Source organism: Dermacentor andersoni, chromosome 6, assembly GCF_023375885.2.
Source record: "Dermacentor andersoni chromosome 6, qqDerAnde1_hic_scaffold, whole genome shotgun sequence".
Lineage (NCBI taxonomy): Eukaryota > Metazoa > Arthropoda > Arachnida > Ixodida > Ixodidae > Dermacentor > Dermacentor andersoni.
In genome coordinates this window covers 125,499,773-125,571,861 of record NC_092819.1, presented here as the reverse complement: position 1 = coordinate 125,571,861, position 72,089 = coordinate 125,499,773, and the positions used below count along the sequence as shown (strand labels likewise).

Genomic DNA, 72,089 nt, shown 5'->3' with positions numbered 1-72,089 from the left:
TAGTAACCGAGATATTGAGGTAAATGCATGACACGATTTGAGACCCCCCAGCGACATTCCGGTACTAATCCGATGACGAAAGCACTCCCCATAATTTATGTTACTAATACTCAACTACTCGTATTAAAAATATCATTTCATTCGATTATAAGACGGAAGAAAATGCTACTTGTCTACGTCTATTCGATTCTAAGAAAAAATAACATTTTGACGTTACCATTCAGTAGTATGGGTGGTCGAAAGGTTTCGTTTTCGCTCGACTCTGCGCGCACGACTCAGTGCCGCGCACGCTTTGGAGTTTCAGTAGTTTCGATATCGCGTCGTGCTGTGCGGGTTCTGCTGGCGCGTGAAACTTTCATTTGGAACAAGCAGCGAGAATGCCACGTCCATGTGATGTCGTGGGATGCCCGAACGGTCCGCGGAACTTGGCCAAGGGCAGTCGCAGCGGCGAATCCAACGTTACCTATCACTGTGTGCCAAGGAGTGAACCTCTCCGTTCGAAGTGGTTAAGTGCCGTACCTCTGCTACAACTCGTTGGCAAAGAGCCGAAAAATCGCGTAGTGTGCTCGCTGCACTTTCGCCCAGAGGATTACGAGTTGAACGCCGACTTACTGAAGTCGTGTGGAGTGCCTATCAAAGCAATACTTTCCCGTAGCGCTGTTCCGTCGGTCTTGCCTGCATCCTCCGAAGCGCAAGAACTGCAGGACGAAGACGGGGCGGTGAGTGCGTCATTTTGTTTCCACGAAGGAAAAGCTACAAATGTGCGAATATGTACAGCCATGACATAAGTTGCTTGTATTTTCAGGCTGAACGTAGCGAATCGCAAGCCAGCGCTTCGACAGTCGACACCTCCTACAAAAGCGACGTGCAGGTACGCAAAATGCGCGACAACTGGCTATTACTGGCGCTCTCGCTCGATGACTGCACTGACAGAAGTCACTGCACAAACTTGTTGCACCTGACGTGTTCGTTATTTTCTAGGCGACTCGTGACGCGGGGACAGATGCAAGCCTCTCGTCGAGCACTGCAGAAAAAAGTTGCAGTAGCGTTGGAAATACAAAATCTGTACAAGTTCGTCTGCCCGGCACGAGCATTGGTGAGTTCGCTTCTGGTAATGTTCGCACTTTCCGAACTGGGCTTATCCGGCTACGATACAGGATACTTTTACTTACATTCCTCCTTGTTCTTTATTTATGTACACAGCCACACTGAATTCGCGAAATGCATTTTTTTTTTCTTTCTGGATGACGAGGGGTGTATCGCAGAGGTAGCAAAACCGTCTTTTCATTGTGATTGCTCAGGTTAATGAGGTGTATTTCATAGCTGTTGTGTTACTAATTGATAACTGGTATTTATTGGCATCAGCACCTACATTCAAGGAATGTTCATTTTGATCACAGGTAGTCTCATATCCATTTACAGTAATATTCCAAGCAATTCTCACCTACAATGGTCAGTTGAATAGCTTTTTTCCAACATGACTTTTATTGCAGGAGTTCAAGTTAACACAACATTGAAGGAAACAAAGGAAAAGGGAACGCAGGTTTGCAGGAGAAGGAAGCCTGTGACGTCAACACCTGTGAAGAGGCGTTATAGTGCTCGAAGAGCTGATGGAGCCAAACGACGGCGACAAACATCTAGACAGGAGGCCAGCTTTCTCGCCTCACCTGATGCATCACCGGTAGCTCGCAAAGCTGACAGGCATGACACGACGTATGAGCCAGACAACTCGACTTGTACCTTGGATGCAACATTAGCTGATGAGTGAGCAGGACTCATATTTTACTGCATAGGAACCCATGCTCAAAAATAGTGACATGCAATGATAAAGAGATGGAGTAGCAACTCCCGATACTAATTCCGTTTCTCAGAACCATTCCCCTTTGCAAAAAAGAGCTCAAATGCCATAAGTCTTGGAGCTTGACTTTGGACAGTGTTATTTGCAACTTTAATCAACACAAATTAGAGAGCAAGGTTCAAGATTGCCGTTAGAATTTATAAGGAAAAAAAACCCTCACAATCAGGATGAAACTTTCACAAAATTATTTCTAGCGCTTTCTATTATGAGTGTCATCACAAGAAGTGTTTCCTGGGGTAATTGGTGCAGCATAATTTATGGAACAGTACCTCCCAGATATAGTGAGGCAATTTATTAATCATGGTGTAAACAGTGTGTATTGTCAAATGCATATATTTGTGAAACCTGACAGTGAGCACTTCCTTTTCCAGAAGCGACGAAGATGCTCATGCAAACCAGGAGGACTACTTCCTTGTCCACAGCACCTGCCTGGTCACCCTTCTGAGTCAGTGCCGCACTTGTTTGTCGGCTTCATGCACAGTGAAGCTGTTTTACACTGGCACACGCATTACGGCAGAAACTGAATGTCCGCACGCACATGTGCATACGTGGTCCAGCCAGCCACTTGTTGGAACCAAGCCGAGGGGCAACATCGACCTGGCAACGGCTCTGCTGTTTTCCGGCTCAAGTCCTACTAGTGCTCTCAGGATGACGCGGCTGATGGGTGTCCAAGTCATGAGCGACCAGGCTTTCTTCAATTACCAGAAGGCATACCTTCTTCCTGCAGTCACCACGGTAAATGCACAGCTTCCACTTTTCATAATGCCAACCTGCAGTACCTCTGGCATCATCCAAATATGCTCAAAAGGCACTTTATTTCGAACCTGAGTATTAGTTCTGTGCTTACTTTCACCAAGAGAGAGAGAGAGAGAAATTTACAGAAAGGCAGAGAGGTCGGCCTGAGCTATAACTTGCTCTGGCCTGCTACTCTACACTGGGGAGAAGGGACAGGGAGGGAAAGGGCTGATGAGTGATGATGGTATAAGGAAGAGATGCGTATATACAAATTCACAGAGTTGTGGCATCTCTAAAGCCGTGCGTCCAGCTCAATGGCTTGGAGAAAAGCTATAGCGGCACTGTTACCAGGGCTGCGCTGTTTGCATTAGGCAAAGGACCTAAAAGAAACTCGTCTGATAGCGGTCTCTTATGGATCGCTGCAATGGAAGAGACAAGTTGCTGTCGTTCTTGTGTGTACGCGGGACACAGGCAAAATATATGTTCAAGTGTTTCTGGCACCGCGCAGTATTCAGTTTGGGCTAGTATCACTGGCACCTATCGTATGTCTATAACAGTTGGTGAATGCGACACCAAGGCAAATCCGGTGCACCATGCTCGTGTGGCTTCTTTTGAACTTGTGAGGCATACGAAATTTCATTTGTTGGTCCCATTTGTGTAATCGCTTGTGTCGTCGATCTGGTTGGGTCCAGTGTTCCAACGTACGGTTGCGTATTACTTTCACCAATGTGAACATACGTTGTTATTATGATGTTGTGCAGTTCATTGCATCAGTAATGAAAGAACAGTAAATTGGATTGGCATTTTCATTTTATTCAGAACCACTATATCGGTGACATTACAGCTTTTACAGACCGGCATTCCACGCCAAGTGAACCAACATCAATTTTTTTCCTTTCTTTTATTGCTGCCAGGAATGTAACTGAAAAAAATTGTAAGTGTTGGTTGTTGCAGGAAAGTATTTCCTTCAACCAAAGGATATATTTTTTTCATAAGACTATTCAGTGAAAACTGGTCCTGGTAGTACTGTGTAAGCTAATGTAATGCATTGGTGGTTCAGATGAGTATGGCTGAACAATGTAACTTCGTAACGTCAGAAATTCAGCAAGTTAGTCCTGCATAATTGAAAATGTAACTGCACTACTTGGGACAAGAACAGAAATCAATGAGTAGGCGAGGACAGGCACTGCCTTTCTGATGGGTCTCTGTATTATACATGTACTACACGTGTACATGCCGTATGCTGGAAACTAAGAATTGAGGAAGAGCAGCATAGATAGAACACCAATGAAAACATGACAAGCTTATGTTTCTGGCTGTTAGGCGGAAAGGGTAACTTGCAAGTATGACAAGGTATTACTAACACCCTATATGCTTCTTGTTTCCTGCCTTAAAATATCGAACAGCATGTAGGAGTGCAAATAGTTACCTTCCATCCCACATAAACACTATATTTCCAATGCAACATAAAAGAATATGCAAATGTGTTGCCAGGCAGCAGATCCATTATGTTTAAATGACTCTCTGCATGAGCACAATAACAATGTGCACAATGATGAACTAGGCTTTTTAGTGAATCGTTGTCATGCCTGTGGGGTGCAATCCTTGTTTGAAAAAGCCCAGATAGTGTGGGAAGGCACACTGTGAATGAGCAATCCACCTATCTCATTACTGCAGAAATAAATGCTGTCTTCGACGATCATGGGCATGCTGTGCAGGCAATAGCAAGTCATGTTTTCACTGGTGCTTAACTAATCTGTGCTGCACTTCATTATTCCTTTGTTTCCAGTGTACAATGAATTAACACTGTCGTTTGTAATGAACCGTCTCAATGTAATGTCACAGGCTGGCCTTCTCTGCTTGTCGACTTATGGTAATGTGCAGCACAAACTATGAGGACAACAAACTGTGCGGAACGATCCCTGAACTACATTTAATTCCCAGAAAACGCCTGTTGGAATACAAACAAAAAGTTAGTAAACCCAGCTATTACACAACAAGTAAATCCAGCTATTACACAAGATGAACAAAAAGACAGATGGAAACAAAGCGCAAGGACAACACAGATTTAAAGATATAAATAACTTATGTGTGGACACCAGGTGCATGAAAATGTGAGAGACTAGTTGAAAATCACATTCTCAAAAACTATGCACCTGACCAGTCCTTGGGCGACAAGGTTACTGTGGATTGTAAAACTGATATTGATGTCTGGCTGACACACATGATTCCTCTTTTCTTTATGTTGCATGCCTCAGCCAGCTTGTGGGTCCTCTGATTTCCGTCCTGCAAAATCACATCAGCATCACTAAAAATTGGCATGTGAACTGGTCGAGGCATAGCACATACATAAAAGAGGGATTGCGTGCATCAGCCAGACATCGGTATCACATTTAGAAAGCAAGTAACCTTGCATAGTTTTTGACAAGCAATGATTTTTAACTAGTGTGTCACTTTTTAATGTACCTGATAAGTTTCGTTGCATTTATAAGTCTGTGTTATCCTCAAGGTTTGTATCTCTTTCTACTGTCGTTATCGTCGTGTCATAGCTGGGTTTATGTATCTTCTTTTCTATTAAAACAAGCAATTTCTGTAAATAAAATGCAGTTGAAGTTCAGCGCTCATCCTGTGCGATTCTTTGTCCTCATTGTTCGACCTGCCCGTTACCATGAATGCAACCAACTTGCCCAATGTTCTGTTCTTTCAAGCATCTGTTTATGTCCTCGTCTCCAGTCACATTTTGAATCACTGTGAAGCACACTCATTAGGACATTCTTGCTAACTAGTTGGTTCACACTTGAAGGAAGGTTAAAACTGCATGAAAAAACTAGGGGAAGCAAAGGAATACACAAGTCTGCACTCGTGGTGTATTGTGTGTTCCTTCTACTTGTATTTGTTTTTTGCGCAGTTTTAACCTTCCCATGCTCATTAACAGCGTGAATTCTTTTAGCAAATCTCTCTGTCCCCTGTGACACTTTTGTGCTTTAACTCTACTCGTGAATTCCTTACAGGTCTGGGATGAGCATCAGAAAACTTTGCTGACAGAGCTCAGCGATACCAGCCTGCAGCTTTGCGGGGATGGGCGATGTGATTCCCCTGGCCACAGCGCCAAGTTCCTCTCGTACTCCTTCCTGTGCCCTGAAAAGAGAAAAATCATACACACAGAGCAAGTTCAAGTGAAGGAGGTAAGTCAAGCAAGAAGCAGTTCAGATGCTTTCAGGATAGGTCCTATTATGCAAGCAATATTTACCCCAGCCAACGAAAATATGGCATGCAAAGTTGACATGCAATCCGAGCCGTTCAGTGGCTCATCGCAGTAAAGAGGTGGTCCTTCTTTCGATATTTCTAAACTGGGTATTGCTACGATGATATTTTTCAGGCTGTATATTAATACCTGAAATACTAAGGTCTGATTAAGAAACACCAATGTATGAAAGCCTTTAACCCTACAGCTAGAAAAGAACTAGCAGAACTTTCCAAGTTAATCAAAAAGCGTGAGATAGCTGACATAAAGTATTATATAGTATGGATAGAATTGAGCATGCTCTCAGGAACGGAGGAAGCCTAAAAGCAGTGGAGAAACTAAGAATAAGTAAGAATCAGATGTATGCATTAATAGAAAAAGCAGGCAATACCATTATTAATAGGGATAAGATAGTTAAAGTGGCTGAGGAGTTCTATAGAGATTTATACAGTACCAGTGGAACCCACGATGATAATGGAAGAGAGAATACTCTAGAGGAATTTGACATCCCACAAGTAACGCCGGAAAAAGTAAAGAAAGCCTTGGGAGCTATGCAAAGGGGGAAGGCAGCTGGGGAGGATCAGGTAACAGCAGATTTGTTGAAGGTTGGTGGGCAGATTGTTCTACAAAATCTGGCCACCCTGTATACGCAATGCCTCATGACCTCAAGTGTACCAGAATCTTGGAAGGACACCAACATAATCTTAATCCATAGGAAAGGGGACTCCAAAGACTCCAAAGCAGGGGGCAGCAGAAAGTTAGGTGGGCGGATGGGATTAAGAAGTTTGCAGGGAAAACATGGCCACAATCAGTACATGACCGGGGTAGTTGAAGTATGGGATAGGCCTTTTCCCTGCAGTGGGCATAGCCAGGCTGATGATGATATCAATACCAGCGGTGCTTTCTGTGCATTCCTGTTTTGCAGAGTGAACAAGTGCAGGCAAGTTCCCAGATGGAAAAAGAGGGCCTCGTAAGAGGTCTCAAATTTCTTTCTGAGCAAGGCATGACTGTGAGCTCATTGACTACAGACCGCCACTCGCGAATTAAGAAGCACATGCGGCTGCAACGTCCGGAGATCAATCATCACTTCGATGTGTGGCATGTTGCAAAGGGTACGAAGAAATTCATGTTGTTCGCCTGCAACAGGTGGCCTGTGTGTAACCTAGTGTACTTACTGAATGGACAGGCAATTGTATAATGGATTGTTCAGTGGATACATATGCTTAGACAAGGAAATTCATACAATCACAATTATGCCGCTGCTGTGATGGTTATTGCAACATGGTCACATTTGTCGTAATATGCTCATTATACTGTTATCGTCCCCCCATCGTGATCATGATACTTTCGTTGTACTGCCTTCATCATTCCATCGGCATCATTATTCATAATTTCATCGTCCATGTCTCATGAGTGTCGTCATACAGTTGTCATGCGATCACGATCATGGCTAACCCTGGTGATAAAAAATTTCAGTACGAAGCATAAATTCTTTAGCATGTCAAATTTTACAAGAAAAGGATTTGAGATAAGGAGGAACAATTGGGCTTTGTAAGAAGTCATACTTCGTATTCAGCACTTGGCCCATCTGTCTGTGTTGTCCTTTATACTATATTAAAATTTCCTGAAACTGAACTAGTCCATAAATAAATACTACTACATGCCTGTTGTGTGCGCATTGTTCGTTCAGCTCCTACAGGAAGTTCGTTTGGGATTTTGAAGGAGTGGTATGGCTTTCATCGCGGTAGGCTATTCACTGCCCTCATGGCTCCTCTGTTCATACCTCTTTAGTATTCAAGCTGTATCAGCCTTGGTTAGATTCTTAGGCAGATGATTCCTTTAATGAGTTTGCTTGCAACCGTGGTTCGTACAATGCCTACCAGTGCTGCTATATCTTTACGAGGCTTATGGTACGCAAAGTGCAAATCCACCTGACATGGAGCAATAGTGTATTGTGCTATTGCCTTGTTGCAGGCATCAGGAAAAAGCTGACTGCAGCTTCACGAAGGGCTGGATGCAGTGCCATTACAGAATGAACACAAGCCATCAACAACCACCTGTACTGGTGTGTATGCGCTTACGGTGGCAACGGGGACATGCTGGTGGCGGCATGGAGTAGCATGCTGAACCACATTAAGAACAGACATGAAGGACATGGTGGCCTGTACCCCCGCTGTCTTCACGGACAATCCCGCCGCATGCAATGGCTCACTGCTGGTAGGCATATATAACTAAACAGCACCAAGATAAAGTGCATAAAAGAGCTGTATTTATAATTCCCTTTCTTGTCAGACTCTCCAGCGTACAAGCAAATTGAGCGCATTGTGGCAGCACCACTGTTGCTGAAGGACATCCGCCAGTTGTCACCATCTGTTCAGACATACAGCCTGGAGTCCTTCCACAGTGTTCTAAATGGTTTTGCCCCAAAGTCCACTGCATTCACATATAAAGGCATGAAGGCCCGGTGAGTTTGCATAAGCTAATATTCTAGCAATGAAACTACAGTGTATTATTAATGCTGAGACAAAATAATTTTCTAGCACACTGATTGCTGCGCTTCACTTCAACGAGAACTCCCAGCGAGAGCAAGCAAGGAGCTGTGATGGTGCAGAACAGTGGCGCATAAAGTCCTCCAAGGTCAGGCAAAGTACCTCGACAGCATGTGCACTCAAGACAGCTCCCACATTTGGCAAGTCAATTTGAAAATACTTGCTGTGCTATGCTTTGCCTATTATTGCAATATGTTATGCAGCAATGTTTGTAAAAAAAGGGAATGTTTTAGTCCTCCTGTACTGTGTACCAAAAGCATCGACATCTCTTGCAATGGAGAGTGAAGTGACTGCGACAGCTGTTTTTCACAGCCATTTTCTGAACCTTCATGGCAGACTATCCAATAAAGACATTTTGCCAGGTCAGTGGAATTTTGCTCAAGATTGCCATGTACTGCCAAAAGCTATACATCATTGAGATGTCTCACTGAAAGGGTGCAATGACAGACACTCCGCGATGCAGAACGTGGAACATCTGAATGGCCAATGCTTCCGGAGCGACGATGAAGTCAAAGAGGTGAAACGCTTCCCCAACGGGCTGGCGGCGGAGATCTATGACAATGGGGTACAGAAATTGGAGCAGTCTACAAAAATGCGTAGAAAAAAGATGGCGATTATGTAGAAAAATAGAGTAAAGTTTCACTTTTCCAATGATGTTAATTTTTATGAGATTAAACAATGTTGTCTATTTGTGAAATTGATGGTAACCTTATTTCTGGATCAACTAGTATATGGAGTGTTTGTATATGCCATAGGACACCCCCCCTTTTAGGTGTGTGCAGGTATGAAAGGGAAGAAATGCAATAATCTGCTGAACTTTTCTTTTTTCAGACTATGTGAAAGACCTGCACAAGAAAGTGATGGAGCTGTGCGCACAGTATGACACATTCTCCAAAGCACTTGCACAAGTGGAGGAAAGTGTTCCAGCTGCATTCTCATCTAGGGATGACCAAAGAGTGCCCAAGAGAGACCTTGTAGCTGCACACAAAGCACGGTTCCTCAAGTTCTGATGTGGTGCACAGATCGGCATCACACATTTTCTTGACTCTTCCCTGACCGTTAACCATGTGCTCATTTTCAAAGTGATCATTTCATTTCAAAAAGCACTAGCCGCAACCCATACGATACAAAAATGTTAGCTTATATGCTAGTTAGACGGGCAAATTTAGCTTCACATTGAGCGAGTGCACCGTTAGTGTGCTTGTAAGAAATTACTTTGTTGTGTCGCTTTAAACAACAATGCCAAAACAAAGGAAACGGCCACACAGGAGAGAACATTGTTATTTCCTGTTCTGATGAAACGTGTAAACAATATGTCAAATTGCTTGATTTTGTAAGTCCTGGTGAGGAAAGAGTTAAACATGCACACATGATTCTTCCTACTCTGCCATATCGCTGGCATTCTAGTCATCACTAACTTTTCCATTATGTCTTCAGTGACGAAACACATCATCAACAAGAATACAGAATGTTTTACTGCTCAGCACTTTAGCTTTAAAAAACTGACAACCTTGTGACTAGTGATACCTGCTGACAGCTAAGCAGAACATTTTTCGATATCTGATGAGGAACTCAAATGTGCACGGCTATTTATCGATGACACTGCGCTGCTTCCACAATTTTATTTCCCTCTAACAGTCTGGGTACTTGAACCCTGTGGGCGTTTCTGTGGGGAACGTCATCCGAATTTTCGCGACAGCACATGATGGCAACACAAAGCGTTCACCTTTTCGAAGCCGCCCCCACAGCCAGCGCACAAATTGTCTGTATGCTGTGTACCGGTACCTTCTGTAAAGAAAAAAAAACACAAAACAATTATTACACACTTGCATGGAAACATTCAGTGAATTGAAGGCACTTCACTTAGTTGGATGCATTGATGCTGTGAGTAGCCTCTGTGGAAGAGGCTGCAGGCTATGGCCCCCAAGCATTTTTTTATTGATATTATTCATACAATTTTTGTGGCCTCAGTTAAACTTGCATCCCATGTTAAATAAGTGCCCACCAGGCACTGAAAGTAAACAAGCACAGTTGTAAATCTATTCATCAGCCAGCAGGACTATAGTGGCTTTACTTCACAAGGCTAGAAGGGGCTGCTCTCTCCCTACAATTTTTTTTTTTCATAAAACTGCTCCATGTTAAATGTAATACATTTATAATGTCTTTTTAAGCGGCTAGTTCCCTGCTCGTATATTACCTTAGATAATGTGCCATAACTTTACTTCAACATTAGGTAGCAGTCGACAGCCAGTGTACAAATCCAATGTGATATCATTTTTCATTTCATTGTTTGTATGTTTACTATAACATGACTGTGCTGCTCACAGATCTATCAGGAGGTTCCTGTTGGTGTCAGTGAATCCATCCATGTCAACCATGTGTATTGGTAATTTTTTAAAAAGACGAACTACCTATTTTTCTACCCATCCGCTACATCTTGTTGCCACCCATTTTGCCACTTTCAACCCAAAGATATTTTGTACGCATAAACCTTGACCTCTCTTGCTACATTACTTTATGAATGAGCATACTCAGCTGTCCATTTGTATTTTATTTTGTATATCTAGCAATCTAACTGTCATTTTTAATATGTAGCAGTCATTATAGATCAATAGTCCTTGTAAATAAATACAGACTTATCTGCTGTTTGTTGGATTCCTTCTTAATTCCTAACCATCCTGAACTGCTTCTATCACTGCATGAATAAACAAAGTGTTTTGCCAAACAGCTGTTTCAACATATATTAGCTTTGCTGTTGGGATATGTCATGCAGTATGTGTAGATCAAGAGCCTTAGTGGCACAATGTCACAATGAGAAGGCTGGCTAAAAAGAAAAATAGAAAAATGATGCCTACAGACAAACCGACTAAGTATTTCTAAGTGAACCCTTGACAATTCCAAGGTGTGTGATGAGGCCACTATGGCAATTAATGTTAATAAAACAGTGTGCATGACCATTATAAATGAGACAATGCTTTGATGTGCAGCTGTTTCTTGACCAATGCTGAAATTAGGTGCACCAGAGGAGTAACAATCTGGGTGTAACAACTGTATGCAATATGAATTGCACTAAAAGCACCAGAAACATATCTGGATTCATTTGGAAGATCAACTTTACAACAAAAAACTATAAACTTGTCTCCCCAATGGTACCTGCGGCCTCCTGGATGAGCATCAGTTTGATCAAACTATATGTATGCCAGGCATGTACCCGGAATTTCTATTTCGGTAGGGAGGGGGGGGGGCAAACCTCAAGGTTTCTATGCAAAATCGGGGGCGGGTCTACTTTTACTAGCACAAACTTTAAAATTTTCCATCGCTCACTATAAAGGCGCGTCGCAAACCCACAATATGGAAAAGAAACAAGGTGTATCTGACAAGTACGCCTGTGGTGTACACCTCTGCTTTAATTGGCAAACAAGGAACCACATCACATTGACTCACGCAGGAAAGAGGCACAGAAAGGACACTGCCAAGAACAAGCAAAATGAAGATTTCTAGTAGTGTTTTTCTAAGTAGCTCTGGATGAATTACAGTGAAAGATGTGTTTGCAGAACAATCACAGTTCTTTTAGGTCCCTCGTTTCCTGCTCTACCAAGTGAAGTACTAAGGCCCCTAGAGTTTCATACAATAATTACTAGATGGAACTCTGGCGGTAGTGTCTAAGGGAGCTGCAATGGGAGCGGTTGAGCCAGCATGGCAATTATGGGAAGTACACGGATTTGCCTAAACTTCATTTTTTCGGCTTCATACGGCTTTGCAAACTCGTCATTTTCAACAATGTACCGCGCAGTAAATAATTAAATAAACAAACATTATTAAAATTGTCCAACCGCAGGATTCAAACACAGGACCGCAGGGCATAGACGTCCGATATTGAAATAGTTATGCTGCGGTCGCCAGCATCAACACGTGACAACGCTCTTATGAATTTATTGCGGGCATGCCAGTACTTTGAGATGCTAGGCGCGTTTCGATTTGGCCACCTTGACAAGCTGAACCGTCGCAATTAGCAGCGATTGTTTGTGTTTGTAGCGTCTTCTGCACTTGGAAAAGTATACATTGCTTTGGAATTTATGACAATGAATGCATACAAGGCGTGATAAACAAATCCACAAGCACGAAGATCAGACAAATACATGTACTTCCCATCATTCCCATGGTGGCTCAACAATTGACGCACCAGAGTTACTTATTGTTCGAAACTCTATGTCAAAGCCGACTCGTAGTGTTATTCGGGAAGTTGTGTAATGATGCGTGGCTACTAGTCCCATACAACCGTGTGGAGCACAGGACGCTATGGTTCTAGACGTACTGCGCCCACCGTGGAAGGTTATTATTATGGGGTTTTTACGTGCCAAATCCACTTTCTGATTATGAGGCACGCCGTAGTGGGGGACACCGGAAATTTCGACCACCTGGGGTTCTATTAACGTGCACCTAAATCTAAGTACACGGGTGTTTTCGCATTTCGCCCCCATCGAAATGCGGCCACCGTGGCCGGGATTCGATCACGCGACCTCGTACTCAGCAGCCTAACACCATAGCCACTGAGCAACCACGGCGGGTACCTTGGAAGGTTAGAAAAGCGCCCACATAGGCACAGCAAATAAGTGCCTACGCCAAGCGGCTTGACTGATAACTGTAGAAGCGCAATTCAAAACACACGGAATCATTCTCCACTTCCGGCGGCGTTTTCTCTACTTCCTTTTTAAATAAAAAGACTTTCATCTATAAATATTTTCATAAACAACGGCTTAATGTTTTCATGTTTGCAACTCTTGTTTCCCGTTGCCACTTTTCCACGAAAAATACACTACATTTAAGGGAAAAACCAGACGAGGTAACAGGTGACATTCATATTGCTTATGGGTTCAAGAGTTATTACAAGGTTTGATTCAAATTTTGAAATTTTTAGGGAAGGCTAGGAAATGTAGATCGTTGAAAATATATCAATATGGCCTTTGTAATGGCAGCACCTTCAGATTTCGAAACAAACACCGAAATAATGAGAAAGACGAAAACATTCCGCCATTCTTTAGGTGGGAGAACATCAGTCTATTTCATGCCCTCAGTTCAGTGACTTTTACCTTTCCCTTGACCCGATCAGGGATCGCTTCTATGCCTTGGCCATAACAATACTGTAACAGCAGCCCAGTGCTGACCACAGAATAGCTGTCAAGTCTTAAGATTGATTTGGCGGTGCTTTAGGCGTGGCCGGGAGGAGAAAGGGGGGCACCCTTCCCCCCCCCCCCCGGGCCCCTCCCCGGGTACGTGCCTGATGTATGCTCTCCCGCCCTACACACACCTAGAGATTTGATGTGCACAAAATTTTGATTTCTGATGCAAACAATTGTTGACTGAAAGTCTTGACCTTGCTGTGTTTGCAAACTAATTCTGTTCACATATTGAAAGAAATATTTCTTCATGTTCTCTGTTTGTCCCTTCCAAAACAACCCGAGTAGGCGAACAGCATTTAAAAAAGTTGACGTGTTTGCTTGTTTAATAAGCTATGTGTTTTAGCGATGCACGTTTATTTCATTGGTCCAAAGAAAGCTGTGCAAGAACAAGAACTTACTTGTGTATTTCATCGTCCATGGTGTGCCCCCATGAACGAAGTTCCAGGTACGCCACACGGAGCACGGCAATGTTCAGACACAGAACACTGAAGTCTGGATGTTCCGTGATGCAACCCTGCGGTTGGGCGAGACTTACGGGTGCACCCATCTCGCGACAGCACAGACACTCGTGCTCAAGGAAGTTCGCGAGCACCTGGCAGTGTCCACATTCGCACCTGTAATGTGTAATGTGAAAGTAACAGTAATGTACGAACCAGAAGCCGGTACAGATTACACACGCAATTCGCAATGTTGCGTCCGGCACTGTTAACAGCTCGACTCATAGGTCCATCCAACACGAAGCTACAGGCACCGTGCTTGTTTAGGGCTTGGCCCTGAAATGCTTTCAATTGTTAAAACACGAAAATGACACGCCGCGTCATAGCTGGCCGCGAAGGAGAAAACGAGCAGGTTTCGATTAGATTTAACTGCGCATTGCGAATTCCAGGTAAAGTTTCTAAGCGACCGATGCAGCACGTAATAACAAGCATCTGTACGTACCAGTCCGTTCTTGAGAGTCGCGACGGCATGTCCAGGTTGTCTTCGTCGCCCGAGGTCGCATCGCTGCTCCCCTCGATGCTTTCCCGCTCCGGAGAGTCGGTGTCGAGGGCGCCGTCGTAGTACGCAACGACGCCGGCAGCGCGAGCCCTCAGCAGCAGGTCGCGCTCGTCAGTGCTCAAATCGCTGAAGTTGAGCCCAGCATCGCGAGCCAATGTGTCGTTGTCAGGGTCCATCGCGACGAGCGTCGAAGTTTGATAGAATGAAGTACAAGCTTATGGTCGCGCGTTTCTCGTCCCGCTAGCCATCACACTCCCGCTTTCGCTCTGCTGTCGGCTCTGTCTTGGCTCTGTTTCTGGCCGCGCGTTTGCGTTTTGCGCAGAAAAGCCGTAGCGCCGTGTGCGGACGCCGTTCTACTCACTGACGGCGCAACGTCACTACGAGACCGTGATGTCAGTACTCCTCGATAGGAGGGCGGGTGATTTAAACTGCGCTAGAGGTACGCGGACGCTTCAGAACGCATTTTCTCTTAAAATAAGTCTCTCCTTGGCACGAGACAAGCGTTTCGAGGCTTCTGGGGTGGTATTTCGACAGTCCACGTTGACTTTATAGTAACCTGTAGTGTCCCTTTAAAGTAACGTTGTAGAATAAATCATTCTTAGTCCATATACATTTTCTTGCCGGCTTCAACCCATTTTGCCTCTCTACCGTCGTATCTCCTTACCTCCCCATTTCCCCAGTGCGGGTTAGCAAACCGGTTTTTCCCTTGTCGCTAACCTCCCGAACTTCCCCTTTCTCTCTCTCTCTCTCTCTAAGCCATTTATCAGCAAACGATATACCATTTCCGCCCTTGGGCGTAACGATGCGGGTAGTCAGTCATTTAGCGATTAGATGAAGACCCTTTACCGCCAGCAAGATCATTTAAAAGGTATTTATTACGTTGTATTTCTCCTGAGTTACTATTGTATAAGCGTGTTTCCATATGAAATTTTATAATGGCGAAATTATACAGGTATATTTTAGTTGACGGAGGCGCATCATTATTTGAGTGGCTCTCTTATGTATTTAATTCTAATAGGTTGGATTTATGCATGATCGTTTTAAAATTAGGCTTCACTTAATCCTTCACCTCTATAGCCCTTCTTTTTCTTGATCCCCCGTTCGCTCGCCCTTTATGTGCGTGATGAGTTACCAGTTAGCACAACAAAAACATTTTGCCGCATTTAAACACCTAACAAAGCACTAATTAATAGATCTGTGGCGCTAATCATGACCATTCATTCAAAAAAGAAAAGTCTTCAGAAACAGTCGACTTGCTACCACTTACTTGTAGAATGCACCTTCAAAAATTTCATGCAGCTATTTTTGTTCTTTCCGCAGTCGTTCTTTCTCCTGCTGAGTCACCAGTCACCGCACGGCGCCGGAGAGCCTGAACCATTTCAGGCACCGCCGGAGAACGTCGACAAGTTTTCCTACATTGGAGAAAAGAACAGAACAATCTACGCAGGTCATAGTGCACCGTTCGTTTAGAATTTTTTTTCGTGCACAACCTAAACCCTTTTAACGCACATGTTGGCTTTGGTCAGACGCCTTCAAGCCTCATCGAGCTGTACCAATTTCTTGGGCACTTTTGGAAAATTTTCTCCATATGTAGGCAAATTCGTCGCACCTCCTTAGTGTAACAGCAAGTACAGCACAGCAAACTCATACACACCTAATGCGATTACCATTCTTTGGGAACATCACGCACTTATAAGGGTCTATGTTGCTGCATATGGCAACTGGCTTGAAACTAACTGTCATATACCAACTTGTGTCACTAGGAAATGTGCCGCTCTTCAGTGAACCTCCCTGACGCAAACGCGTGTCTCCGGTGCTGGCCAGAATCAAATCGCTGTTGCATATATATATATAAGCGCATTCACACAATCTTGTAATATATACTACCACAAACGCCACGCACGCACTTCGTGGCAGCGGCGCTAGCGGCTGCAGAGTGTTCCGACGGAAACGCGAAAGAATAGTCCTGCTGCAGGCACGCCTCATACACGATGCTTCTCTGCGGTGGTAATATGGTGTGTCGATACATTGTCTCAATACTAGTCGCATTAACGTCGGCAGTCATCACGAGATGAATGTCGATGATGTTCTGCCGCTGATTTATTTTCATAGCCGCCACAGGGGCTTAGCTGCTGTGGTGTTGCGCTGCTAAGCACGAGGCCGCGAGATCAAATGCCGGCATCGCCGGCCGCATTTTGGTGGGGGCGAAATGCAAAAAAAAAAAAGCGCCCGTGCCTCGTGCATCGGGGGCACGTTAAACATCCTCTGGTGGTCAGAATCATTCTGGAGCTCCCCACCATGGCGTGCTTTATAATCAAATCATGGTTCTGGCACGTGAAACGGCAGGATTCAATTAAATTTCTTTTCAAGCTGCAGAGCAGAATAAACAAGGGCACAAGATAACAAAAGCACACACCTCGGGCGCAGACTAACTCACAAACACAGGTGAAGGAAATCGTCCTCCTGTTTCAGGCAATACGACGCTAGCGTTGTATAAGAAAGTTTAAATGAACCTAATAAAGTCGGGCGGAGTCGGCGCGTGATGCCGAAATCCGGTCGTCGGATTCATGTACACACTAGCCCATCGGCCAGAGCGAGCGTCGACGCGAGTTCAGTGAACACGCGTTCACTCGCTGAACCCGTTTTTAAGATGCACCTAAATCTAGTCAAGTAGGGCCGGGTCAGCTCTACTTCTTTCCCGATCCGCTCACCTCCAGTTCATGCAAACGAAACTTATGAGGAGTAAATGTACATGAAGGAGCGTTAACGAGATGCGAGTATCCGGTTCAATGGCGCGCACTGAGCAACGTGAAATGGCGAATAACATACAAAGAAAGGACCACACCACCTTCCGAGGTGCAACATATGCCTGACAATATCAAGGAAATAAACACACTTAACTGCAGGTGGAGAATCTGCAAGGGCCAGCGCTTCAAACGCTTATGAGTAGAGAAATACCGCTAGACCTAGAGCCTTTGTGTATAATTCTAAGTGAGGCCTCGTTAATCCGGTATTCTAATAACTGCTACGAATGATCGGCGATTATTATTCAAACTGGTGGTGCTAGAAGCAGGTGGTGCTAGTAAGCGCGCAATTACACTGCAAAGTTGTGGCTGGTGTTGCTACTCCAGCCACAACTTTGTAGCTCGAGTAATGAAAATTCGTGAAGGTTCCAAAGGGGATAGTCGAAAAAAGCAGACAGAAGTCAAATATGTCCGACCTTGCCTGCTGTTGCATATACCGGAATTAGCTGGAAATTTTAGGACGCCGTAAACACAGAAATATATAGTAATCTAATATACCATGTGCCCCAGCTAACGTTAGCCGAGCTCTTCAATTAAAAAGAAAAGAATTGCAGGAGCAAGTTGTGAGATACACTTATAAAACCCGTCACCGGTCACGAGTGGTCTATCGACCCATCACCGTAGGTCTTAAAAGTGTGTATTGCACCGCAATATTTTTTAATCTGATTTCTTGTTCGACACCTTGGCTAGCGTTAGCTGGGACATCCTATAAAGCATTTCGTTTACTACAGCACTTGCTTTTTTGTCTTCCAATTTGAACAGATTTTTTTTCTATGACCTTGACAGGTAACGCTATTCCGCCTTCTCGGGCGATTTCTTGAATAGGTGGCAAAAATCTGCACGATAAATCGTAATATTGAGGAAGCTAAATAAATATTCACTCATTAAATTTTTATTCACCTTCTGGGACATGTTGAAATCGCGAAATTGTCACGTTTGCTTAGCGAGAATCATAAGGCTACTCCACCTACACGATATCCTTCCTTAAAATGCACTACGAGACACATTCACGTTCCAGTTGTCAATTTCGCAAATGTGTTCATCAGCAGTTAGGGATGCTCTTAACTGTAACGTAAATGTATATTCAGAAGACTTCGAAGACGGATGTATTGTGAAGTGGCACTACCTTATAATCCTTGACAAGAAGACATGGGTTCCTTGCTCTTCCGCCTCAATTTCTCAATTGCAACATATGACGTCAAGTGAGCAGGAAAATAAAATAACTAATAAATGTTTTATATAGGCTAACGTGGCTTAGCAACTTGTATTAGAAGCACTGCCCGCCTCTTCAGGCAGTCCAGTTGAGCAAGTGAAATTACACTACATGTTACAATACGATTTTTAAAAGCTGTTCCAATGACCAAAAAATTAATAAAGCAAGCACTCCGCACATACGATATTTGAACGCGCGTATTATTCTGGTGTTTTCTCTGCGAGTAATTCGATATGGAACATCGTTTGTACCTCAATAACAATCTCTTCTGTTCATGCTAAACGACTACATACATCTAAATTCGTTATTCCCACAGATAAACTTCTTGTGGCACTAGTGCAAGGGAAAGAAGGCAAGCAATCTATCATACAAAAATTGGCAGTAGTCCCAAGTTAAACCCATGTTACCTATCTTAACTTGCATTACACCCTATAGAAGCTGTAGGGGGCACGCCCTGCTGGTGAGCAGCACCATCCGGGTACACCATTTGGCAACTCCAGAATTAGTTATTTGTGCTGGCAACACTGCTCAAACAAAGATGGCTATGTCATCTAGATTCACGGTCGTTCTTTCGCTTCGTGCTAGGCTAGAGTTTCTCTTTTGTGGCTTGCATGCAGGTGCTTCGTCGAAGCTGAAAAAGTTCTAGCATTCCTACAGTCTTAGTGCCTTATTTTGATTCGCCTCAAAGATTTTAGCGACAGAACAGTGGAAATAATGGCGCTGCGTGCGCAAGCGTCCGGTATTCCTACAGACTTTCTTAAAAATAAAAAGCCGGTTAAAGACAAAACAAAGGTTTAAAAAAGTGGCAGTTTCGCACAATAATGTAAGTATCGATTGCAAGAGGAAATTAGTAGAAACCATTATTAATGAGGATAGTAGTTTGATCGGCCGTACAAGCTTGTAAACACTCGCTTATTAACTAAATTAACAAGCATGGTGTCATCGCCCACAGGCAAACACGTACACATTAAACTCGATGACGACGAACACTCCATGTCAAAATACTGGTGCGACGAAGCGTGGCAGCAGTAACGAGCGAAATTACCTTCATGCTGCCTATCACTTCAATGAAAACTGAGCGGCAAGAACACAGCGCGCGCAAAGCTACGAGCCGACGGCCCACCTAAACTCTACCGGCAAAGCAGATCGCTTTCAAGATAAAACTCGCGCGACCACGCGCGGCAGCGCCATACGCAGTTGCTGCCAAAGTAAATCGCCCCCCTACCTCCCTTCCTTCCTTCTAGTTACTTGCGCGCGACGGAAGACTGGGCGCTTCCTCCCCGCTTACCTCCCTTGCGCGCGCAAGATTAGGCCGTGAACGTCGGCTCACCCTCACACGCTTTCACTAGAACACACAGGATAAGCCGCGCGCGGCGACGGCATTATAGCCCTTGGAATTTGTCTGGAACATCAAGGCCATGGCGATGGCAAAGATGCACCTGGAGTGTCCATATAATTGCTATCGCAACAAAAGTTAAAGCCTTCGTGCATAGCGGGCCTACTGAAGGTGCATGCACTTGTTTGCTGCGTTGCTACACTGCTACAGACACGCAACTTGACTGTAGCGGGCCTCCGAAAGGTTCATGCACTTATTCGCTGCGCTGCTTCCCTGCTACGGATACAAAACTTAACTGTAGCGGGCTTCCGAAAGGTGTATGTACTTACTTGTACGCTGCGTTGCTTCACTGCTACAGATAGTATACTTGACTGTAGCGGGCCTCCGCAAGGTGTATGCACTTGTTCGCTGCGTTGCTTCACTGCTACAGATAAAATGCTTGACTGTAGCGAGCCTCCCATTCATGCATGCACTTCATACAGCGAAGCTCTATGTGGCTAGCCGATTCATCCGTCCGTCCGTCTTTCGGTCGCCTGTACGCTGAAAACTCCTCCGGCGCAACCCCATACGCGTGCGCGAACAAAAGAAAAAGAGGCGCCCGATTGGCCAACGCCACCTAGATAGTACAAGGCACGATTACTTCGATCCATGAGGTCACGCTACCTGGCCCGAAATTTCCATTGACAAAGCTGGCGTGATGAAATCGGTGTCGTCAAAATCACTGTTGCCTACTCGAGAGGATTATCATTAGATTTTGTGGCAGTCGGTCCAGGTAACATGAGGTCATGGATCGTAGTGAAAAGGCATTGTGCTACCTTGGTGGTGTAGGATTAGCTGCACCGGTAGTGACATCGTTGCTCTCCATTACAGGGGAAGCGCGAAACAGTCGCACCATGAAGCTGCGTCGATTCAGCGTCTGCTCCAAGCAATCAAAAGCACTGTCAAACGCTGCCTGGGTACTTGGCGCGGTGACACATGTGCAGCAACCACGCTCCCGTAGCTGTCCATTCACAGCCACGGAAAGTTGTCAGCGAGTATAGTATGCCTATGTTTACAAGTTCATACGGTCGATAAGGCTACTATCCTTACATCGCATAGCTGTGCACTAATTTCCTATTGAAATGGATGATTCGCCTTTCCGGGGCAACTGCTACTTTTTTTCTTCTGAGCAATACCACTTGAATTAATGCAAATGCATGACTTCAGACACGAATTCAACCAGTTGTAGCGGAATTTAGCTGTATAGGCAGCGTCTGAAGGCAAACTAGCGGTGCTGTGTACAGACTGGATCTTCCAAATCTAGAACGAGTGCCGTTTGCAGTCGCTCCGAAATTTGTTGCTACCAAATAAACTGTCAAGTAACCGCGCTAAATCGTCACGGCGTGACCTGAAGGAGCGCTTATGGCCTCAAGACTGTCATTGCTAGGTGTCATCTGAGTTAATTGATTAACATTGATGCCTATGTCAATTGACAAGACGTTTGCATGACGGATGTTCTGGACTTTAAAATGTTTTCATGAAGGTCAAATTTTCAAGCTGCATTCACTGATCGTCGATGATTTATCTTCATTACCTCCAGCGTGCTGATGTGTCCCTTATATCTGTGTAGGAATGTTGGACGCACTGGACCAGTCTGTGGGCGAAGTGTTCAAGGCTCTCAGCGATGCTGACATGCTCGACAACACGCTCCTGATATTCTGCAGCGACAACGGCGGACAACCTTGGGGTATCCACACGACCCGCAGTTTCAACTGGCCCCTGCGCGGATCCAAGGGCACGGTCTGGGAAGGAGCAACGAGAGTCCCCGCTTTCGTCTGGAGTCCCCTCCTGGCCAACACTCGAAGGGTGTCCGACCAACTCATGCACATCACGGACTGGGTACCCACGCTGTACTCAATCGGAGGTTAGTTCAATACTCACCACAGTTAATGTTCCTGGGAAGAATAACAAGAAAGCGCAGCAGAACAGGAGAATCCGTAATTGTTTGGGACCGCAATTATTTATATTGAACTGTTGTAAAAGTGGAAGAGGCCGCGTGATAGCGCTCTTAATATAGCGGTCGATCTGCATACGATGATGTTCTGGCTGCGCTCGGCAAAACAGTTTCGTTCACACAACCGACAGTGGGAACTTAACCGGGACGCGGCCAACTTCACGGTGCCTGTTACTGTGAAATCGTACAAAATTATAGCTCGGTCAAGGTACCCGCCTCTTACTACGATAGCAGCTGGCCCTCACCGGAAAACGCAATCTAGTCAATAACGTTTTCTTCTTCTCGACGCCGCCGTACAACGCCATGTTCGTCCACAATATTCACCTGCATGTTCACTCAACGTCCCTGCTATGACCCCAGCAATACACGCACAGATGCCACCAGCCTGAAATGCTATGTGGTGCACAGAAGCCACAAATTGATAAGCGCGGACGTTGTGCAGCAGCTGAGCGGTTAATGCGTCAAGCAGCAAACTGTACATCGCCGCTAGACAAGGCATGAGTTTGATCCTCAACGGTGGTGTTACAGGTAGTTTCGGTTTTTCTTGACCGTTCGCTGAAGGCTTAAGCATAGCATGATGAGGAGGCCAGGGCTGACGGTGTAGCGGAAAAGAGCAGTGCAATAGGCACTAAGCAGCCAGATGCACAAGTATCGGTTGCCTGTTACACTGGCAACGCCTTCATAGAAGCAATGTACAACTGCCACGCTAATGAAGCTCTGTATCCCACGCCGACGCAGCCACTTCCTTCACCTGAGCGAGAAACAATTATGGGCCGCTTGTGTGCCCTATATTCCTGCTTTTTTTTCGTTTCTGTTTTTATTCGGGAGGATTTGCCCCAAAGCATAAAGAATAAAACAAAGTTGAATAGAGCTTCCAACTCTGCAGCGTCTAAGAACTGCATCAGTGTGTTCGTAAATTTATTGGCCACCCAATGGTCGCAGTTTTCAGGCAGGTCTTCCTTTAGTCCAGCCTTCTTTTTAAATTCTTTATTCTGATCGGCCGCGTCCCAGGACACATCCGAAAAGTAGGTGTCGAGCATATGACATTGTCACAGGAGCCCAGCACTTGGACCACTTTCCTTGGTCGCCTTTTGTCGAGGTGATCGATGGTTTAAGGGCCCCTTCAGCACGAAGCCTCCGAAGATATACTTCCTGCTCTCTGGTAAGGTGACGGGGAACAAAGCAGAGAAACCGCGGAATAAAGGCGCGTGTGTCCTGTCGGAAACCAGATTTGAGTGCTTTGTGGAGAGCGGGGAACCGATGGAATGGATAGAGTTGTCTCAGATGATGCAATTGATCGAACTAGTTAACCTAACTATTCCTGGTTTCGATTTGTACCATTGCTATCCCCCCCCCCTGCATCTTGTTTGATAATTATAGATAGTTTTTATTTTTTATTTTTATTTATAAATACTGCAGCCCCATAGGAGGGCCATTGCAGGAGTGGGTAAAAACAGTGGTGAGCAAAAAATAAAGTGAAATCAACAATGCCTCTTACAACATCGTTACAATCGTTTACAAAATCTTACAAATTGTTTTCATCGATTGTTAAAAAGCAACGACACAGCGTTATGCACACAGAAAGTATAAACTTAACCTAATTTAAGTAGTTACACATACTGGGGTTTTCATAGAGAGCACTTTCGAATTCGCTTATCGGGAGTGAACGAAGGCTGCCAGGTAAGGAATTCCATACTTCTATTGTGTGGGGAAAGAAGCTGTACTTGAAAGTATTTGTACGGGCATAGAAAGGATTAAGAATAAGCTCGTGGAAGTTACGCGTGCAAGAAGACTTGGTGAAGATATGCAAACTGTGTTTGAAGTATGATAGGACTTGTTAATTATGTAGTGAAAAAATTTTAATGATTCCACTTCAAGACTTATTCAAAGTAATGTTAGCCTCAGCGTAGGGCAGACGAGGGTGAAAAATAGCGGTCATACCGGTGAAAACTGGAACGCACAGCTTTTTTCTTAGCTGCTTCTAGTTTATGTTGTTTTGGTTATGGGGTGACCAGACTGTTGCGGCATTATCGATAACCGGCCGAACAAGAGTTTTATACATTAAGAGTTTAGTTGCCTTCGAAGCCTTTTCCATAGTATGACGTAGGTATCCAAGTTGTTTTAGGGCCTTTGCACTCGTTTGGTCAATGTGTGTAGTCCATGAGACATTGTGAGTAAATGTTACGCCAAGCTATTTGTATTGTCGAACTCTGGTTAAAGGTGACCCGTTCAAGGAATATGTCGCAATTACAGGTGCTGCTCTTTCCGTGAAGGAAAAAACAACCTTTTTTTTTTCAAATTATAGTTCACTTTCTATTTTTCACACCAAGCACCGAAAGAGACAAAGGAATCGTTCAGTCGCTTAGTCTAGTCGCAGAGTCAATCACGTCGTATAAGACGCAATCGTCAGCATAAAGACGAATGCTGGAGGAAACATGTTTTGGGAGGTCATTGACATAAATTAAAGACAATAAAGGACCCAGGACGGATTCTTGAGGAATCCCGGAGAATACTTCAAGTATGGATGACCTTGCAGAACTAAAGTCGACGTATTGGGACCGGTTAGAAAGGAAACTAGCAATCCAATCGACCAGACGGGAATTTTTTAGTATAGCATTCCATTTTTGCAAGAGGTGAGAATGAAGTAATGAATCGAAAGCTTTAGAAAAATAAATGAAGATAGCATCAATCATTTACCGAGATCCAACTGATAAGCAATGTCATGGGTGAAGTCGGTTAAATACGTCATAGTACTGAAACCACGTCTAAAGCCATGCTGAACATTAGTTAGAATGTTGTTCGACTCAAGAAAATCTAGTATGTGTTTCTAAATATGTTTCAGCATTTTGCACGATTCTGAAGTTCAAGAAATTGGTGAATAATTCGTTACGTTTGCCTTCTTGCCTGATTTATACCATGGTATTACTCTTGCATGTTTCCATGATTAAGGAACGATTCCTGTATCTAGAGACTTATCGAATATAATTTCAAGATAGCGGGATGTCCATTGTGAATAGCGAAGTAAAAACGAATTCGGAATACCGACGGAGCCACTTGACTTCTTGTGTCTAAATTTAAAATCAAATTAAGAATGCCATTAAGATCAACTGAAATGTCGGAAATAGAAAAATCTGAATCATTATCAAAAGCATGGTAGGCATGAGAATCGTTTGCATACACCGAATGGAAGTATTCATTGAATGCATTGGAGATGAGTGCAGGATCGTTTATAGTGTCGTCATTGATAGTCAATGAAGATGACTCAGTAGTACGCATGACAGAATGCGAGAACTTCCGAGGAATATTTCTTCGCAATCCTGGCAGCTCGACATGAAATAAAGTCTTTCGCGAAATTAATTTTCAAATTTAGTTCCTCTTTGGCAGAGGTGAATCTAGCAATTGCATCAAAGTCATTACTCCGTTTTGAGCGTCTCAGTCTTCTAACGTGGCGTGATAATTGCAAAATTTCTTTAGTGATCCAAAGGAGTGCACAATTTTTCTTTTTACTTTTTAACGGAACAAAGCGTTGAATATACAGCTTTGTAATGTTTTCAAATTACCGAACTAATGTATTCACGTCACAATCTTTATTGAGTGTGCAAAACGATTCAAAACGTTCTGATAAGGCATCAAGAATAGACGTGTCGTCAGAGCGATTAAAGTCGAAAAAAGTTAATTTCGTCACGTTGTTTACAGACTGTGCAGTTTAGCGATATAGACACTGCCTTGTGATCTGAAATTCCGTCAATAATTTCACACTCAGACCGCTTATCAACAAGGTCTGAACTAATGAACACCAGGTCAAGAAGTGCGTTTTGTCTTGTTGCGCTATCAACTACTTGTGTAAGCCCAAAAGATAAAGAAAAGTTAAATAGTTCGCTACCTAAAGAACTGTGATGCGATAATGAGGACCAGTGAATATCTGGTGTGTTAAAGTCTGCCGTTACAATTAAACTAGATGCATGAAAACTGTGCGTGGTGATATAATCAGCGAGAAGAAAAAGGTTATCGGGTGAGGATGCAGCTGGATGGTAGAAAACAAAGGCTATGATTGTAATTTTTTTTTTTTTTTTTTTGCTGAGGTACAATTTACACCAAACAGACTCAAGATCTGCTGGAGGACAGATAACCGAAAACTTTAAGTCATATTTGCAAAAAAGGGTCACACCGCCTCCCCTGCCCGTTTTGCGGCCTGATCGGAACGTTCATAGCCGGGTGGAGTGATTTCAGAGTGATATATGCGATCGTGAAGCCAGGTTTCAGTGACACCAATGAAATGAGGGGAATAGGAGGCTACCAGGGAAAGGAACAGCGGGAACTTATTTACTAGACTTCTTGCATTCAAATTCAAGAAAGTAAGCTTGTAAGAGCCGCGGATATGTCAAGGTGAAGACGACGTAGCCGGGAGAGTGTTATCAGAAACGCTCGAATTATTCACTACGGTGTTTGCAGCGAGACCTGAATCGTCAACTAGGCATTAGCTGCGTCATTCCACCTGTAGCGGATACCATTTATAAAAATCTGGTCATAACGCAACCTCACCACAGAGCCATGATCACGAAAAAAAGAGGTTGCTGCCCATAGCGTTTTGCGAATGGCACGTAGGTACGAAGGGCAGGTACGAGGAATCTTCAGTTATGTAAAATTTTGTTCCTTTCAGCTTTGAGACAATTTTCATTATTTTTACTTTGTTCCTAAAGTCTAGTACTCGTAATATAACTGGGCGCGATCTACCATCACGTTTGGTGCCAATTCTGTGACAACGTTCAATGGGCGGGCATTCAATTTGAAGTTTCTCTGTGAAAAATTGGTGTACATTAGACAAAAGCGTATGTGTGTTTGCAGCATTGTGTTCCCCATGTCCATGCAAAATTATATTGTTGCGTCTCGAGCGATTTTCAAGGTCATCATTCTCTTTAATTAGTTCCGAAACGGCCTGAGATAAAGAGCGTACGTCAGAACCAGAATGGTCAAACGAGACTCTAGGATCAGCGCTAGTTTTTTCGAGAGCCGCCACACGGGATTCCAGAGCGTCAAAACGCTTGTTAACAGTTTGCTGAAAAACCTCGATGTCAGCGATGTCACGAGCGATCGTTTTTTGCCCAGCCAATAGTTCCGTCAGCATTCCGGAAATATGGTTCAAGTTATAATCAGGTTCAGCAGATGAACACGAAGTTTCGTCTGAATTACTGGTGTTACGAATCGTCTTTCTCGTAGGACCGGCATTTAATTTTACATCACCGCTAAGGACAAGCCATTTCGCGCAGAACAGTGCATGCATAAAACAAGACAAAAAGCTCTGTGGGCAAGAGAGCAGCAGCAAACAACGATCATCTGATCTCAAACAATGGGCGGGTTTAAAGTAACGTACCTGCACGAAAAACAAGGCGCGATTAAGCATCCTGTCGGTGCTGCTGCGGTCTTCCCCACTGACGAGGGAAGCCGGGTACAGGACCTTTAAGCGTTGTATCGAGGACGTTATGGACAAAGAGCATGCTCCTATTGGGCCATCCGATCGGCCCATCGTTGGGTCACATATAAATTGGAACCATATGGCACGACGATAGGACTACTATCGCACTTGCCAAAGCTGTCACACGGGGAGGTGACAGGGCAGTTCGGACGCATCATACGCGGGCACAGGCTGTAGCTTCAAATGCAGCGCATGGTCTACGGACGCATCCATTTCGAAGCAGCGGGTTGAAGATTCCAGGTGAAATTTAAAGAAGCTGCACGAAAAACAAGACGCGATTAAGCATCCCGTCGGTGCTGCTGCGGTCTTGCCCGCTCCTCAAATACCCCAACTCACCAACTACCCTATTCATTGTCTAACTACGTACCTTGTGATCATGATTGGCATTCTCGTTGCAACTAAATAAACACTTTCTGCGCAGCACTGGTCGGTGTATGTAGCCGTGCATGCTTAAAGAACCAACTTTCACTAAATTATGTCGTGGCTCTGAAGCTCTAGACAGGGTTGACAGAGGGTGTATATACGCTTTATTACATGGTGGTGGTATGAAATGACACAACAAAACAAACCCAAGTTCAGATATTCTTAGCCATCGTAGGTTCAAGTGAAAGAAAGTAAAGCTTCTGGCATGCAAGTGTTTGTTTCCAAACGCCTCTATAGTGGCAATAACAGCTGCTTAGCTGAGTGACAGAGTGACGAACGCGAATGAATTTTATTGCGATAGCAATTACATGGACACTCCAGGTACATTTCTGCCATCGCCGTCGCCCTGAGATACCGCATAATGTCCAAAAGCAAGAAAATCGACGCCGCGCACGTGCGCGGCGTATGTACAGGAGACGTTACCGTGTGCTGTACGCACGAGTAAAAGCGAGCTAGGATGAGCCATCGATCGCGCCTAAATCTCGCCCACACGAGCAAAGGGAATGGGGAGGAAGCGCGCCATCTTCCGACGAACTTAAGAATCCGAGGGGAGTGGAAATAGGGAAAAGGCGTTCTACTCCCTGGCGGCCCGTGCGGTTATGCACGCACACCCGGGCTGCTATATCTTGCAAGCCATCTGCGACGTGACAGACTCTGGCCCCGCGCTGTGTTTTCGTTGCTTATTTCACCTCGATGCGGGCCGGGGCACGAAGGTCAATTCGCTCGCTGTTGCTGCCGCGTTTCCTCACTCCATTGTTTTGACAGCGAGTTTCCGCGGGCATCGAGTAAGGTCTGTTCATTTTTGCTTGTGCGCGCGTGACACCACTCTTGTTAGTTTACTTGGTCTGCCTATGATTATAAGGTGATACTGCCGATAAAACTTCTATCCATACTTTGTATAGCTAGCTCTCCACTAATTGGCTATCGCCGTCGATACTCTGCCTTTTGCGCGAATGTGCGTCTTTTCTTTTTAGGTCTCACAGTTGTAAAAGAAATGTCAGATTTCTGTTTAAAAATGACGGTGCTTGTTTCCAGTTAAACATCCTACCTATCGCATTTCTTTTCTATTTTTTGTATGTTGCATAAAGACATTAATGTTCGCTGTGTTAGTTCTATATTGCAAGATGCTCATATTTACAATGACGTTTTCCTCTGCATAGATATTGTCTGTAAAAGCAGCTATATGTGCAAAAATGTGTGTGTACGCGATTGCTACTGCATGCAACTCTATCAAGGGCCTCACCTTACAAGAATTTTGTGATTACTCGTCATTAAATTTTGCTCAAAGAGAATGAATTCAATTTCATAAATTAAGAACACAAAATATTGCAGCACATCCACTTTCACAATGACGATCGTCGGTAATACGATGGGTATTCAATCAGTGTTGCTACACACCGTACTGCTAGTCACGTTTGTTTAAATCTGGAGTGGTCATTCTGAGACTTCTGCTGCTTCGCCTATAAGCGACGTACACTGTCCCCGGTATCACCCCACGTTGGTATGGCACTCGCTTGCCGAGATTGCCCATGAGCATGACGACATACAACGACTGTATGATGATGACACAGTGACAATGATGGAACAACCGAGAAATGACATCAATGGAAGTCCAAAGACTCTTTTCAAGGGCTTTACGTGCCAAAACCACCTCTTCATTATAAGGAACGCCGTAGTGGATGACTCCGGACTGGTTTTGACCACCGGGCGATCGTTAACTTGCCCCAGCGCACGGGACACCGGCGTATTTGCATTTCGCCCCCATGGAAGTGCGGCCGCCGTGGCAGGGATTCGATCCCATGACCTCGTGCTTAGCTGCGCAATACCATAGCCGCTAAGCCACTGTGGCAGGGTTGAAGGACAAAGGTGCATGACGATGGTGGCATGATGTCACTCAGAGTAATTCTGAAATGATGACGATGCTACATTGATGACAGCGTCACAACGATGGCGCGAGCCCACTGGAACAGTGACGAGTGTATGAAGACAACCAGATGACGAAGTTGGACTGACGACGATGGCATGGCGCCGAGGACATGACGGTGATCACATGACCACAGATGCGCGACACTGACTGTCTGACAACGATGCAACGACGGCTACGGTACGACAACGGTGACCTAATCACGACTGAATGACTGCAGCAAGATTACGCAGAATGACGGAGTCGGAATGACGTCGATGGAACGACGAAGACAATATGACGATGACTTGACAACAATGGGTTTATGTTTACGAAGTGATGATGATGATGAAGCGACAGCCTGATGACGGCCGCAGGAAGACAATGGTATGATGTGTCTGCTTGACAACAATGGCGTGAAGACAACGGCATGACAAGAGTGGGATGACAAAAGGTAGAATGATTACGATCGAACGACCATGGCGGCATTATGACGGCGTTATGACAAGTGCATGGCGAGACAGTATGACCACAATACAATGACGACGATGACACCACAATGCTATGAGGACAATGACGACGAATCTATGTCGGCGGTACCCGCCGCGGTTGCTCAGTGGCTGTGGTGTTGGGCTGCTCAGCACGAGGTCGCGGAATTGAATCCCGGCCACGGCGGCCGCATTTCGATGGCGGCGAAATGCGGGAACGCCCGTGTACTTAGATTTAGGTGCACGTTAATGAACCCCAGGTGGTCGAAATTTCCGGAGTCCTCTACTACGGCGTGCCTCATAATCAGAAAGTGGTTTTGGCACGTGAAACCCCATAATTAAATTTTTTCTATGTCGACGGTGGCGTAACGACCCCTGTGCCTCGAAGACCGCATGACGACGATGGTGTGGCGACGACGGCAAGACGACAGTCGGATGACGAAGCTGGAATGACAGTGATGCAATGATCACAACGCCATCCTGACGAGGAGCCAGATCCTAGAGTCCGAAGCTATTAAACAACATGGGCCACTGAGTTGGCGTAGAAGGTGTGAGGATGATGGTATGACGATAGATAACAAAAGTGTGATGAAGACGATAGTACGACCACGACAGCATCACGGCTACGAACGCATACCTAGTGGCCCAAGTTGTCTTTAAACTTGACCCACAGACGGATGGACAAACAGACAGACCAGCAGACCTAAAGCGGTCGAACTAGGCAAAGAATGCTAATCACATGAAAAAATAAAACGGAAGTAAAATTTTGGTTCCACTTAGTTTGCTTTTCCCATTTTTATGTGGCGTGCTAATATATTTTTCATTCAACGCCTGCTTTTTCAGGAGGCGACGTTGCCGCGCTAGGGGAACTGGACGGATTTGATATGTGGCAGTACCTGTCTCAAGGAATAGGCTCGCCTCGTGTCGAGATGCTCTACAACATCGACGACCGGTTTTTGAACAACGCAGCTCTGCGACTGGGCCGTTACATGTTGGTGCTTGATGGTACCGGGTTCATGAATGAGCGCTACGCTCGACCAGGTAGCGGCCGTCCGTAAGACGACCTCGATAAGTTGCTCACTCAGTCAACAGCTGCCAAAGTGCTCAGAGGCTTCTACAAGAGGGACCGGCTAAACTTTCCCAAGGACTGGAGAGAAAGAGCAACGTTGAAATGTGGTAATCCAGGCAACGAACGATTTCACCCGAACGACGCGGTCCACCTCTTCGAGATAATAGAAGATCCATGCGAACTGAACAATGTGGCCAGCTCACATCCAGAGGTAAGAACTGATCGCAATTCTTTCCGGAATGGCAACATAAACTATTATTTGATGATTGTATATGAGTGTTACATAACAAAATGTCGAATACATAGCTAATATGACTTTATTAAAGTAAGCAAACCAATAACCTACCAAGCAGCAAACGAACAAGCAAACACGCAACAAAGCACAAAACAAACACGTGTATCTGATGTATATCAGCCTACTACTGCCATAAATAAATTGCGTCAGTGAGAGGGCAGTGTAAAAGAAGCAATACGGATAGCCATGTCACCACCAGCGGTTCGTGTTAACGCTACTAGACTTGTTATGTCGCATAATTTGAGTAGAAAGAAGTAAAGCACGTTCCATAGAGCTCGAATGGCTATTCTAGCGCATCCCACCTGCGGTTAAAGCACCAGTTTCAAGGGTATAAAAATTACAAACAGTGATAAGTTGCTTGAGAAAGGGTGGCACCTTATCCCTGTTGGTAACTTTTATACCAAAGTGTGCTACTCCATCTGTCGGCAATTTCCTGATTTCAGCTTAATGGACGTCACTTGGGACGGTAGGATTTGGTATTAAAGGTGACGAACAAGGCTTGTCGTGATGGGCAATCGATTATGTAATGGCTGCGATAGCATTGTTTTGTCTGTATTTGAGCAGATGCACGCAAATAATTTCTTGTGGTTAAACAGGTTGTGGAATACCTCAGGACGTGCATCGCCGCCTACCAAGCCGAGGCAATGCCAGTGCAGTATGAGCCCAAGGATCCCGCTGGCTTTCCGGAGAACCACAATGGAACTTGGGCGCCGTGGGTGCATACATTGTGCTGATAGCATCGAGTGTGTTGTCTTCGCACACAGCGATACTTAGCGTAGAGTGAAGCGTATCTCACAGCGGTCTATCGTGCCCGGGACATTAATAGAAGACTTTGCTGACAAAAAACGCATTTTGAACAACAAATAACGTCTGTAAAAACGCTTAGCTTTCGACAGACAGCGTTTGCTCTTAGGAGTCTGTTAGGAAAAGCTTGTGACGAAGTCAACCTCCACTATGGTTCTTAGCCGATCTCTCAAATATACGCGAACAAATCGTGAACATACGTTTCTTTTCTAATGCCATAAATCGTACAACTTGTATATAGTGGCACTCGCGGTACATCTACCTGATTTTATACGTAACATTTTAACACTGATGTTTAACACTGAATTTCGCCCCGCTGCTTAATTTGCTGATCTGCAGGTGCTTGCGGCATTTATTTTCATTGTGTGCATATTTGTGCGAAGGGGTGAGTGTTACGTGTTAGAGCCAGAACCTTCCATGTTGTAGAACACCTCCCTAATTTCACCAGTGACGGCATGCGCCGGACTCACTCCCCTTGCGCGTGATGCTTGCCGCTGTAAAACCAGGTTAATGCAATGTCTTTTGAAATACTAAATATGTCGTCGTGTGCTTGTACCGCAACCAAGGAGGTGAACGTCAGCCCAGCATGTGATGTTGTAACACGACGTTCTAGCAACAAGCGACGCGACGACAGGGGAGCGACGCTCTAGTCAAGGTATGCGGCAACCACATGGAAGCGACATCGTGAAAAGAAGTAGCGATTATTTTCAATACTACTCGATTAATAGAATCATGTTCCCTTAACCATAATATGCAAACCTGCCACTGCGGAAACGTTTTAACCAGTGTGCTTCATCTGGGTCGGCTGCCAGGAACATATAAATAAAAAAATCACCGTCCACGCAGTCCCTCCAGATGGTTAACCTGCGAAGCTGAAACGTGTGGCCATGGTGTTTACCACTTGGTTAAGCCCGACGCTTCATTAAACGACGGCATGGTAGGCTGCTCCATCCTCGATACGCAGTTGCTGCTTGCGCTTGGCTGCACGAGCCTGTCCTTGTGCCCGGGCTGCAATCGGCACAGCGTACACGAGGTTATTCGCGGTTCTGCTGGCGGCGTTGCTTATCGAAACCTACCTGCTCCTATGGAGTACGTATGACGTGCGGCCTACGCATTTCGGAGTCGGGGAGAAATTGCGGCGCGCGCGCTCGGCTACGATGGAGAGCAACGACGTCACTACTGGCGCAGCTAATCCAACACCACCTAGATAGCACAAGGCCTTTTCGCTCCGATCCATGACGTCATGTTACCTGGCCCGACTGCCATAGAATCTAATGGCGATGCTCCCGAGTACGCAACAGTGATTTTGACGTCATCGCATTAATCAGGCCAGCCTTGTCAATGGAAATTTCGGTCCAGGTACTGTGACGTCATGGATCGGAATAAACAAGCCTTGTGCTATGTAGTTGGTGTTCGCTAATGTTACGCTTCTCCTTCTTTCTTTCTTTTCCTCGCGCATGCGCATGGGGTTGCGCCGGAGGGGTTCTTAGCATTCAGGCAACCGACAGACGGACGGACGGACGAATCGGCTAGCCATATACAGCTTCGCTGTAAAAATAATCGCACTATTTTATTGCCGAGTTAAATGCGCTCCTTAAATGGCTCTATCTTCGTACCTCTGTTACAGGCTCAGGGAGGCTCCATCTTGTAGGAGAGAAAAATATTTGCAGCTGTATTAATAAAATAGCATTTTACGATACCAAAAAGCATGATTAGTCAGCCAGAGAAGGTGCAAAAAGATAATACGGGTGGCAATGCGGCCTTCAATTTAGCCCGCCACCTCGCCGTGACATTCTGGGCATTGATGTCGTCCGCTGCGGCCTACTTAATTCTTTATTTGTAAAAATGGAGTTCACATTATGCTCGAAAGGAAACAAGGACTGAAAATGGCAAGTTTCAGAGACTTTTACTGAGCCAAGGCAACCCACTTACGGCAAAATACTTTCAAGTCCATGCCTCACGCTGACGTATCGGTATTTGGTGTTGGCGCAAAATTAAAAAAAAAAACTTTGTGACCTTCATTTTCGCTTCAAATAATCAACCTAATATCACGAAATTGATGCCAGTAGAGTTTTCAAAGGATACCTGGACCATCTAAATGAATTTATGGATACAACTTTCTTGTACGTCCGGCAAGGTTTAACGCGACCCGGGCTCAAGCCTCCCTCGAGGAAACGTCAAGGCCCTGGCTCAATGCCACCTCAAGGGCTTTCTGGACTGCCCACGTCTGGATTCCGAGGTCTGAGCTGCGCAGAGTGGCGTCCCACCTCGACTACAGGGTCTCCGGAGCAACTGCTCTCCTTCTTATAACTACACTGCACTCCCACAGCATGTGTTTGAGTGCTACTGGTCCTTCCTAGCACAATTTGCACGTGTCGTTCTGATGCTTATCTGGGAAGATACGTTTCAGACGGAATAGATTAGGGAAGGTGTTCGTCTGGAGCTGTCTCCAGGCGACGGCTCCTCCTGTTCAATTTGGGACTCGGCGGTGGGTATATCCTTCTGGCGTTTAGATATGCACTGGTTATGTCATTGTATCTGGTGAGCCTGTCCCGTTCTGCGCGAGGAGTGTTCGCTATCGTGCGTGAGGCGTTGCCCTGTTTGGTGCTGCGGGTCATGTCTCACGCTGTCCGGTGCGCCGTCTCGTTTAGGTTCGCGAGCGCGTCGCCCTCCGTGGTGACGTGGGCGGAGAACCATATGATCCTCGAGCTCACGGTTTCGGATCTGCCCGCTTTGGCCAGAATGTACAGGACTTCTGTGGAGATTCTACCTTTGGCGCAACTCTTTACTGCCGTTGGCGAGTCGCTTAGTACAACTTCGCATTCATGTTCTGTGAGGGCGAGAGCAATCGCTACTTCCTCCGCTATTTTTTTAGTGTTTGGCGTATGCACTGCATGCGATTCTGATCCTATGACTACGACGGTGTATTTTTGGCCATTCGGATATTCGGCTGCGTCGACAAAGTGCACATTTCTCTCCCTACCGGTTGAACGGAGCAGAGCCTAGGCTCTTGCCTTTCGTTTGCATCGGCTGTAATCGGGGTGCACGTTTCTTGGGATGTTTGCCACCGTAACGGCGTCTCCGATTTTGTTGGAAATTTGCATTTTGTGACCATGCTGGTTGTGGTACGTTATGCCAAGCTGGTTCATAATGTGCCTTCCCATCGTGGTAGTCGACAGGCGTGCGATCTGCGAAATACGCTGTGCTTCGGCTATTTCTTTCAGGGTGTTGTGTAGGCAAGGTTTCGGTACGGGCAAGTTGGTATTCCATTATTTCAAGCATCACTTGCAGCGCATACTGGGACAAGGGACCAAAAGAACGAAGAGGACAAGCGCTGACTTGCAAATGTTTTTATTTTGAGTGACACGCATATATACGGACGCACCAAGACAAAAGCGCCCCCCACAAATCATCAAACGGACATGAGCATGCAGTCAAAATCCAAAGGAACCATGACCGCCGCCAAAGATGAACGAGAGCGCATGTGCGACCTCAGAAAAACCAGTTCTTTATATGTTAATGTAATTGACGGCTTACTAACTGAGTCACCTTCAGCAATCGCTTCTGCTTCAATGATAAGTCTGGTGCATTCATTAGGTGTTCATTGCGCACAATGCGGCTGTATCCCGCTTTTTGAAGAAACCATTATCTTAGCCAGGCATTCTAATGAATGCACCAGACTTATTATTGAAGCAGCAGCGTTTGCCGAAGGCGACTCAGTTGGTAAGCCATTAATTGCATTAACAGATAAACAACTGGTTTTTCTGAGGTCGCACATGCGCTCTCGTTCTTCTTAGGCGGCGGTCATGGTTCCTTTGAATTTTGAATGCATACTCATGGCGGTTTGACGCCTTGTGGGGCGGGGGGGGCTTTTGTTTTGGTGTCTCAGTATATATGCGTGTCACTAAATATAAAAATCAGTTGGAAGTGAGGGCTTGTCTTTTTCGTTCTTTTGGTCCGTTGTCTCTGTATGCGCTGTAAGTGATGTTGTGTAGGCCCAGCTTGGCCAGGAGCACGGTGCTCGTCGACTCCGGGAGGCCCAGGGCTAACTTGTACGTTTTCCTTATGAGCGTGTTGATCTTGTTCTTTTCCGCGACGTACCAGTTGTGTTAGGCGGCTACCTAGGCGATGTGGCTGACAACAGAGTGGATCAGTCGAATGAAGTTTTCTTTCTTCATGCCCACGTGTATGTTGGTTATCCTCTTTATGAGTCTCGTGGCGCTGGTGACCTTGCCTTCGAACTTCCTCACGGTTTCGCCGTAAGCTTTGTTGGCCTCAATGATGATTCCGAGCATATTTATCTTGCTTACTTTGGGAATTGCATTTCAGTCTTGAGTGTACAGGCAGATTTCCTCGTACTCCCGGGGTCCCGTGTAGCTCTTTGGTGGCATGCCTCTGCGCGTGGGCCGGTAAAGGAGTAGTTCGGACTTGCTCGAGGAGAATTTGAGGCCCGTTACTTGGAGATATTCTTCGACTTTGTAAATGGCCGTTTGTAGTGCGTTCTCAATTTGCCCGTCACTGCCATGGTCCGCCCAAATCATTATATCGTCTTCGTATATAGCATGGTGGATTCCATCGATTTCCCGTAGTTAGCTGAGGAGACCCGGCATGACTAATTTGAAAAACAGCGGGGACATTTATTTATTATTTATTTACAAGTACTGCTATCTCATTTAGAGACATAGCAGAGGTGGGTTACATAACTTATGAACACAACATGTCAACCAACATGATTAGGCACGTCTTTCTGAAATTGATTAGTCGGAAATGAACGCAGAGAACCATCTCAGTTATTCCATAATTCAACAGTGTGTGGAAAAAAAGAAAACTTGTAGCAATCTATTTTTGGAACGAAGGAATCTATGTTTAATGGGTGAGTACGTCGGGTTACTCGCGCAGTAGGTGTGGTTAGCGAGATAGGCGCTGCAATGTTAGTCGATCCGTATACGATTTTGTGCAGCAGGATTAGGCGGTCCCACGTGCGACGAAACGACAACGGGTCCAGTGATAAAGCGTGTGCGTGGGATGACAGTGAAAACATACGGTCGTAACGGCCATAAATAAATCTAACAGCTTTTTTTTGAATGGATATGGATTCTAATTTGGAAATATCCTTTATGCGATAAGGCGACCACACCACAGAAGCATACTCTAAAACAGGTCTAATTAGTGATTTATAGGCCGTAAGCTTGCGCTCTTTAGTGCCGTGTTTTAAAGTTCGTTTTAGGCACCCTAGCTTTCGCGTCGCTTTAGAGCAGACTATATTGATGTGATTATGCCAACTAAGGTTAGTTGTGATAGTAAGTCCAAGGTATTTGAACTCGTTAACTTCATTAATACTGTATCCTTGTGTGCTGTACGTAAATTTTAGTGGCTGTTTCTTATTTGTAAAAGACATTGCCACAGTCTTGCTGAAGTTGATGTTCATCTGCCATGTGTTACTCCAGTCTGAACAGGATGAAAATACGTTATTAAGCACTTCTTGATCACGAAGAGTGCGAATGTTAGAATAGATAACGCAGTCATCTGCATAAAAACGTGTTCGCATTTGTGTGTTTCTGGCTACTTCAATAATGTCGTTAACATATATGATGAATAGTAGTGGCCCGAGAACTGAGCCCTGCGGCACCCCTGACATGACCTGAGCTTTAGGAGAGGTTTTGTAATTACAAGAGACGGATTGGAATCGGAGGTGCAGGTAATCGGATATCCAGTCAATTAGTTTATTACCAGGAACAATTGCGGCAAGATATAGAAGCAATTTTTTATGGCTTACCGCGTCAAATGCTTTTGAGTAGTCGATAAAGATGGTATCAAGCTGACCGCGGTTATTTAGTGATGTGGCTATGTCATGTGTGAATTCTAATAACTGCGTTGTAGAAAATCCTGCTCGAAAACCATGCTGCTGTGGAGACAGAAAGTTATTTGCCGATAAATATTGAATGATATGCTTATGGATGATGTGCTCGAGAAGTTTGCAACACGTGGGTAGCAACGATATAGGCCTGTAGTTAGTGATTAGCTATTTGCTGCCAGATTTGAAGACGGGAATAATGTTAGCTTGTTTCCAAACACGAGGAACTGTCGACATCTCAAGAGATTTGTTAAATATAACTGTCAAGTACCGGGCGTTCCATTCAGAGTATCGCTGTAAAAATTTGGCACTCCATCAGCTCCAGAACATTTTCTCGTATCAATTGTTAGTAATAAGTTGAGAACACCAGTGTAAGTCATAACGAGAGTAGAAAGCTCTGGTAAAGTGTTGTTGACGCAAAAAGGGGGATCGACGCCGTCATTCTGACAAAATACACATTGAAAATAAGTGTTTGAAAGTTTCGGAAATAATCACTGGATCAGAGCAAGGGCGATCGTTTATGGTGAATGATGAAGTGTCGTGAGCAGCCGGAAGCACCGCTTTCCAAAACTTTGATGGGTTTTCTTTCAAGGATGTTGATAACGTGGTGTCGAAATAAAAGTGTCTGGCTTCGTGCATTTTGATTTTTAATTCGGACTGAAGCAGGTGCAGTTTTGAGCATTGGTTGCTCCGACTAGCGTTTTTACGTTTGCGGAGCCTCTTGATGCGCCTGATAAGATGAATAATGGCCCTATTATACCAAAGGTGCCTCGGGTTGCGTTAACACACTCTTTAGGAACAAACAGCGAGATGTATTTTTTAACAATGTTGCAAAACATATGAAACAACTCGTCCACACTGCCAGTGCTGCTACATTGAAAAAGACCGTCATAGGAGGATGCTAGAATATGAATAATGGAATTGTCATCAGCATGGCAAAAATCATTAACGATCTGAAAATCAGGTCTGTTGCGCTCACAAGTGACATCAACTTTCAGCGGAACTCCCTTGTGATCTGACAGGCCTTCTATGATTTGGCAGTCATATCCGTTTTGTAGTAACTTCTGGTTAAGGAAAATCAGGTCTAGGATCGAGCTTTCGCGGGTAACGCCACTAACAATCTGTGTCAGATCTAACGACAAAACCAAGTCAATAAGCGAGTCTCAAATCGGCCTGTCGCGACCATACTAAGCCAATGTGCTCCAGTTAATACAAGAGGTATTGAAATCACCAGCAAGGATCAATTTACAGTCGTGAAGCTTGTGTTATAATATATATTCGCAAAAATCTGGAAATATATTTTTTTCAGAATCGGGAGGTCGGTATAAAGCACCAGCAGCCACCACAAGGTGACCTATATATAGTTTTTTTTTTGCTCATACTGTTGGCCTGCCGGCCGTTATGGGGTGGGTCAAAGCAACACTTGAACAATTAGTACAATACATGGTATTGAAATAATTCATATATCACAAAAATAAAACAAGTAAATAGCAGTATTGTAGCAATTAGTACAGTACATGAAGGCAGTACATGAATAGTGTTTTAATAGGTGAACATAAGCGAACAAAGAAGATACATAAGCTAAATATTCTACAGATACTCCGATTAATATGATTATAAATGCAGCGTTAATAGACGAGGCCATACACCCCTCCCCTCAAAAAAAAAGAAAAAGAAAGAGAAAGCACGTATACGTGCGTGCATCTTTCATTGTTGCTTTAAGTTTTTCTCAAATTTTTCCGCACAGATGCTTTTTCGCGTTGATACCGGTAATTCATTCCATTCTTTAATGGTTCTTGGGAAGAAGGAAAATGCGTAAGCGTTAATGTGCATCTGAGGTATTTGAAAAGTACTATATTTGCTTTTCCGTAGTGTTCTACCTTGTCGTGCTATCAAATACTGTTCGCTTGAATTGATGTTGAATGTGCTTTTAGTGCGAAGAAAAAAGAACTTTAACCTAGCTATGCGCCTGCGTTCTGCAAGCGTAGGCAAGTTCAGCAAACCGAGTATTTCGGAGACTGAATCTGTGCGAGCATAACGCGATAGAATAAACCTTGCTGCTCGACGTTGAACTCTTTCGAGTCTCTCAATTAACCCTGACTGATAAGGGTCCCAGATTATGCTGGCATATTCTAACGTGGGTCGAACGTACGTTAAATAAGCTGTTAGTTTTACTGACTCTGAGGCAAACTGCAATTTCCGCCGCAAGAACCAAAGCTTCTTTTCCGCAGCTTGGCATACTTTTGTAACATGGTTCGACCAGCTTAAATTCGCGGATATATGTATGCCTAAGTATTTCAGCACGTCAACCGTGGAAAGCGCCGTAGAATTCACTGTGTAATTAAAATCAAAAATATGATCTATTGCATTCGTTATGCGCAATACAACAGTGTTGCTCTCATTTATTTTCATTTTCCATTTGTCACCATTTTTCTATAGCCCTAAGAGCGTCACTGAGCAATTTCTGATCTTCTGTGCTATTAATTTTTTTGTATAGTAAGCAATCATCGGCGAAAAGTTGCACTGTGATACATTCGTCAATTGCAGAGGAAATGTCATTAATATATGCTAAAAATAGTACAGGACCTTACACAGACCCCTGTGGCATACCAGACGTTACGTTCAACGGCTTTGATTTAATGTGTTCCACTTCTACGTATTGGATTCTGCCCCGGAGGTACGCGGTTATCCATTTTACTATTTTCGCGTTTATTCCATTATTAGTCAGTTTCGCAATCAATTCTGCATGTACCACTTTGTCGAATGATTTCGACAGATCAAGGCAGATGGCATCTATCTGTTTCTTATTGTTTAATGTGCTGGCAAAGTCATGGATTGTTCCAAGAAGCTGTGTTGTTGTGGAAAGGCGCTTTCGGAATCCGTGTTGGTTGGGAAAAAATGAGTTCGCATTTTCGATGTACGTGTAAATTTACTTGGCTACAACATGTTCTAGGAGCTTGCAGCAAACGCAGGTCAGCGATATTGGCCGATAATTCTCAATGATCTCTCTATCTCCAGATTTGTGCGCAGGTATAACCTTTGCCGTAAGCCAGTCATCAGGGACTCGGCCTTCCGCAAGTGACGCGTCAAACATAATTTTTAAGTAATGCGCAACCCATTCCGCATACCTGCGCAGAAATGCGTTGGGTATGTCATCGGGGCCTACCGATTTTTTCACGTCAATGTTTAGTAGAACTACAATTCCCTCATACCAGACTTCAACGTCTGGCATCTCTTCCGAGCGAAGCGATGGGGAGACTATGGATTCAGTACTGGATTGTGATGGAGCAGAAAACACAGACTGTAAGAAGAAGCAATCACTGCAGGATCAGTAACTACAGTGTTATCAACTACAATGCTATGTGACTCGTTGTACTTTTTCGACATGTGACGCCAAAATTTATTGGGAAACGACCTCATGAAATCTGTCAATATTTCTTTATAATATCTACTTTTGGCTTCAGTGATCATAGAACGCAATTGTGCAGACAACTCAGTTATTTTTGCGTGGCCTTTTGTTAGTTTCCGTCTCTGGCGGCTTATTCGACGTTTTAGTTGGATGATTTCCCTGTTGATCCAAGGGTTCCGTTTAGTTTTCTTTCTTTTACGAACCGGCACAAATTTGCCAATACAATGGAAAATAATATCCATGAACGATTGCCACATGGTGTTGATATCACTTTGAGAATCAAAACTGTCTAGTGCAAATGACAAGTAGTCAATGATACTTGTGCCATCAGCTTCCAAAAAATTTGGAACATATGTAACTGCCTCTTTATATTTTGACTTTGTCTCGTTATGTGCTATCTGAACGAAGACAACTTCATGGTCTGAGATACCCTCCTCAACCGACACTTCAAACTGGTCAAAGCGCCCGTCAAGGAATACCAGATCCAGGATAGATAGACTTTCCCCTGAATTTCGCGTACTTTGACGAACAATTTGTGAAAGGTCATGAGTGAATGCGATGTCAAGGAGCAAATCGCAGTGTGCCTGTTCCCGCAATTCTGTTGCGAATGTGTCCCAGTTAATTGCAGGTAAATTGAAGTCACCGGTTAGGAGTAGTCGGCAGTGGCGCTTTTTGTTTGCTTCTAAGTAACTCTGTATCGACTTTAAGAATGAAAGAGGTGAGCTTGGGGGTCGGTAAATTGTACCGAGAAGGACTCGTGACGTTCCAATATTCATTTCACGCCAAAGACTTTCGTGCCCTGGCATACTGTTTAGTGTTTTGAATTCCATATTTTCTTTCATTATTATTGCAACACCGCCTTCTCGAGACTGTCGATACCGACGTACTGTCTTGTATCCGGGAGGTATTATCTCATTATCTTAAATCTCTGAACGCAACCATGTCTCTGTGATCGTAACAACGTCCGGATCATAATTCACTAAAATGTACTCTACGCCTGCAGTCTTATTCACGATACTTCTAGCATTAAAGTTAAGTAGACGAAATTCATGATGCCCTCTCTGTTTCGGTCAGTCCTCGCTTACAGCTGATAGCGTACTCTTATTACGCGTGAGCTTGACTCGACGGTTTTTTTCGTCGTCCCAGCTGTACATATCACCACCGATTAACATTTTATCATAGTCAAGACGCACGCGCTGTCCTTGTTTTCGTTAATCCTGCGCAGAATTCCAAAGAAGTTTGCGTTTGGTAACTGTTTCCTTGCTGTTGTTATAAGCAATAGATATGCCAGTTCCCCTTAGTTTCTTACAGTTTTTGTATACTTTTGATTTTTTTTCTGGAATCGTAAAGCTTTAGAATAACAGGTCACGGCTGTCTGCTCTGCCGTTTCCCGATCCTATGTAATCGTTCAACTGTGTGCAGAGTTACGTTCAGCTGTTTGTCAAATAAACCTGTAAACACTTTTGTACATAGTTCTTCTGTTGCTTCTTTTTCGCCCTCCGGAATTCTGAAAACCATGAGGTTATTTCGTCTGCTTCTGCCTTTCAATGACACAAGCCTATCATTCAGCGTTTTTACAGACGCGTTCAGGGTTTTGTTTGTCTTAGTCAACTCAGCTATCACTTTGGCTTGGTCCCTGACAGCCTGCACCGTGTGCTCAACTTGTTTTATTATCTTGCTCAAGGCGGCTAAATCCGTTTTGATGGCTTGTTGCCCGTCAAGCAGTTCTTTCAAGAGCGTTGTTGTGTTAGGACCTGGATTCATCTCAATGTCACCAGATAGCAACAAACACAGAGAAGCGAATGACAAATAAAGCACTTTAGGGCACGGCAGCACTACAATGAAGCGATTATCGTTCTTGTAACCATAATACGAATAGAAACCAACCTGTTCAAGGAACAGAAGACGAGTTACAGGTGACATGGCTTCTGCGGTGCCTCCGTGCCCACTGACGCAGGCTGCTGAATCCGCTGCCTTTATAGGACAGGACGACGTTCCCGTGATGCTTCCATAGTATCTGGTGCCGAGGGTGTCGCTGACAGGCACTTCCCAGTCGAAGACGGCCATATCAGGAACGGATCCAACGATGCACGTGTTTTATGCGTTCTCATGGCAAGATGCGCAGATCAACAGTCCTGTTCAAGGAACAGACGACGAGTTACAAATGACATGGCTTCTGCGGTGCCACCGTGCCCACTATATAATTTGCACCATACCGACTCGATGTTAGGAAGACTCGGTAGCGCTACAAAATCAATGGCTTTGTGAATAAATAAAGCTACTCCACCACCCCCACCACATAACCTGTCATATCGCAAAACAGAGTAATTAGGAGGCACGAACTCGCCTTCCGTGACGCAGTCGTTTAGCCAGGTCTCAGTGACACAGATCAGAGACGGTTGACGGCATTCAATTAGCCAATTGAAGTGAGCTAGCTTGTTCAATAGACTGCGTGCATTTATGTTCAAAAGGGTTAGGTTGTATCTATCACGAAGTCGCTCTGTGCTGCTAGTGGTTAGGTTGCTGGAACTTCTGATAAGCGACTTTCTAGTGTCATCCCACGAGTAGCAGACGCTGTCTACTATCAGGGTGTCAAGGCTCAGTCGAACCTTGTTCCCCTTCTTCCTAATCTCGACTGAATTATCCCACAAAGCTTTGCGGATCTGGCGCACACAGAAAGAAAAATCCTCACTGATATGAGTATCTGACCCTTTTCATTTAAAAGCATTCATTACTATCGAAGTCTTCACTCTGAAATCAAGCAACTTAAGTATGATAGGTCTTAGGTTCCGGTAGCGGCATGGCGAACGGCTGTCTGAACTTTGCTTGCTTCATCTTGCAGATGTATGCTTACGTAGGCCGCCACTATCCGGAGGACTATGCTCTTTCCGTTTGTCGACTGCGTGGCATTCCGGCACGTCTGAACTTGGATTCCACCTTCAACGGCACGTGTGATATCGTATCACATGAGAACCTGATTATCGACGATGGCGATCTTCAACGGTGCTGGTCAAATTGGGGATGGCAGATTACTGCTGGAACGCTCACGTGGTCACAGGACGATACAAAGCCAGACTCGCGGCTTCTGCTCTTCAGTGGGTCCGGTAGCGGCATGGCGAACGGCTGTCTGAACTTTGCTTGCTTTGTCTTGCAGGTAAGCAATAGACACCGTGTACATTGCTTCAGAAGTGACGATCGGTGTTTGCTGCTGCTGCCGGACCCAGAGTGCATTTTGTGTACCTTTTTTGTTTGTTACATTCCTTGAGAATCTTGCTAATTATGTAGGGTGATGTAGAATCACACCCTGGCCCAGACACGAAAACTGAACGTACGCTCACGGAACTGCTAGAGGGGCAAACCCGAATAAGCAAAGACTTAGTAAGTCTGGCCGCTAAAATTGATGAAGATAGGATCTCGAAGATACAAGCATGGGCGTCAGCCACCGCTAACGTCGATCACCGTGTGCATACTTTAGAAGAAACAGTCGACGACCTTAGGAAAGCCATAAAACTACTACTGGACAGAAAAAATTACGATTTAGAAAACCGATCACGTCGGAGCAACTTAATAATCTATGGCCTGCCTGAGCCATCGGCTGAATCCCCTGAGCAACTATTTACCGCTGTGCTGAAGCTTTTTTCCACGAAATTGAAAATAGAATGCACCTGTGTTGAGCGCTATCACAGGCACGGTGCACAAAAAAAACTGAGCCCTGGGGGTGCCTACACTTCCCTGGGTCTGTTCTTCAGACTCCAGGTCGCCAACCATCAGGGTGGCTTTGCGATCATTCAGGAAGTCTCTCGCGTAGTTGCAGGCCCTTTCTCCCAGGTTCAAATTACACGCTTGTTTCAGGATCGAGTCATGAACGACGTTGTCGAATGCTTTCTCCAGGTCTAGCCCTAGGATGGCTCTGTTGTTTCTTGTCATGTGGAACTTCAGTTCTAACATGACGTCCCGCATGGACAGGCCGGATAGGAAGCCTATAATGGGGGGGGGGGGGGGGGGAGGGTAGGCTTCCGTCTCTTCTAGGTGGCTGCTGGTACGGTTCAGGGAGGCGTGTTCCAAGACCTTACCCACGCACGACGTGAGATAGATTGTAGATTGGGCGTAGGTTCCCCAAGCTCAACGGCTTTCCAGGCTTGAGTATGAAGATAGCCTTGGACCTCTTCCACTGCTCCGGGATGCGGCGTTCTTTCCAGCACTTGTTCATATAGGCCGTGAGTTTGGTGATAGATCTGTCGTCAAGGTTCCTGATTGTTTTTTTTGTTAACCCTGTCCAGTCCTGTGGTGAATTGCCGTTGAGTCCTTGGAGTGACGTTGCGATATCCGCCTCACTAAAATCTTCATCTAACGTGCGACTGGGACTGCTGGTGTAATGGCCGCGCACCACCGTTGGTTGTTGCGGAAGATATTTGTCCAAGAGTTTCATGACGATTTGCTTCTCGCTCGCCGCCCCTTTCTCTTTGTGCAGAAGTCTGCATGTCGGCTCTTTGCTTGTAATTGCTTTGTGTTTCGCCCAGCACGTGCTTCAGCAGTCGCCAGGTACTTCCGTTGTGGAGTTGGCCATCCACGGCGTTGCAGACTTCGTCCGACTGTTTCTTGCTCAAGGTTTTGCAGTGCTCTTTGATTTGTTTGTTTAGTTGGGCTACCTTTTTCCTCGGCTTTCGATAGAGCCGCTGATCTTGCGATCGGGTTTGTATGTATTTCTTGGCTTCCCTGATGTGGGCGAGGCGACTGTCCATCTTCTCCGTCAGGATTTCGGGAGTGATGGTTTGCGCGGCCTCCCCGACATCTCTGGTCAGGTCCTCCGATCCATGTTTCAGTGTCACCGATCTGTCCATTTCAAGCTTGACCGGGGGGGGGGGGGTGGTTTCCGCTCGGGGGATCGTGATCTTGATGATCATGTGGTCGCTACCTAGGTCTTCTAGGGTGTTTCTGCAGGTAGCCCTCTCGACGTTTTTGATTATTGTTAAGTCCGGTGTGGTATTTCTTGCAACCGACTTGCCCATTCACGTTGGGGCGCTCTGATCCGTGATGAGCGTGTATTCCAAGTATTGCGAGTCTTGTCATAACTGTTTGCCCTTCGTTGTGGTGTGGCCGTATCCCCAGGTATGGCACGGAGCGCTGAAGTGGCCACCTACTATTAGCGGGTTCAAGCCGGCAAGCTCGGCCACGTTTCTGAGCAGGGAGAGAAAACGCTCCCGTTTTTTGGATGGGTTACGGTATATGTTCACTAGAAAGATGCTATTCTTTTGCGTTCTGTTAGGAATAACCTCTATCATTGTATGTTCGGCCTGCGGGCCTTGTATCTCATTTTCTATGGGTACTAGGCCCTTTCTGAATAATGTGGCGATGCCCCCATTGTGTTGAAATTTAGGGACGAGGGCGCGGTAGCCCGGGATGTTGGCCGACGTGCCCACGGTTTCTTGTAGCATTATCACATCGGGTTTGGGTTGGATGTTTCTTACGTATTGTTGTAGGACCGGTTTCCTCCCGGCTAGACCTCTGCAGTTCCACTGCGAGACCAATAAGAGCAAATAAGACCAGCGCCGACTGGAACGACCTTCCTCCCTCCATCGCTGCCATTACTGACGTTGACAACTTCAAGACTGCTGTATTTTCTGCCGTTTTTTAAATACCTATTATTCTTTAATTAGGTACTGTTGTTTTTCTTTTCTTTGACTTACCACTCTTTTCTGTGATGCCTTCGGGCGAGGAAAGTATCCGAAAAAAATAAAATAATAAATAGCCCTTTATTGCGCCTGACCATCCTGGAGTCTTAAATACGGAGCTGTTGAGAAACTGGAGCGGTGCGCGGGGGCGGTTCCACCATGGGGACGTCTGGGATTACGGGACTTATATTATGAGTTCCCGAGGTCGGCTGTGGTGATTGCGACAGGGACGTTGCCCACATCGCGCATTCCTCGAGCTTGAACACCCTGTTTGTGAGGCCGAATATGGTGGAAGACAGATTGCCCATTGCGCTTTGCAGTTCGGTAAGCATGGCTTTAATTTCCGATCTCGCCTGTTCGGCGCGGCTTGTGTCTTGGCTTTGCACGGCTCGCTTTTTCGCGTGTGGGGTTGCTTTGTCCTGTTCCTCGCCATTGTTGCTCGGAGCAGGAGTGCTGACGGGAGTGGATCTAGGGGGTTGCGCGCGAGGCGCGACCGTTCTCAGTCCGCGTGCCTCTTTGGTTAGCTGTTGTACCAGGCTCCTAAGCATGGCGTTCTCACATTTTATTTCTGCAATAATCTCATTGTCTATGTTTTTGTGACTCGCGGTTCTGAGGCAGTTAGTCCATCTAAATTCAATTATTGTTTCTGTTTAGCATCCCTTCGAGAGGAAGCTTTAGCTCGAACGCAACTCTGATGCCGTCTATTCACATACATGTAAGACGCCGAAACGCTTTTATGCGACGACCACTAGACCACTTTGAATGAATTACGTTGCATTTGCAAAAGTTAAATTTTAAGGTCTGCAGTTAGCAGAATATTGATTTAGTGCATTGAATGTTACAAAATTTTCAAAACCGGTAAGTTTATAGCAAACTATACAGATCTGTAACTCTGCACCATAAAAAAAATCGATGTTCTGTGCACAGCATCCAGTAGGGCATCAAACGCGAACAACTTTAATTTGTAAGTTTACAGCTGACATGAAATTGTTACAATGCTTACATGCGTCATGTAAAGGTCCTACACACTAACTAGTGGGATATTTCAGGACTCTTTATATTATATCAATTTTGCCCGCTTCAAATGTGTTATTAGGTACACTTTACAGAATTGTGACGTTCTTGAGTTATCTTCAGACTTCAGTTATTTCCTATTGGTGGGGCTGTATTATTTACACATTTACACCCAGCAGAAGCGAAATTTCAGAAAAAGCTATTTCTGTGCAAACACAGCATGCAATGAAGCCGCTTTTATGTTGAAACTCTTCTGAAAGGAGTTTTTTTTATATTTTGCAGAGTCCTGGGGGTTTAGGCTGCCAACTCTTTCCCGCATTCCTGAAAGGCTAGTTCTGTTACCGGAAGGGTGACGATTGCTTGAAGGCACATGGTTCTTGAACACTGCTTCATTGCAAAGTTTTAATACGAAGTGTCTTTCAAACCTCGGCGACCTTTTCAAATGAGGATAAGCTTGATAGGTACCATGAGTTTTACGCATGGTTACTGAAGTGTCGTCCATACGCCGACTGACGCCTGGACTACAAGTAAAAACAGGGATTATCTCAGACACATCTGGTCGTCGTCTTCTTTAGTCAGAGGGCTCATGGATGCACCTGCCATGCCGATGCGCGTATGCACAGTTCTGCAGTGGGCGTAATACGGCATTCACGCCAGTAGAATGAGAGCGAATCAATTCGCATTTCACGAATTCAACTTTCGAAAAACCACGCTTTACTGTGGACCTTCAACAGGATGCATGAAGGTGGTCCTAGAACTCGTAATCGTTTCCAGAATAAAGGTTGAATTCACGCTTGGTGAAAAATTCATAATGAATGAAGTCAGCGAAGCGTTTTGATAGCGTGAAGAAGTGTAGCCCTGTACTCAGTCTTCTCAATCCCTCTCGATCGAGTAATACTACCGCTCCGGTCGCGCTACCGACAACTGAGAATAGCGGCCGATGCCTCAGATTCTTGAACATGGATTGGATGCAAATGAATGGAGAAACCCTACCAGTGAAGGTAAATGATTAGATGGCCTGAGAAGATACGGAAACTATAGTTACTCTAGTTGTTTGATTTAAGGCACGGATACCAAGGATCTCTTGGATCAGCTTTGGTTATGTAGTGGAATCAAATAACCCGACGATGGTGACGACGATGGTGCCGGCACAAGAAAGAACTAATACCCCCAATTTGATGGCATCCCAAATGAATTATTATGAAATCATCTGAAGAGACTAACAATAAATGTTTTTATTGTGACAAACGTATCGCATTGTGGAAAAAAGACTGGCATTAGAATATTTTGTTTTGCCCTCTACTTACCCTTTGCACTAGGGTTGCCTGATTCTTTGCATGTTCGTCTGGCTGAGTTTATAGCAGTAATCCTAGCACTACGAAAGTTACACCCTCCAACTACATTAGCTGATATTGTTACCGACTCAGTCCCTGTGTGCTCTTCCCTTCCCGCGTCTCTTTCACTTGTTAGTTCCTGCCAATATGCAATACGTTGATTTAATTTTTTTTATTTAAACAGCGGATTCTCTGGCAAAGATGTTGCTTGGCGGCCTAATTCTTCCTGTTCAACCAGTCCCAACACACATCCCAAAGGCTTAATTTCGCATGTGTTCATTTAAGAAAATATTACCTGACATGGTACTCCCTGTTTCTCCAGATTATAAGAACTTGGTATTTTCATGGCGTAGCGAATTCTCCAAATCAAGAATGCTTGAGATCTCTCCGAGAAAGTTACCTTAACACATTACCTCCCTTAACTTCTACGTACACTGGTCAGGTTTGGTGCTCTCCTTTTGTGCAGTTCTTGTGATAAGAAAGAAACAAATCACCACTCCTTTCTATTTTGTCGCCGCTTTAGGACTGGAAGGAAAATAATATTGGAACTACCGCTTCGAAGAATTGGCCTAGACTTTAAAGAACCACTTATTCTTTCGCTTTAGCCTTCTGCTCTGGGATTCGGCCAGAGGGATGTTTGCTCCGCTGCCCAACAATTTCTGATGGAGTCCAACCAAATGCCTTGTTGAACCTGTATCGCTTCCTTTTTTTCTCGTGTACCTTTCGATTATTGATAATGGATTCTTCGTGCAATTATTGCTTTTATTCTAACAGTGTATTTTCGCCTTTCAGTAGCACTTACCCTAGAATACTCCTGAATTTTTACTTTTGATTATAACTTAATAATCCACCAATATAATGGCCCATCTCTCATAGTGCGTATGAGCCATATAACCGATGTGCAACAATAACTAAAGAGATAGGGGAACCACAATGCTTTTAACTAAAAGTGTAATTTGTTCACGGTGCACTTGGTGCGTGTCGGAGCAGCTGGAGTTCTAAGTCAATCAAGGTACATCCATCTGCGATATCACGATACCATTAATTTTTTTATGTTCTACTACGCACAACATTGCATCGCTGTTTTTGCAGCGCATTGTGTGATTGTGTTCCTGAATAAAAAATCTCACAACAAGCGCAGCTTTTTCATTTAGGACGAAAACCCAGTTAAAAAAGAGGAAAGGTGGACGACTGATACATTCGCAGTTGGCATGATTGAAAACTACCAAATCAAAGCCTTTACGCCCGTTTTTCTACAACTATAGTTAGATTGCCCACTTGTTGAAAATGAAGTTAGTGAAAGTAGAGCTAGCAAGCACGTACTAAAAATGCACAAAATTCAAGATTGAATGACGTTGTTACAGGTCTGTGATCCCTATGCAATAATTGCAATATCCTTTCTGGCATGCTATGGTAATTACCTTGTGACCTTTGTTGCGTGACAGTTCGAGATATCGTTTCATCTTGACGCTGGGTGCCAGCTGCGGGACTACATATCCCACTTTTCTAAATGAAGGATGAGTGTGATTACGTTCTTAATACGACGCAATTTCGTTGTATACAAAACAGACGTGTGACGCTGCATTTGGTTAGTCCGGTGGGAGATTACTAACTGCATGACGGGCTGTGCGTGGCCTAAAGCCATTGGTAAAGCCAGCTGAAGGCTTCCGATTCAAAGCACATCTGAGCCTAAGGGAGTATACATGGTGTAACTTCCCGAGATCATACAGCAGCGATATCCACCACTGAAAAAAAGATGAGTAATGTAAGAAAGAGGCGCTAGCAAACAGAACAATGCATTTACATAGCGCAGTGTTAAACGTCAAAAATCCATGTGGTTCCTGATCTGTCGCCTCAAAGACACATGACGCAGAGACACCTGTTTTCAAATCAGCGAAATCCCATCTTTTGTCTTTCCGATGCTACTAATGATCACTTAAATATTAGTCCTATAATGTGAACACTAATAGGGAGCACAATTTCTCAATAAGTACCCCTTGCTTGGCTGTACTTATCACTTTCCCAACATCTATAGCTTCGAATAAAAAAAAAACACAATTTACACATTCTTGGAATGTGAAACAGTTCTCCGAAAAAGAATGCTTGGAAAATTTTAGCAGGCGTAGAAGTTGAATGTTGTAATAAGTCAGTGCGCTTTTGGCATGTTATGTGGAGAAAATGTACGCTTGAGACAGCTCTGCTTTGGAAAGCATCAAGATCGGATGTTTTATATCATGGTGCTCCAGCAGAAGGAGGACATGCTCTTGATGCGAATGTGCTCGCGCAATATTCAGACAGCCCTGGCGTTAGCTTTGTATGTGCTGTGGAGAGCAAAAAATACGGTAGGTTTTTCGCAGTTCACATTCATTCGCCCGAACTTTGTGTGTAGAAATGTATTTGCACGAATACAGATGTTACTTTTGTCTCTAGACAGAGGAACTCAGTTATGCGGTGCTGTTGTTAGGCACTTTCTTTTTCAGTTATTAGTGTCGGATAAGCACATAAAGGCTGAAGAAAACAATCAAAACACCAACCAGAAGACATTCGTTCACGTAAGGCTGGTTTGACATGACTTAATTTGATGCAAGGTACAATGAGCTATGGAACCCTTCAGCGTACAGAAGAAACATCGAACATCTCAGACACTTCCATACCATAGGTAGAGTTTCCTACAATTCAATATTCACATGGACTAAATTTTCTTGTAGTCAAGGCCTCCTCAAAATTTGTTTCTCGTGATGTCATCACAGGCTCTACGCCTGCACCTTTAACGTCATCACTTTCTAAAGCATTTTTTTTTTGCGATTACCATGCAAACTACGGCTATACTGTGCGTCTTAAGCAAAATGGCATCTAGTGACAGTGAGAATGGAGCTTAAGCTTGGCGCACGCCGCTTGCCCTGTGTCCCAGTGAACGCAATTCTTCCATAAAACGTAGTCATGGACTACAATTCTCTACAAGAACTGAAACTTGCACGAGTTTGAATGTCTGCATTATTGACTTTTAACAGCGCAACAAATGCGACGACAGAATAGACAACGACTGCACAAACGCTACCTTCAAACTACATTTATTTCCAACGAAAATCACCTTTTGTAACCACAACAAATCAAACGAAATCTCTCAAGCGCCTTAACAATACCAAACATTTGCACATTATCACATTGGTATGCCCTTAGAAAAAAAAGCGTCACAGCAAAAACACACCGTCCACAGCTCATGCAGCTTGAACAGTTAGCCTAGACAGTATCAAATTGCTATTACAGGCGACGCTTGTCGATGAATTTAATTTCACTGCTTAGTAGGGTTACCGATGTGTAGCTAAAGCACTAGCGGCCATATTTTTTTATGGTAGACGGTCGCACGTATTTCATGAGTTAATCTGTCTCTGCAATTGAAAACGACTGGGGTGTCCTGCAAGAGAATTCACCCCCGCATTTGCGGCAATGAAGAGCAAGGGGTTAACAGAGCGCCCTTTTGAGATCGGCTCGAGCTATCAAGACATTGGCATTACGTGTACGTGCACTCGGTACAGATTAGAAACGACCTTACGCTCGTGAAGGAAATTATTTATTACAGAAAAAAATTTTACCACCCATCATGTTGTAGGTTTTGTGCCTCTGTGAACATGGCATGAACTGTGTCTTCTTCTTCCTGTGCGCCCATGAACTAGTTGTGCTGTACTGAGAGCCTTCATGATCACGCACCAACAAGCCAAAACCTCAACACTGACCTCTTCCTTCATTAGACAGTCTTCTGCACCCAGTGTTTTACGAGTAGAAAAATTATCAACCAAAGTTCCCCGCCCCACTTGGACTTCACAAGACCTTTTTCTTCGACGCTAAGGTCAAGGTTGGCCGCTTATGACTTGTTTTGCAACAACAGAGTCGGGAGGCCCGACCTGCAGAAGTAGAATTTTTGTTCGAGGGGCCATTTAGGCTTCTGATCGTCCCTCTTGCCTGCAAGAATGTGTCGTTGTCGCTTCGGATTCCCCGCACTGTGTTATGCACAATGCCAGCTCTCTGGCGGACACAATGATATTCCGCTTGGCGATGGTGACCTCAAAGGTGACGCGTAGTTTCTGTTCTCGCTCGTCGATGCTGCTGCGGGCCTCACACGCTGCTAAAACCAACGACACCTGTTTTATCTCAGTGTTGACCATGCTCTCATATTTTATCTGGGGCATTGTTTTTAAGCTGCTGTGCACAGGCGACTACGTTATGACTATGGGAACGCTGACCTCGACTCATAACTGGAAAGCCCTTGCCGATAATGTGATCCAGGACGCGGCGTTCCTGTTAGCGGCACTTGTGGTCATGCCTTTACCTCGGTAAAAGCAGCGACCCAGGCACATTGCCCCACGACGGGCAATCTACGCCTGCCAGTTTATGAACATCTGATCACTGTCTGTGTACATGCGCAGCGAGATAATCATCATGGGGACAGTTACACTATCCGCCCACAACTATAACACTGTAGAAGAGTTGGAGGGCGCCGTGGACCCGGAGAGCATTACTCAATGCGTAGCCATCGGATTGGGAAAGACATCTTGGAAGGCACCTCTCTGCACCTTATATCTGTGCTTAGAAAGCTGAACGCTGCGTACAGACACCACGCTAACGAATGCCAGCTCACACCGAGTTAAATAGAATTGAGCCTGACAACTGAAAAGTGGAAAGAATGCGAGACTCCATGCTACAATCGCGATGGGCCGTCGAGAGGCTTTCTCGGATTTTACGAGGTTATCGCGAGGACTTAACAATGCATCTGGAAGAAATTCTTCTTCGGTGCGAGATTTTTCTACTACCACCTTTGAGTGGATTTTTCTTTGGCATCACGAGGGTTCTCCGTGGATAATTTGAAGTTAACACAGCGTGTATGACTTCCGTACACCACGCGAATATTGTACTGGGCTATTAGATTTCAAGAAGCACTATTGCATCTTCCAAACGTTCGCCTTGGAAGTATTGGTTCATTAATGCGTCTCCAGCGTCATCGGAAATATTGGTTGACTTATAAGTGGGTAAGCTACACGCCGCATTTATCATTGAGGTTTAGAATAAATAGGTGTAACGATATCAGCATTCCCAGTTATAACCTTGCGCCAAACTGCACGAACTGAAGCAGAAACTGCAAGTCCAAGTAGCGTGAGAAACAACATTCGTAGCAAATGTTAATCGTCGCACAAATGCAGAAATCTTGGCTCTATTAAAAAAAACAGCAGATCAAAACAGAAAGACCTTAAGAAGAAATATCAGTTCACACCGAGATCGCAGGGTGCTTCTTTGAATGTTTGTGTTGAAGCTCAATCTCAATGCGCGCTCAGCTGATCAAGGCCGTCGCGTTGAACTCTACGCGGATTAGTCAATAAACGCCTCTCTTAGGCGTTACAGAGTGGTCGAGCGTGCTGGGTACGACACAACTTACCCGTGGTGTCGCAGCACCTAGAACTTCGCCGGAGGTCCCGTCTTGCCGGTCTCTTGCCGACGACCTTCCCCATCGCCCAGGACGGAGGTGGACAAACGCCAGCACTAGTTGTACCTGCTCAAAGATAAACGACGGTTAGACCTTTCCAACACTACGCCGAACCACGCTCGTTCGCGGAAAAAGCGGGCGAAGATGTCGACGAGTGGCTGACGCACTACGCAAGGGTGAGTCGCTAGAAACGTTTTGACTCTGTCACTAAGCTTCAATATTGACACGTGGTGGTGACGTTGAAGAACACAGTAGGAATACTGTGAAAGACAAAACTAACTTTTATTGGGCGAACCTGTGCCCACAAAAGAGGCTACACCTATAGCACAACGATAGCGGCAAACACGGTCGGCGATCGTCGAAAGTCTGATCATCGAGTCAAGCGCGTCCGCTTTTATACAGCAGTCGTCCAATGTTTCAGACTAATCGTTGGGACTCGCGTGCCTTCCACAAAGTTCTACACCATTCGCGTCAGGCGATGAAGTAAGATAATATAAGGTTCGGCGACAACAGACAGCGGATAGAAGCATAGATAACTTTCCAGAAACTTCGGATACATGCAGGCGCGTCCCGCGCTGTGCGATAACATTTGTTGGGTGGCGAAACGTGGTCGCCCGATAAAGGTAACTGCACGTGTCATTACCCCCCCCCCCTTAAAATGCATCGACCCGATGCTGCAAACAAACGAAGGTAATAAAGAAAAGCACCCGTAGCAAAGAAAACAACAATATATGGAAGTTCGTCAGCGTCCGTAAAAGGGTTTAAAGCGCACCACGTGGACCACTTCAGATCGTGCGCGAGGCTGCTGTGAATGCGAAATGCTGTCTGGCACGACCTCATAGTCCAGCGCGCCAATAAGTCAGATGACCTTGTAGCGTCCGAAATAGCGCCGAAATTGTTTCTCACTCAGTCCTCGTCGGCATATCGGGGTCCATACCCAAACACGGTCGCCGGGCTGGTACTCGACGAAGCGTCGTCGCAGGTTGTAGTGTCGGCTGTCGGTACGCTGCTGGTTCTTGATCCGTAGGCGGGCGAACTGTCGAGCTTCTTCGGCGCCCTGGAGATAGGTAGCGACGTCAAGATTTCCCTCGTCAGTGACGTGCGGCAGCATGGCGTCGAGCGTCGTCGTCGGGTTCCTGCCGTAAACCAACTTAAATGGCGTGATCTGTGTTATTTCTTGCACCCCCGTGTTGTAAGCGAATGTTACATACGGCAGGACCGCAGCCCACGTCCTGTGCTTGACGTCGACATACATTGCTAGCATGTCGGCGAGGGTCATGTTCAGGCGCTCCGTGAGACCATTCGTCTGCGGATGGTAGGCAGTTGTCCTCCTGTGACTTGTCTGGCTGTATTGCAGAATGGCTTGCGTGAGCTCGCCGTAAAAGCCATTCCTCTGTCGGTGATGAGGATTTCTGTAGCAGCATGTCGCATCAGGATGTTCTCCACGAAACATTTCGCCACTTTGGCTGCATTGCCTTTCGGTAGAGCTTTAGTTTCAGCGAAGCGGGTGAGATAGTCCGTCGCCACGACGATCCACTTATTTCCGGAAGTTGATGTCGGAAACGGTCCCAACAAGTCCATCCCGATCTGCTGAAAAGGTCGGTAAGGAGGCTTGATCGGCTGTAGTAATCCCGCTGGCCTTGTCGGTGGTGTCTTGCGTCGCTGACAGTCTCGGCATGTCTTGACGTAACGGGCGACATCGGCGGTTAGGTGCGGCCAGTAATACCTTTTTTGTATCCTCGACAGCGTCCGGGAGAAACCGAGGTGCCCAGCGGTTCGATCGTCATGTAGGGCGTGCAGTACTTCTGGACGCAGCGCAGACGGAACAACAAGAAGGTAGTTGGCGCTGACTGGCGAGAAGTTCTTTTTCACGAGTAGGTTGTCTTGAAGCGCGAACGAAGACAATCCACGGTTAAATGCCCTAGGGACAACGTCGGTGTGCCTTTCTAAATACTCCACTAGGGCTTTTAGCTCCGGGTCTCCTCGTTGCTGTTCGGCGAAGTCTTCCGCGCTTATTATTCCAAGGAAGGCGTCGTCATCCTCGTCACCTTGCGGCGCCAGGTCAATGGGGGCGCGTGATAGGCAATCGGCATCTGAGTGTTTTCGTCCAGACTTGCATGTTACAGTGACGTCCTATTCTTGTAGTCTGAGGCTCCACCGTGCCAGCCGTCCTGAAGGGTCCTTTAAGTTAGCTAGCCAACACAACGCGAGATGGTCGCTGACCACTTTGAATGGCCTGCCATATAGGTAAGGGCGAAATTTCGCTGTAGCCGAAACGATGGCGAGGCATTTCTTTTCTGTTATAGAATAATTGCCTTCAGCTTTTCACAACGTCCGCCTAGCGTAAGCTATCACGTGTTCATGTCCATCTTTTCTCTGGACTAGGACGGTACCGAGGCCTAGGATACTGGCGTCAGTGTGGATTTCGGTATCGACGGGCTCGTCGAAGTGCGCAGTACGGGCGGCGACTGCATGCGTTGTTTGAGTTCTTGAAATGCGTCGGCCTGCGGCGTTTCCCACTTGAACTCGACGTCACATTCAGTTAGCTGTGTCAGCGGCTCAGCGATGCGTGAAACGTCCTTGACAAACCGCCTGTAGTAGGCACACATGCCAAGAAATCTACGCACTGCCTTCTTGTCGATGGGCTGCGGGAACTTTGCGATGGCAGCTGTCTTTTGCGGGTCAGGGCGGACTCCAGACTTGCTGATGACGTGGCCTAGGAACAGAAGCTAATCGTAAGCGAAGCGGCACTTTTCTGGCTTCAGAGTGAGCCCTGATGACTTGATGGCCTCTAGTATTGTGGCAAGCCGCCTAAGGTGATCGTCGACATTTCCGGAGAAGACAACGACGTCATCCAAGTAAACGAGACAGGTATGCCATTTCAATCCTGCTAAAACCATGTCCATCATGCGCTGGAACGTTGCAGGCGCCGAGCGCAGTCCAAATGGCATAACCTTGAACTCGTAGGGGCCGTCTGGGGTGATGAAGGCGGCCTTTTCGCGACCTCTTTCGTCGGCTTCTATTTGCCAATAGCCAGACGTGAGGTCCATCGACGAGAAGTATTTAGCGTTGCAGAGCCGATCCAATGCGTCGTCTATACGTGGGAGGGGGTATGCGTCCTTCTTCGTGATCTTGTTCAGACGACGATAATCGACGCAGAAACGTAGGGTTCCGTCCTTTTTCTTCACCAGGACAACAGGGGATGCCCACGGGCTTTTCGACGGCTGGATGATGTCGCCGCGCAGCATTTCGTCGACTTGTCCTCTTATAGCTTCACGTTCTCGCGGCGAAACTCGGTAAGGGCTCTTGCAGAGTGGTCGAGTGCACTCCTCGGTGATTATGCGATGCTTGGTGACTTGTGTTTATCGAATCCTCGATGACGTCGAAAAGCAGCCTTTGTATTGTCAGAGCAGACTTCTGAGCTGCTGTTGCTTAATCACGGGGAGACTTGGATCAATGTCGTTGTCTGGTACACAAACCATGGTCGTCGGGGTAGATGCGGCGGAATCGGAGAGTACAAACGCATTACTGGCTTCCAGAATTTCCTCGATGTACGCGATCGTCGTGTCCTTGTTGATGTGCTTGAACGCCTGGCTGAAGTTTGTCAGCAACACTTCAGTTTTCCCTCCACGCAGTCGAGCGATCCCTCTTGCGACGCAAATTTCGCGGTCTAGCAGTAGACATTGGTCGACTTCGATGACGCCTTCTACGTCGGCGGGTGTTTTGGTGCCGACCGAAATAACAATGCTGGAGTGAGGCGGGATGCTCACTTGATCTTCGAGCACACTCAAGGCGTGGTGACTACGAGGGCTCTCCGGCGGTATCGCTTTAACTTCCGACAGCGTTATTGACTTCGACTTCAGGTCGATGATTTCGCCGCGTTGGTTCAGGAAGTCCATACCGAGATAGATGTCTCGTCAAGACTGTTGGAGGATAACGAAGGTGGCATGGTAAGTCCAGTCATGAATGGTTATTCTTGCCGTGCAGATTCCAGTCGGCATGATTAGGTGTCTTGCGGTCCGAATTTGAGGGTCTTCCCATGCGGTCTTAACTTTCTTCAACTGGGCGCCGATGTGTCCAATCATTAGGGAGTAATCATGCCCCTGTGCTCACTAAGGCGGTAACTGCGTGGCCGTTGAGAAGCACGTCGAGGTCGGTGGTTCTTTGTCTGGCGTTGCAGTTAGGTCTTGGCGTCGGATCACGGCTGCTAAGCGTTGACCTGTGGCTGGTATGTGACGTCGTCAGGTCGTCTTTCGTCGGTGTAGTCTTGACTTCCTGACTTCGTCGGGAAGGCGGCGTGTCGTTATTATGTCGTCGAGATGGTCTCTTTGTCGTCTTCGTCGACGGCGGAGGATCTTCGTCAGTTCGACGAACAGCAACCGCACCTCAATCGGTTGCTGCTTTTAGTTTCCGGATATGGCCTCGCAGAGCGGCCCCGTGCTGGGCCAGTGTATGGAATGCGCTGCGGCGACAGGTAGCGGCCTGGTGACGGCGACCGAGACGGCCGTCGAGGTTTCCACTGAGTAGCTGCGAGGTAGTCGGCGATATCGCGAAGGTGTACACCTTGCTGCGGGCGCGGAGCGTTGACGGCCAAACCTCGCAGTCCCATCTCCCGGTGTGGGCATCGTCGGTAGACGTGACCTGCTTCTCCGCAGTGGTAGCAGAGCGGGTGGTGGTCAGGAGCGCGCCAAACGTCGGTCTTCCTCGGGTAGCTGCGCTGGGCGACGGGCGGGCGTGCTGGCGGCGGCGGTGGTGGTCGACGGAATTGCGGCGTTACGGGGCCAGTGCGCGGTCGTGGAGGGGGACCTTGACGGCGGGCGACGGCGGCGTAGGTCATCGCTTCTGGCTGGGGCTGCGATGATTGTGGTTGTACCTCGGGAACTCCGAGCGATCGCTGGACTTCCTTTTTGACAATTTCGGCGATTTAGGCCACTTGAGGTTGCGATGCAGGGAAGATTCTTTGAAGCTCCTCTCGTATGACTGCCCGGATGGTCTCGCGCAGGTCGTCGGTGGCCATTCATTGAACTCCGGCGTAGCTTGTTCGCTTGCTGCGTCGGTCGAATTGCCGGTTCCGCAGTTCCAGTGTCTTCTCGATGCTCGTCGCGTCACGAACAAACTCGTCGACGGTCTTCGGTGGGCTTCTTACCATTCCGGCGAAACGTTCCTCCTTTTCACCCCGCAGCAGTGGGCGGACTTCCTTCTCGTCGGACATTTCCGGGTCGGCGTGGCGGAACAGACGGCTAATTTCCTCAGTGAAGATCGCGATCGTCTCATTCGGCAGCTGCGCTCTGGCCTCCAGTAGAGCTTGGGCTCGCTCTTATCGCTTGACACTTGTAAATGTTTGCAGGAAGCCGCTTCGGAACAGGTCCCACGTCGTCCAGGTGGCTTCTCGATTCTCGAACCACGTCCTGGCGGCGTGCTCCAATGCAAAATAGACATGTCGCAGCTTGTCGTCGCTTGCCCAGCTGTTAAACGTAGCGACCCTCTCATACGTTTTCAGCCAGCTTTCCGGGTCCTCAAATGTGGAACCGCGGAACGTCGGTGGTTCCCTGGGCTGCTGCAGCACGATGGGGGACGCTGGGGCTGCCATTGGGGTTGCCTTGGCAACAACCTTGGTCTTCTCAGGTATAAGTCCGTGCTCCGGAGGCAGCTGTTAAAGAGGGCGGCTTGCTCTGTGGTCCGGGAATACGTTGGTGTTCTCTTTGCGGTCCGGGCTCGGATCACGGCTTGTCGGGGGCGTCCGGTACATGAACAAAAAGTACCTCCACCAGATGTCACGGGGTGGTGACATTGAAGAACACAGTAGCAATACTGTGAAAGACAAAACTAACTTTTATTGGGCGAACCTGTGCCCACAAAAGAGGCTACACTTATAGCACAACGATAGCGGCGAACACGGTCGGCGATCGTCGAAAATCTGATCAGTGGGTGCAGCGCGTCGGCTTTTATACAGCAGTGATCGAATGTTCCAGAGTAATCGTTGGCACCCGCGTGCCTTCCGCAAAGTTCTACACCATTCGCGTCACGCGATGAAATCAGATAACACAAGGTTCGGCGACAACAGACAGCGGATAGAAGCATCGATAGGAGGAGGAGGAGGAAAAACTTTATTTGCTCTAATTGGTTAGAAATTAGCGGTGGCAGATGCGGTCAGCCGTCTTCACGGTCTTCTTCCCCATCAGCGCAGGATCGACGCCCCTATTCCAGGGCACCACTGTGGGTGGCTACTCGGCGAGCGTGCCTTACTAGTCCATGCTGGACTTTCGGGTCGCTGCTGGCGAGCACCCTCTCCCAGTGCTCCGCACTCGGGTCTTTTATTTGAGGGATTTGTTGATTCTGAACGCATTCCCATGTAATGTGATATAAGGTGGGCTTGGCGCCGCACCAGGCATCGATAACTTTCCAGAAACTTCGGATACATGCAGGCGCGTCGCGCGCTGTGCGATAACATTTTTTGGGTGGCGAAACGTGGTCGTCCGATAAAGATAAGTACACGTGTCAATACGTCGCATTGGTTCTGAGTGAGACAGCTCTGATGCGGTACGAAAACCATGAAGACTCTCTAACCACGTGGGAGCACTTCGTTTAGAAAATTAAGAAGTGTTTTGGCGACTGACGAAATGTTTAGCTCAAAAAGCTCAACCTCCTGGAAAAACAGGCACTGGACCATAGAAGCGGTGCGCAAGCTGTGCGCAATAGCGAATTCACAGATATCTGAGGAAGACCGAGCCGGACATCTCCCCAAGATAATTGCAGAAGATGTCTACAATTTCCTTATAAGCAGGGAACACGTTTATTCCCTCTCAGATGTCGTACGTCACTGCCATACCTTTGAGACGTTGATAAGACGTCGCATTGCGCCAAAATTTGGATGCCTGGCGAACGTGGCGACCGTTGCCAGCATCAATGCCAGCATCAAGGTTCCGCAGACGAGTTGTCTGCCGATCTCTCGTCTACTATATGGCATATCATGGGTGAAGAACTGCTGCGACACCAGGTATTTCCATGCAATGTCATGCAACAACCTGATGCTTATTCCACGCAACACATGGCGACTGCAGCATCCTGTGCTTCGTCACAGACACCAACCCCAGAGCAGTGCCATGGTAACCGTCGGTATGTGTCACAGGCATCAACCAGAGAGGAGCTCCATGGCCACGTAAGCGCACCTTTGTGCCCGAACACCGACTTGGAGTACACCCTCGCCTCGGTAGGTTTGCACGCAGATCGACCCTTCCTTCTGTGCAGCGCGCTCAGCCACTTCACTCTGCTACGCAACCCCCCACGTCGATCGTCGTTTCGTCATCAGCCTGGTTACACCCACTGCAGGGCAAAGGCCTCTCCCATACTTCTTCAACTACCCCGGGTCGTGTATTAATTGTGGCCGTGTCCCTGCAAACTTAATCTCATCCGCCCACCTCACTTTCTGCCATCCCCTGCTACGCTTCCCTTCCCTTGGAATCCAGTTCGTAACCCTTAATGACCATCGGATATCTTCCCTCCTCATTACATGTCCTGCCGATGCCCATTTCTTTTTCTTGATTTCAACAAAGTGCCATTACCTCGTGTTTGTTCCTTCACCCAATCTGCTCTTTTCTTATACCTTAACGTTACACCCATCATTCTTCTTGCCATAGCTCCTTGCGTCGTCCTCAATTTAAGTATAACCGTTTTCGTAAGCCTACAGGTTTCTGCCCCGTACGTGAGTACTAGTATGATACAGCCGTTATACACCTTTGTCTTAAAGGATAAAGGCAACCTGCTGTTCATGATTTGAGAATGCCTGCCAAACGCACCCCAGCCCATCCTCATTCTTCTGATCATTTCAGTCTCATGATCCGGATCCGCGGTCACTACCTGTCCTAAGTAGATGTATTCCTTTACCACTTCCAGTGCTTCGCTGCCTATCGTAAACTGCTGTTCTCTTCCGAGACTATTAAACATTACTTTAGTTTTCTGCAGAATAATTTTTAGACCCACCCTTCTGCTTTGCCTCTCCAGGTCAGTGAGCATGCATTGCAGTTGGTCCCCTGAGTTACCAAGCAAGGCAATATCATGAGCGAATCGCAAGTTACTAAGGTATTCTCCATTAACTCTTATCCCCAATTCCTCCCAATCCAGGTCTCTGAATACCTCCTGTAAACGCGCTGTGAATAGCATTGGAGAGATCGTATCTCCCTGCCTGACGCCTTTCTTTATTGGGATTTTGTTGCTTTCTTTATGGAAGACTACAGTGGCTGTGGAGCCGCTATAGATATATTTCAGTATTTTTACATACGGCTCGTCTACACCCTGATCCCGTAATGCCTCCAAGACTGCTGAGGTTTCGACTGAATCAAACGCTTTCTCGTAATCAATGAAAGCTATATACAAGGGTTGGTTACATTCCGCACAGTTCTTTATCACCTGATTGATAGTGTGAATATCGTCTATTGTTGAGTAGCCTACGGAATCCAGCCTGGTCCTTTGGTTGACAGAAGTTTAAGGTGTTCCTGATTGTATTTGCGATTACCTTAGTACGTCGTTTACCTGTTTGCTGTAGCTGTGGCGACTGGGGTCACATTGCCAGATACTGCAATCGCCGCCAACCACCGAGGTTTGACTGACCGACGATGTCTAGGCGGTACCGGGCTCCGTATTCGCCCTCGCACACATATCCAGGAAGCGGACCTCACCAGCACTCGGATCCGTTGCGGAACAGTTCTCCGGCACATTACCGCAGCTTCACACCACCACTCGCTCCTCGCGTAAGCCCGTCGCCGTCTCTGTGGCGACGCTACCCGTCGCCACCTCCGAAAATCTAGTCAGCGCGGCCATTGCACGTGAGGTCGCTGCACAACCTTCGCTGTCTACAGATACCTCCACCAATTAGCATGTTTAATAACAAGGTGTCTGTACTAATTGACGGAGTTACACCAATGCCCTTAGTGGACACAGGGGCAACGATTTCATTGATTTGAAGAGTACATGCGTCGATATGTTGTTGTGCAGCGGAACGCGTGTAGTCAGCGTGCACGCCTTTCAAATTTCCGGCAACGCATATTCAAATATTTGTTCCTTTTTGTGGTTGTTTATAGCTCAACATTCGATCTCTCTTCCACCTATCAGGATATTTACAATTTTGGACACGGAAAGACATTTCAGAAGGAAAGTTCTGGTATGCATGCGTCGCGACATTGTGTACGCCCCTTATACGGTCGCGGAACATGCTTCTAATGAATACACCTGCCTGATGGTAAGACATAAGCAGCGCGTGTTTTCGATCATTGGATGCTACATACCGCCAAAAGAGAGATTTGATCGCCTACACCTGAGTTCAGTCGTCCAAATGGGCCCTGGACCACATATGATCTTCGGAGACTTTAACGCCCACCACCCGTTATGGGGCTAGGTTGCGATGAATAGACGGGGTGAAGAATGGGCAGACATCATGCATAACGAAGGTTTGTCAACCATTAATGATGGTTCCCCTAGATTTCTCTGAGGCGCTACATATAGCTCCTTAGACCTTGCATTCGCGTTCACAAGCGTTATACCCTCAACAACCTGGTGCACAGATCTAGAGATGCATGTTAGCGACCACAGCTACTCCACTTCTTATTCATTGTACTAACTGGCGAGATTATCAGAAATAGGGGGACAACGCTTCCTCAGACCAATCTTCACCACCTGATCTAGAACGTATTATTACCCCAGCTCTTCATTGCGCGACAAAGTTCATACGCATATTGGTACTTAGATACTCCATCGACATCGAATATGAAAATATACGAGCTGTGTGTCGCCGCGCCGAGAATACCGAGGAAAGAAATCTACCTCAGACCGTACTATCTGTCGCTGAGCTCAATGGCATGTCCGTTGGCACCTTTACAAACTGGTTACCAAGCGCTGGAGAGTATTTTGTACATCCCTTGATCCTCGAAAACCACTCTGTGAAATATGGCAGGTAATGCACCGCTTAAGATTTCCACCTCAAGAAAAGTACCCATTCCGGGCTCTGAAAGTAGTACAATGTAGAAGCGAGGTGGAGTTTCCAGAAGACTACTGCTAAACGATTGTGACTGTAGCTTATGGGGCACATTCGACAATCGACCGACAAGCCCCACCATCCGCATACGACCATCTTGATATCATGACTTTTACTTTTTCAGCGCACAAAAAGGGACGAGAGACAGAAGTACGACGCGGACACAGCGCTAACGTCCAACAATAGTTTTTTTATTCTACGAATATTCTACGTTTGCAGGGATGACATGGCCACAATTAGTACATGACCGGGGTTGTTGAAGTATGGGAGAGGTCTTTGCCCTGCAGTGGGCGTAACCAGGATTATGATGATGATGATGATGAATCGGTACACACATATATATATAGGGAAAAGAGAGCAGCGCGCCCATGCGCATATGTACTGGCTTTTAAACAAGTGAGACAGCAACGAGACATGTGTAATGGAAAGTTAAGGTGATATCTAAGATGAGAAAGGTGACCATGCATAGCCAAAAAATGTTCTTTGTGAGAACAATATCATGTATGAACTACCCCTGTCGTACGTCAAAAATACATCGGCCAAACGGGAAGGTGCGTAAATGATAGGCTGCTTGAACACGCAAATAATGTGCGAACTGGAGGAGTGTGGCATCGGGCTTTTCACTGCAGAAAGCATGGGTGCAGTCCCAGTTATAATCAGTGCACTGTGAGAGGAAGAAGCCCACGCAGACAACACGGGAGATTATTGAAGCGGCGAAGATCGCTAGTTCGGGGAACACTTGTGTTAGTGCGTCTTCAATCGATCTTTTAAAAAAAGAATTCGATTTTTTAAATGTGACACAGAGGGGGGCTTGATGGAGATATCATTTTAATCGTGCAGTTAAAAAAATGTCTTGTGTATGCATGGTCGCCTTCTTCATCCTCGATATCATCTTAACTTTCCATTACACATGTCTCGTTGCTGTCTCTTTTGTTTAAAAGCAAGTACATATGCGCATGCACGCGCTGCTGTCTGTTCCCTATACATATGTGTACAGCTTCGTAGAATAAAAAACAACTGTTGAAAGTTAGCGCTGTGTCCGCGTCGTACTTCTGTCTCCCCTCCCTTTCCGTACGCTAAAAACGTAAAAGTTATGGAATACCAACATGCCCAAACTTACGCTTTTTCAATTGACATCATGTTCACGATGCAATAACTAGACGCTGCACTGGCTTATCTCGAATATCATCAGTGGCTGGACCATATGGCATCACACCCTGCGCTGCGTTCTCTGAGGCAACACAAACGCACTGTTCTCCTCTCCCATGCGTCGTGGAGCTAAGGCACTGTGTCGGAGAAATGTAAAACCAGTCGTATTGTAGTGCTTCTGAAGTCTGGCAAGACACATCATGCCATATCTTCCTACAGACCCATTGTCCTGGCAAGCTCCGTGGGCAAGGCCTCGGAGAGAATGTTGCTGGCAAGGCTAGAGTGGTTTCTTGAATAGCACAACTTTTACCAAGACATGACGACGAATTTTCGCAAAGGAAGATCCTCAATTCATAGCGTGATTGACTTGGTGCCAACCGTCGAACAGGATAAGAAGCATCGATGCTTGTCAGAAGCACTCTTTTCGGACGCCAAAGTGCATAGGAGAATGTGTTGCATGACGCCATTCTTGACGTACTTGAGGAGCTAGGAATTGAAGGTAGAATGCTTCAGTGGTTAATGAACTACCTCACAGGCCGGACCATATTGATGACGACGACAGATGGGGGACCAGCAGACACCAAATCAGCCATGGCGTTCCTCAAAGAAGCGTACTCAGCCCTACGCTGTTTAATATAACCCTTATTAGACTCGCCGATAGAGTGCCAGAGACTACGAGCATGAGCCTATACGCTGACAATATCTGCATATGGGCTTCTGAAGTTTCGCGGTCACAACTTCGTTCAAGACTGCAACGTGCAGTGTCGGTAACGTCGAAGTATTTGCAGCAGCGAGGTCTACAATTGGCACCTGCGAAGTATGCGGCGCTCGCATACACACGCAAGGCGATGCACCGCTACCAGGTTACGATTAACGGCGCAGCCAAGCCATACGTAACGCATCAAAGATTCTTAGGAGTGATGAGTTACCGAAACTTATCCTGGTCTAGCAAGCCTCGATGCTCAAGTCCAATATAAGCAGCTTTTTACACATGCTTAAATGTATAGCAGGCATGAAGTGGGGCCCGTCAGAGAGATTGCTCCAGCTGTATGAATCACTTTTTGTAGGCTACCTACGATACAGTTGACCGATTATTATAAACATTCGACCGTCCTGCTTGCGTACAATGAAGAGCTTACAAGCTCAAGCACTGAGACCATATCTTGGTCTACCACGCTGCACTGCGACAAAGGCCGTGATTGCGGAAGCATGTGTACCTCCTATAGATGCTTTTCTCTAATGCGAACCTACAAGGGTATATCTTCGACTACTGACCCGCCATGAACGTCACCCTCTATCGACGATTTGAATTCTACGTCAAGAAAGCACTTTCTGAGAATCTCTTTCGCGTCATGACAGCGTCCTTCCCTCAGGCCGGACAGGTGTGGCCTTCACCCGGTGCTGCGGCAAAGACAGCGGCCGTACCATCGTGGACTTTGTCAAGACCAGTGGTGAACCTATCTATACCCGGAGTCAGGGAAAAATTGCTTATACCCTCATGTGGGTTTAAATAGCTTACTTAAACCTATACATTTAAAGCATATGCCGCTTCGATACATATATTACCGACGGGTCGGGGTCACCAACCACTTCAACTGCAGCATTCGTAGTACCGAACATGAAGATCAGTAAGCGCTTCCATCTTGACCACCAAACTACATCAACGGCCACAGAGAGTGTTGCCATTCGAGAGGCAATTCGTTTTATATCGATGGAGCCGCGTCAGACTTGGACTATATTTTGCGATTCCAAGCCGGAACCTTAAGTGATCGATTCTGCACTTAGACGAGGACCTTACCAAGTCCTTGCTCAAGAGGTGATGGAATCCCACGATGTCGCCCATAGAGCTGGCCATTGCATAAGGTTTCAGTTAATTCCGGTACACGGTGGCTTACATGAAAATGAGATCGCCGACGCGGAAGCAATATTGGCCCACATTAATGCCACATCAGTGTCCATCCCATTTTCCCTACTAGACACAGCGTACAGACTTCTGCGTGATGATACTGCAATATATTGGGTCTCGCCAGGTCATCGTCATCACCGCGTTCACTAACTCGACCCAGATACGAAAATACGGATACCACCCACCATGAAAAGGCGCAGTGTAAGCTTACTGCACAGATTACGATTAGGTGTGGCCTTCACCCGGTACTACCTGCATCTCATCGGCATGGAGGAAAGTCCGAAATTGAGGAATGTGGTAAGCCTGAGACGACAGAACGCCTCTTCTGCGTCTGCCCGCGATTTGATGTACAGAGAAAATCGCTGACAGACATGTTGTCAAAACTTGTCGTGGCACCATTAACTGAAAAGGTTCTATTGGGGCCTTCACCTGGTTCTCGTCATCAGCCTGATAGTCTCAAGGCTTTCAACAAATTTTATATGAGAGCGAACAGGACAATAGACTTTGAAGAGTCTTGGACCACGCAATATTTTCACCCTAATCTTTATCCTCATAACCTAACGTATTCTCTATTCTTTCTTTCCACACCCTTTCCCCTTATCACATTACCGAGTAACAGGTCAGAACATTGATTCCGGCCGACCTTTCAGCTTTTCTCTCATAATAAGTTCTTCTGTCTCATAAGAAACGTACAATATAGCAGGTTGGCTTTCGTTATGGCGTACTTCGCGATAACGAAAACAATCGCAATGACTATATCCCGATCAACACGTTTGCATCGGAAACGTCAAGTGGTTTGCAGTTTACCTCAGGAACGGCAAGACTCGATTATAGGACCCCCGTCCACTGCCCCTATTTTTCGGGTCTATTTTTGAAACAATTATCATATCTATACTGCTCAGCTAGGCCCTTCCGACAGACATTAAAGTAATATCCAAGCACCAAATGAAATAAAAGCCAAAATTGTCAAGTGCATGGACTAAGACAGCTCACAGCAAAAACTGTTTTTTTGACAAAAAAAAAGAATTCAAGAAGGGATTTTCTTATCTAAGGTAAAAATACCTGCACCTTGTGTGCAAAGCATGCACCGCTACTGAAGCCGGGACAAGTTAGGAACTAGCACGCAGACACGGCCGCTGTAACTGATCACACGAGGAAATGGTCGACCATCAATTTTTAAAGTGTTTAGCTCCGTACAGAGTTGAGTCGACATAAATTTCAATTCAGAACTTAACACGTGTCAAGGAGTTCAAGTGCTGGAGAAATTACTGCTTTACTGCATTCAAATATCCCCACAGAAATGAAAGTAGGTGTCACAATTTGTTTATTTCTGGCATTAGATATTCCAAAGCTATACAGGGACTGTGACAGACGACACCAGGGATGCAACGGTTTAATTTTGACCAGGTATAGGTGTTTAAGGTGCACAAAAATGTTGCTACACCGAATACCTTAAGTTTCTTTCCATCTTAAAACAGCCCCCAATACCGGGAACTTAACCCGCCAGGTGTGTGTCCTAATTCTATAGGTTACCCGCATTCGCGTTTTAACTACCTGTATACAGCGTAAGAAGTAATGCCTGCACGAGAAACTACTTGCTTGCGCTGGCTCGTTCCAATTTACACGGCTTAATTAGCTTCAGGTTTGTCCAAAGGTTGGACATGTTTTTTTTTTATTATTATTCGCTTAAACATGCGGATGGTAACACGTCTACAGTCATGACAGGAAAACGGTCAAAGTGCTGTATAAAATAGGCAACCGATGCTTTCAAGGGCAACAAAAAAAAAATAACTCAGTGCCATTTTACTCTGTGAAGGTGGATGACCAGCTGAGCTATATATATGATGATAAAGAGCATTTATTTGGGTTTTGACACATACAACATAAATTGTCATTTTCTGCCGTATTTGTTATTTTGTAATGAAGGTGGCTATAGCTTTGTGGTCGCTATGATAGACTAAGTGTTAGGAGCCTGCCGCCGCCTTCGCGCCCATTCTCGCTTCTGCTCACGCCATCGTTCTTCGTAGGCATGCTGTTCTTCCTCGGTCCGCAAAATACGCGGCCTACCCATTGCACGGCCTGAACGCAACTCAGATAACGTGTCTATGCAGTGCGTGACGTTGCCAGCCAAGGAGACACACCCAGTGGCTATTTTCAGCGAGTCATTGTAGCTTTATTTATCATTATTTAGTTTGTAAGTATAGACAAAGACATTCAACAAGAGTGGACACTCCCATCGAGCCCAGCGACCGAATCGACTGCAGGGCACCGAGCGGATGGGATTCACTCCTTCCGGTTTCGGTTTTGGGCACACGCGTTTTGAACGCTAGCGGGCACGCGCTACGCCGACTGCGCTAATCGGCGGTTCTTATTATCTTTTTTTTTGCTTCTGCTGCTATGTATCCCGCAGTATCTTTACAAGCCTGCATCGAATCTGTGCCACGTACAAGTACATAACGTAGACGCAAAACGCCTGGTAAAGGAGGAAATGTTTATTTCGCTCTATATAATTGCTCGTTCCAGACTTTTTGTGCCTTCATCCAACGTTGGGGCGCCAGGTAAGCAGCAGTACAGTTCCCGTACGAAGCTTCACCGTACGGCATCAGCTGAAAAATGTAAATTATAGGCATGTGTCATTTTGATATTTAGTCCTTGTAGGAATACTGCGTGTAGCGGGGAAACGTGCGAAAGTGGTAAATGGACGACATTACAAACAAAAAAGACATTTGCTTTTACATTACATGGCGGCGGAAATACCCGACTCATTCCGAGGCGTATTACAAAGAAACCATCTGGTTTCCAAGCATGCCTCCAATTTTCGGGCATTATTTCCTGCACTTCAAAAGCACCAATACACGGGCAACTGCGCATTTCCAAAACAACTTGGCCTCAGCTGATGCGATAGTACGCTACGTACACAGAGGTGGCCACAACACAGGCTCTCAGCCAGACCATGCTAGACGCTCGCGGAATGCGTTCTACTTGCAATCAAGAGAAAGCGTGAGTGCAAAGCCTGTTTTCAGTCGTTCAGAAGACAGAATTTTTGGGTTCTTGGTTCTTCGGCTCCGCGGCGTTATCTCTTACGCGTTCGGCCGGCGCAAGAAACACACTCCAGTGTTATCACTCTTGGTAATCGCTCGTTGTGTCTACGACAAATGTGAGTACCGAAAGAAGGTATATGTTGTGGGGCCATAGAAAGCGTCACAAACTTGCCTCACTAAGATTCAAAACACGCCAAAGTAAGTGTCACAGCGGACGATTTGCTCTTTTGCTAACTGCCTCAACAGCCCAGGTGCGGCGAGCGTGCATCTAAAGTATCCCCAAAAGTAACGAAATTACAAGAATGTTGTAGGTGAGAGAATGCGTCACGAACTTGTCCCAGTAATATTCAGTACACGCTAAAGTAACTGCGGCACATGGCCGAGCTGCTTTTCGGTAACTGCGTCACAACGCTGGGCGTGGCCACTGTGCTTGAAAAGTACCCGAAAAAGTAACGAAATTAGTTACGTTAATGCTCGGGGTCAGAGAAAGCGCCAAAACTTGTCCCGGTAAAATTCTGTGGACGCGAAACTGCGTCATACGGTAGAGGTGCATTTCGCTAACTGCGCCACAAAGCCGGTTGTTGTGAGCGTGTCCAAAAACTACCGCAATAAGTTATAACAATGTTGGGGGTTCATAGAAGCCGTCGCAAACATCTCGCAGTATGAGTCACTAACCCAAATTAATTACGCCAGGACGGCCGAGCTGTTTTTCGCTAACTGCGTCACAAGGCTCGGTTCCGTGTGATAAAAGCCAAAATTGCTTGAAATGCGTGCTAACTGTCAAATACAATTTCTCACCTTGCCTAGCCTAATAGTGCAATGGTGCTGTGTGGAAGTACAGAAG

At 45.9% G+C, this 72,089-nt stretch overlaps 2 protein-coding genes across 2 annotated transcripts; both read left to right on the top strand.

Moving 5' to 3' along the window:
• The first annotated feature begins 1,610 nt into the window (after positions 1–1,610).
• LOC140219106 (uncharacterized) lies at positions 1,611–9,396 on the top strand. The gene is made up of 9 exons (XM_072288990.1): positions 1,611–1,681; positions 2,230–2,593; positions 5,605–5,778; positions 6,763–6,949; positions 7,812–7,846; positions 7,877–8,054; positions 8,130–8,301; positions 8,378–8,526; positions 9,218–9,396. Exons 1-9 carry the CDS (start codon positions 1,611–1,613, stop codon positions 9,394–9,396), a joined length of 1,509 nt encoding a protein of 502 aa, XP_072145091.1.
• A 4,666-nt stretch (positions 9,397–14,062) lies between these two features.
• LOC126523299 (arylsulfatase B-like) lies at positions 14,063–33,108 on the top strand. Its single transcript, XM_072288989.1, has 5 exons — positions 14,063–14,182; positions 15,883–16,009; positions 21,525–21,818; positions 31,039–31,475; positions 32,156–33,108. The coding sequence occupies exons 1-4, from the start codon at positions 14,063–14,065 to the stop codon at positions 31,251–31,253; spliced, it is 756 nt and encodes a 251-aa protein (XP_072145090.1). The 3' UTR covers positions 31,254–31,475; positions 32,156–33,108.
• The last annotated feature ends 38,981 nt before the right edge of the window (positions 33,109–72,089 follow it).

Coding starts and splice junctions, on each gene's coding strand:
- LOC140219106 (XM_072288990.1), top strand. CDS start 1,611: ATGGAGCCAAACGACGGCGACAAACATCTAGACAGGAGGCCAGCTTTC. Junction 8,055..8,129: donor CATGCAATGGCTCACTGCTG/GTAGGCATATAT, acceptor CTTTCTTGTCAG/ACTCTCCAGCGTACAAGCAA. Junction 8,302..8,377: donor TATAAAGGCATGAAGGCCCG/GTGAGTTTGCAT, acceptor ATAATTTTCTAG/CACACTGATTGCTGCGCTTC.
- LOC126523299 (XM_072288989.1), top strand. CDS start 14,063: ATGTTCCGTGATGCAACCCTGCGGTTGGGCGAGACTTACGGGTGCACC. Junction 16,010..21,524: donor GAACAGAACAATCTACGCAG/GTCATAGTGCAC, acceptor ATATCTGTGTAG/GAATGTTGGACGCACTGGAC. Junction 21,819..31,038: donor CACGCTGTACTCAATCGGAG/GTTAGTTCAATA, acceptor CTGCTTTTTCAG/GAGGCGACGTTGCCGCGCTA.